This window comes from Schistocerca piceifrons, unplaced genomic scaffold (genome assembly GCF_021461385.2).
Source record: "Schistocerca piceifrons isolate TAMUIC-IGC-003096 unplaced genomic scaffold, iqSchPice1.1 HiC_scaffold_913, whole genome shotgun sequence".
Taxonomy (NCBI): Eukaryota; Metazoa; Arthropoda; class Insecta; order Orthoptera; family Acrididae; genus Schistocerca; species Schistocerca piceifrons.
Window position 1 is genome coordinate 4,604,182 of NW_025729183.1, and position 72,089 is coordinate 4,676,270.

The following is a 72,089-nucleotide window of genomic DNA, read 5'->3' on the forward strand; positions in this document are numbered from 1 at the left end:
CGCTTCCGACCCAACCCCTCGCCCGAGGCAAACCGCAATCCGAATCTACAGACCAACCCAATCTGCCGTCAGCACACACGACAGCCGACCTTACACGTTACGCGTTACACATTACGTTCTTACACGTCTAGGGTAGGTTAGGTTAGGTGGACGTGGGTTAGGTTAAGGGGACTTGGGTTAGGTTAAGCGTCCAAACTTAGGTTAAGCATTCAAACACGTCAGTCGTCAGACGTTAGGTTAGGTTACACGTTAGGTTAGGTTAAGGGGTCAGTGCTAGGTTAAGAAGAAGCGTCAAACGTAGGTTAAGAAAGCGTTCAAACGTGAGGCGTGAGCCGGACAGCTTACCTTACGTAGACGTTAGGGGCTCAGGCTGAGCTGACCTCACCTCACCACACCACAGGTTAGGTTCGGTTCGGTTCCGCTCGGCTCAGCGTAAAGCGCCGAGGTCAGGGTTACGTTCGTTCACCTTCGGGCGCCACACTACTTTCGGTTGAAAGGTCGCGACGGGACGACGTCGGCAGGCACGCCGCAAACAAACAAACAAACAAAACGTACAGACGGGGAGCAGCACGACCACGACCAGATACCGAGCGCGAACGAGACACACGCGAACCACCCCCACCGGCCAAAGGGCACCACACAACAACCCAGAGCACCACGTGTCGACACCAGAGCAACCCGCCGCTCACGCGACATGGCTGGCACCGAAGGGCAACCGCCCGCAACTGCGCTTTCCGCGCCGGCCCGGATGCACGTCGTGCTACAACACCACCACTACCGTACACAACATCACTATCATGCGCGCCCGCGGCTCGCCGCCGTCGCAGTCGCAGCCCCAACGCCAGCACTTTTGCACCACCATTCACACGCACCGCAACACAGCTCGCCGACACAGCCGAACAAAACAAACAACAGCAACAACGCCGCCGCCTCTACTTGTGCCGGCGACCCACCCCGCCGATGGCGCACCTTTCGCCAGCCGGCAATCGACACGCACGCACCCACCCACCCCCCGGGGCCCAGTGCAAAAACACACAAAAATAAAAAAAAAAATTAAAACACAAACGACACGGGAAGCGCACACCGCCACTTCGCGCGCACGCCACCAACCAGTCGTCGTCTCAAAATAACAAACAACAACCAAAACACAAACAAAATAAACTAACAACTAGGGCAACACAAAACAAAAACGCCTCGCACGAACCGCCCACAAAACGAACAAGCACACGCACAGCCTCTGCTGACGACCACGACGCAGCGGCACGCTGCTCCTGTCCCGCGCCCTGCGCCCCACTCGATTCACAACTCACGCGACACCGTCAACGACGGGCTCGCTTCCCGCAACCTACCACCTTTCGGCCACGACGCACAGCCCCAGCCCCACCCGACGACGCCCGTGGCAACGACTGCACTTTCACCACCGCCTCCCCCCAACACACACACAGCCAGCCAAAAACGCACTCGCGACCCACACATGCACACGCCAACCAGTCAACGTCGACAACCACACGCAAGGCTCGAAACGAAACCGGCGTCCTTCCACGTTGCCATCAAGCTACCTACACGACACAAGACACAAGGAACCAACACAACAGCCGGCCCCACTAATTCCCACTCTCACGCCAAACGCACGCACATTCCCCTTCGCACTGACACCGACCGGCTCGCTACCACACCTCTCGGCAGCCGTTTCACGCCAATTCACCACACCGCCCACACAGTCGACAAGCGCCCGCCCTGTACGGCACGCAACGACGCAGCGCAGCAAAAGGGCGCCCGCAACACATACCTTACCTCTCCTCTCTCTCTCCGCCGCCCGACGCGCCAACCGCCACACCACACCGCCAGCCACTCGCAAATTGTGCACTGCCACCAGCCACACGTCCAACACGCCGCGCCGCCTCCGGCCACCCGCCAGGGGGCGCTCACGTCCGCCGACAACAGCGCGGCCCGCCGGGCCGGGCCGAACCGAACCGAGCCGCCGCTGCTCTGCACTCGGCACGGCCACACCCTGCTGCAGACCGGGCTCGTCTCTCTGTACGCGTCTGCCTGCGCATCAACACAACACGCCACATCGCGCAATGGCCGTGCCGACCTTTTTTTCTCTCTACCGCCATCCCTTCTTCTCGCGTTTTACTCGTTGTTGCAGCAGCGGCGCACACCTACACATCCACAGCCCCAGCCGAGCCGAGCCGAGCCGGCCTCACCTCAGGGCCCGCCGCCAGCGTCTCCTCCTCGGGCACAGGTGCGGTGCTGTGGCCGCCCATCCAACCGCATTGCTGGCCGTCCAGCCGCCAGGCGTTCCCACTGCCGCGAGCCACGCCGCGCACCGACCCTGCTGCAGAAAACGAAGCATGGCCAGAGACCGACCGATACACAAAGCAAGCCGTCGCCTCGCCTCTTGTCCTTCCTGCCTTCCTTCCGCCCCCGCCCTTCTCAACACCACCGCCTCTCCACTTTCGCCCCCCCCTTCCTTTTTTTTTTTTTTTCTTCTTCTTTCTTTCTTTCTTTCTTTCTTAGGCCCTCTCTCCTTCCCGCCATGGCGGTTACGGCACCGCCTGCAGCAGCAGATTTTTTTTTTTTTTTTTTTTGCGCCCACACGCCTACTCCTACCACCATTACCTTGCCCTGCCCTGCCCTGCCCTGCCCTGCCCATCACAACGTCGCAGTCGAACCGACGCTTGCCAACACACTGCCCACGTTCCTTTCTCTTTTCGGCCTACGCCCATTACGCGCCGCCGCCACAGCATATTCTCCCTTCCCTTCCCTTCCCACAACACACCGACGTCATCACACGCTCCCAAAACAGGGGCCACGACCGTGTTCCTCGCCCACTCCCATCCCGCACGGTACGCACATTCCCAACTACTACCGCGCACCCTCCCTTTCCAATCTGTGTGTCTCTGTGTCTGTGTCCTGTCCGCGCGTGACGCCTCTCAACATCCGCCGTCCCCCGTCCCGTTTTCGCCCCCATGCCGTCGTCGCGCCGCCTCCTCCTCCTCCTCCTCCGCCCCGTCCACCGCCGCCCCTGTCCGCCCCGCACCACACCATACACCGCTGCTTGTCCCGGCCGTTGCCACCAAAGGCGCCGACCGCAAACGCGCCACGCCGCAGCCCCCGTGCGTCTCGCTCGCTTGCATCTCCGTGCCGACGCTGCCTCTCTTCCCGCACGCACTCGACCTCGACAACACAGTCTTTGGGCTCCGCCACTGCGTGTTCCGGTGGTACGCACGCTGCAACACGTATGTATTCATTACCAGAGCGATGGCGAGGCATGACAGCATCTCCGTCTGACCAGAGGGTTATTTATCGTTGCTGGTCGGCGCTTGGACCGCGCCAGACGACAGTAGTGGCACGCAGCGAGTCGCCAGGAACAGTTGTTATATATATTTATTGTAGCGCGAGTCGGGAGAGGTAGTAGTCAGTCGACAGTAGTAGCGGGTGGACGGTTGTACTGAGCGGGCGTCGGCGGCGTGCTCTGCTCGTCTCGCGACTCTGGTCACGGTTCGGGACGATGTACAGTATATTGTGTTGCAATAAAAAGGTAGTGTGAAGCTGCATTGCGCAAATCTGATAACGTGTGTTAATTGTACTTATTTTGTTCAACAACACAAGCCCCACTATTACTTTTTTCTAAAGTAACTTCTTTCTTTTAACGAAAAACATTCACTTTTTAAAGACTACTTCCTATGGCATTTCCCTCCAAGGAGTGCAATTAATTACCAGCCAGCACTCATTCATTGCACACAGCTGTGTAAGGGGGGGTATCTACAATTGAGGAGCAGATATAAATGCAATTTTTTGTTTCTTTCGTGTGTCTTTTTCATTGGGGTAACGATCTTTGGCTCTTTTTATTCTGAATACAGGGCCAAAGGTCAACGCTGCTGCCCTTATACAATTCATCAGGTTTCATTATGTCTGTTGCAATGTTACATACGGTTCATTCTTTCATTAATATTATCGTTGGGTTTCTTTTGTAGGGACCTTAACATTCTGGCACATTTTTATTATCATCGGTCTCTCTGCCTATTTGTGCGGGGAGGTTATACCTGGGTCCATTTCCATTTACATTTCAATATTGATAGACTTTTTGTTTTCTTTTTTGTTTCTTGTTCTTTCTTTTTTTCCTTCTTTTTTTTTTTGTTTTGTTTTTCCCGCTCTCACCACCACCGCCGCATCACGCCATGCCTCCCCCCTTCCGTTTTTTTTTTTTGGTTTCTTTTCTGTTCTTCAACTGCTTCAACATCACCGCGCCCCATTTCCACACCACAGCCATCAGCCTCCAAGACGGGCAGCCGCAGTGTGCCATTTCCGGCGCACAAGCACACCCGTACGGTACTCTCCTCGCCCCCACGCCACCAACAACACGGCGACCACGCGGCTTTCAGGCATGGCACGGCACCGGCGAAATGCCCCGCCCCCGCCCCCGCCCCTCCGCGCATCCGTCCGTCTCGCCACGTTCACTGACAGCCGCGTCTGCGGCTACACCACGACAACCACAACACAACACCGCTCCCCTCCCTGGCAACTCATTGTTTTTCTCCTCCTCTTTTGCACAAACCACAACGCCGAGCACAGGCGCAAGCCACCCACACCGCGCCCCTCCCCGTGTCTTTGGCCGCCGCTCCTCGTTTCCTCGTTTGCCCCCTCCCATCTCCCGAAATGCCATGCCAGCAGCGTTACGCATGCCCCTCCCCTGTCCACACAACACTACCGCCAGCCAAACGAACAGCCTTCCGGGCCACATGCAGGGCAAGCCCACCTCCAAACACTGCCAATTCACGGACGCAATTCGCTAAACACACACACACACACACACACTTTCTCGACACCTTTCTGTACGGAGGGTGGCGTCATCTCGACCGTGACAGAGTGACGGCAACTATCGACGATCCATTTCCCCCCACTGGTAAAACATGTCCACCAACACCTACATACATCATTCAAGTACACAGACAATAGCATACACACAATGGGAGGGCACACGAACATGGACGGCACGGCACTGTCATACACTCTTCCTCAGAACCATATCAACAAACGTTACGTACACCCGGGAAAGCGAAAGCGAAAGCAAAAGCAAAGCCCAATGCAGCCGTCAAAGGTAACGTTCACCACGGCAGACACTTGCAGCCGCGCCGCCGTTAAACGCATTTCAGTGCGGCTCCAATACGCCTCCGACACGGGAACGTTCCGTTGCTCTGCGAATGCGTTTCTCCCTTTTTCCCTTCCTCTCTCTTTTGCCCCCCCCTCTCCCTCTGTCCTTTCCTCCTGCACTCTTGCCTCATTCCTCACGTTCTGCCCAGACATTCGACCGATCAAAGTCAACCTTTCGTTACCGTTCTCAGCGCGACGGCGTACAACAGTATGACGGGTGTGCCCAAGACTTCGGTTCAGTTGCGTGACGCCGGTCTATCGCGCCGATCGACAGTTACTCAGGGGGCGACGGATCGGACCACGTCACCGACACACAAAACACTTCCAAACAAACAAATACATACACACCGGATGGACACAGACAAACACGTGTACAGACATTCGCCAAAAACGACCGCCGCCGCCGTCTAGCGTCGCGCTTACTGTACTGCACTGGACACGCGTGCATCTTGAATGACGACATCGGTGTGCGTGCGTCGTACGCAATCAGTCAGACACGGCTATCAAAAATCAGAGTCGAATGGTACATCATCGTGCGTGTCGCCGTACACGTACAGTACAATACAACAACAATGCGTCTTAGTGGCACGTTCATTTCAACGTCACTCACACACCTCCACGCTGCAGTTACGTCGCACCATTGTCAAAACTCGGCGTACAGCAAAGGGAATAGTGGGCGGCAAAAAAACAAAAAAAAAAAAAAACAAAACAAATAAAAACATTTCACATTTCACCCTCGCCATGTATGGATGTGCAAAAACAAACCCGCAAACGGCCGTCGTTACGGTGACAAAAAAAAGTCGGCGATCGCACTGTCCCCCCTCGCAGACAGGTAACACACACACACCAACACCAATGGGTCAAAAAACCACGCCACGGCGACCAACCTCGTGGCCGTACCCCGCAACACCCTTTGACGCGCCCCCCCCCCACCCACAATCAAAATGCACACACACATCACAGCCGTCCACACAAACAACAACAACAACAACAACAACAATTCCGCCCTTCCCGCAAAAGGCAAGTTGGTGGCCCTGAAAAGGGCCGTTTTGCCGCTCTCGCAACGGAGGAGCCTTCTCCATCCTTCCTTCCTTCCTTCCATTCCAGAGCCACCTCCTTACTTGGAGCTCGTGTACTTGGTCACCGCCTTCGTGCCCTCGCTCACGGCGTGCTTGGCCAGCTCGCCAGGCAGCAACAGCCGCACAGCGGTCTGGATCTCGCGGGACGTGATGGTCGAGCGCTTGTTGTAGTGCGCCAGGCGAGAAGCCTCGGCCGCAATGCGCTCGAAAATGTCGTTCACGAAGCTGTTCATGATGCTCATCGCCTTCGACGAGATGCCCGTGTCAGGGTGCACCTGCTTCAGCACCTTGTAGATGTAGATGGCATAGCTCTCCTTCCTCTTGCGCTTCTTCTTCTTGTCGCCCTTCGAAATGTTCTTCTGCGCCTTGCCAGCCTTCTTGGCGGCCTTCCCGCTAGTCTTGGGCGGCATCTCGAACCAACGTACGGCAGCAGCAACACCAGTAGCAAGCGCTCCGCTCTAGTCAGCGTCTCCCCACACAATGGCACCCGCCACCACCACCACCGCAAACTTGACGGGACTTTCGTCCACTTATGTGCCGAAGGATCGCCTTAGGCCTGCCTTCAGATTGATTATTAGGTTCGAAATGGCTTTGTTATATGTCTAGGTCGATAGAAATGATAAAGTTTGACAGATTAAAAAGATCAGTAGATACGCAACTGCAGTGAAACCGTCAGTTGGGACGGTACCGGCGCTGGAGTATCAGCGTCGGATGAGCGTAAGGTGTGTCTCCAACAGCACGACTAAGAACTGTGAGGTGATCATGAGGTGAGTTTTGTAGGAAGGTAAGGGTATTTGAGGCGCGAAGGCGGATTTGATGGACAAGGGGTGGAATGTGGAGAAGACGGCGGATGTCGTAGTTGGAGACATAACGCGGAGCGTTTAATATGATCCTGAGTGATTTGCTTTGCACTATTTGGACCTGGAGTACGTGAGTGTCAGCAGCTAGTCCCCATAGTTCACATCCATATAGCAGGAGTGACAGGACACAGGACGTCCAGATAAGCAACTTGGATTGTATCGAGAGGCCGGGGCTCTTCAACAGAGGGTAGAGTTTGTGTATCATTCCGTAAGCCTTGTGGCAGGCACCATCAACGTGGGGTTTCCACGTGAGGCGGCTGTCGAAGGTGAGACCTAGGTAGGTTACTGTCTGTGACCAAGGAATGCGTCGGCCTTCGAGTTCCACCAGGCGAGCTGGCGGAGTTCGTTTGTTTGTAAAGAGGATGGCCTGTGTCTTGTCTGCGTTAATTTTTATTTTCCATATGTTGCTCCATTGAGTGATCTGTTCTAGGTGGCGTGTAAGGTTCAGAGCGATAAACTGGAGGTTTCGGTGTGAAGTGAAGACGGCAGTATCATCAGCATAGAGGGCCAGATGGTTGGGGACACGGGAGGGGATATCGTTAGTGTAAATAGCGTACAAAATCGGGGAGAGGAGAGACCCCTGGGGCACACCAGCTTCCACGGCTCGGATTGAGCTTCGGCTTCGGCCTTGCATGACATAAAATGTGCGCCCAGTTAAGAAGCGTCGCAGAATGTGAATGATGTGGAGAGGGCAACCATATTCGTCAAGCTTATATAGTAAGCCCTCGTGCCACACTCGGTCAAATGCTTTTTCAATGTCTAGTAAGACCATGCCTGTGCTTTGTCGCTCCAGTTGCGCTCTGCGGATGGTGTCGTGGAGGCGGATGAGTTGGTGGACCGTGCCATGGCCCGCCCGAAACCCAAACTGTTGGGGAATGAGGGTAGAATGAGAATCGAGGAAGGATTGAAGGTGGGAGAGGATGATGCGTTCTAGAATCTTGCCGAGGAAGTTGAGGAGGGAGATGGGACGGTAGTTCTGTGGGAAGAGTGGATCTTTGCGAGGTTTCGGGAGGGCAATGACACGGGCCAGTTTCCATACGGGAGGGAAGTAGTTGTAGGAAAGGCAGCTATTGTAAAGATTAACCAGGTACGAGAGCGCTGCTGGAGAGAGGTGATGAAGAAGGGTCGGCCGGATACCGTCGGGACCAGGGGCCTTTCGGGCTGGAATACTACTAATGTAAGTCGCCACCACCGGGAGAGTGACCGGTGGAAAGGTGGTGTCTGTACGACGGCGAAGAAGCTGACGGACCCGACGATGAACGCGGGTCTCGTGGGCGTCAGCCTCGTCGTCGTCGACTTCGTTGAGGCGAAATTGCCGCTCAAGGCTGTGTGCGAGGGCCTCCGCCTTGTCCTGAGGCGAGTAAACCAGGCCTTGGGGACCATGGAGGGGCTGAGAAGGAGGGGGAGTGGTTGTAGTCTCCTTGACTATACGCCACAGTCGGTCAGGACGGTCTGCGGCCTCTCGAAGGCGTTGGTTCCATGCCTGATCATGGACCTCTTGTAAGCGTACCCGAAGCTCTTGAGCCAGTGACTTCCAAATTCGTTTGTCGATTGGGTCGCGGAGGCGTTGCCACCGGCGACGAAATCGACGTTTGGTACGAATTAGTTCCTGGACGTCTGGCGGAAGGTCCAGGCGACGAGGAGGCTGGAGGACTCGTCGGGAAGAGGTGCGGTAGCATTCGGTGAGGATTTTTGCAAAACGGTCCGCCGACGGATCGATGTGGCTGCGGCGGGTAATGGGCGGAAGCTCATGGACATGAAGGTCAACAAGTTGTTGGTAGCGCTCCCAGTCTGTGTTGATAACGTAAGCCGGACGGAGCTGGTCTTGTGGGCGAGCGTCTAGGAATTCGAGGGTCACCGGATTGTGATCGGAGTCAAGTTCCGAAATCACAGAGATCCGGTGGACCCACGGAATGTCCCGCGCCAGGAAAATGTCGAGGATGTCAGGACGGTAGAGACCGGTTTTGTGATAGTGTGTGGGAGAGTCTGGTGCAATAACACGGATAGCGGCATTCAGTTCTAGGTACTGGAATAGCCGACGTCCATTTGCATTTGTGGAACGGCATCCCCACGTCCCGTGCTTGGAATTGAAGTCCCCTCCCACGAGGACCTTGGGGCCCAGGTGGAAGAGGATATCCAAGTCGGCCGGGAGTATAGCGCGAGCGGGGGAGTTGTAAGCTGCGGCAAGAGTCAACGACTGTCCATATAGCTGTATATCTATAGCTGTGGCCTCCAGGTGTTGTAGTTGCGGTATCTGTCGAAGTCTGTGCGTATGGCACTGTTTGACTAGGACAAGAGTACCTCCGTGTGGCCGATCCGCGCGGTCGGATCGGTATGCGTAATAATTAGGAACGGAAAACTGTTGATGTGGTTTTAAGTGCGTTTCGCAAATAAGGGCTATGTCGATCCCCCTGTCATCGAGAAAGCCCTCAAGAGAGTGACGTTGGCGGAGAACACCATCGGCGTTCCAACTGAATATACGAAATGGGCGGTGTAGATTACGGTCCATCGGAGAAGTAAGAGATGAAGGCAGACAGAATTATCATTAATTTACTGAGCGGATCAGAAGCTGAATTGAGTTGTTGGATAGTTGAACGGAATGTAGATATGATTTTGCGGATGTTGAACTGCTGCAGTAAGGCAGCAAGATCTGCAAGATGGTTTGAAAATGGGAAGGAGAAGGTAGGGGGCGGGGGTGTAGAAGGCTCTGGGGGTGTGTTTGTTTTTCCCCAAGCAGATTGGGAAGCTGTCTCTGGGCGTGAAGCTGGACGACGCGGAGGCAAGGGCCCCGGGCCGGCAGCAGAGGAAGAAGGTGAGGGAGGGGCACGACGTGCTCGCAGGTTTGGAAAGTTGGTAGTATCAGCTGGTGGAGCAGCTGGCGTCGAAGGCGCCGAGGCTGCCGGAGTGGAGGAACTGCGTGAATTTGCTAGTGCTTTTTGATATGCAGAGCATTTACGATAATTGGCTGGGTGAGCCTGACCGCAATTACAACATTTGGGCGGTTCATTAGGCTTCTTTTGGCAGAGTCGAGTGAGATGGTCTCCGGCACACTTGACGCAACGCGGCAGACGGCCGCAGTTGCGGGAGCCGTGACCAAAACGCTGGCAATTAAAGCATTGAGTCAAGCCAGGTTCATTTCGGTAGGATTCTACATCCACTTTCATGTGCAGAAGGAATTTAATTTTGTAGACGTCGTAGACATTCGGTGTACAATGCAGTACAGCTACGAATAGAGGCCACTTGACGTCGGTAAGTTTTCCCTGTGCGTCTGGCACTTGCTGGTGCATTACAGCGACAGACTGCACAGTGAAGCCCAGCTCCTCCAGCGCTTCCTTAACGTCAGCGGGAGGGGTGGTGGGCTCAAGGTGCCTGACAACGACCTTCAAAATTTTGAAAGGGTCAAGATCATATGTGTGGTACTGAATGGCACGAGTCTTGAGATAATCGATCATGTATCGATAGTCTGATGGATGTTGAAACTCATAACGGATACTACCTCTTTTATATTGGCAGGAAAAGGAACCCTTCAGGTGCCCCTTCAGTTCCCTGACACGGTCAAGGTAGTTGACCGTGTCGTGAACTATGATAGGTGGCACCTTGGGGGCCTTGACAGGAGTAGGAGGAGTAGGAGCCGGCATATTGTCAGGAGAGTCTTGGTCAGCTGGTGTGACATCGTCTAAACCTTCAAATCTGTTGGATGTTGGAACTGTGACCTCGTAATCATTTTCCATGTCGACCAGATTGGAGTCGGTCGCCGCATGGGAAGCGGAGGCGTCCTGAGACGGAACAGGGTCCTGACGGTCGGTGGATTGTTTTTTCTTGTCGGGCGCCCTGGATTCAGCTGATTCAGAGTCGGTGAACGAAGGGGGATGTGCATGCTTACGTGAAGCATGCGAGTATGGAGCATCCCGCGCCTTCGTTGATTTCGTCGATTTTCGACGCGTTACAGGCGGTGCAGCGTCAGCGGAGCCGGGTGTAGGGGCGGCCAGGACGGCATCGTTGTCACCGTTAGGTATCCCGCCGGAGCCTGGCCCCACGCTACTCGGCCCTGGGCCGGATGAACCCAGCTCAACGCTGTCCTGCTGCATCTGATCTGTCGCCTGATTGACATGTTCTGGAGTAAGTTGAATTGTAGGATCCGATAGCCGACGGTGAACTGATCGGGATGGAGGCAGACATGACTCTGATGAGTACGACAGCAACTCGGCGCACGACATGATATTTTTGCCAGAAGAGGGAAACAAGCCCCGAGAACCGGCTGAAGAACTGGCCATCGTGGCCTTTGACTCCGCCGCGAACGACGAAACCAACGCGCGCGACGACCAACACGAACGCAGAAAATAACCGCTCCGACAGAAAGACGACGAAAAAGAACGTACAACTAACGCAGAATAAACAGAAACGCGCGGAAAACACACTAAACTATCGCGACACCCGTAGCAAGCGCTCCGCTCTAGTCAGCGTCTCCCCACACAGTGGCACCCGCCGCCAGCCGCCGCCGCACCTTTACCAGCTCGCCCTGTTGCGGCCGCCGACCAATGGGGCGCGCGCGCAACCGGCCGCCGCACCCGAGCCCATAAAGCACCCCCACCCCGGCTGCGCGCGGCTGCGCCGGCACGCACTCCGCTGCTCGACTCGCTGCCGCTCGCACCGGTCGTTTTCGTTTCCGTTTCGTGTGCACCGTCGCTAGCCCATCGCCATGTCCGGACGCGGAAAGGGAGGCAAAGTCAAGGGCAAGTCAAAGTCCCGCTCAAGCAGGGCTGGGCTCCAGTTCCCGGTCGGCAGAATCCACCGCCTCCTGCGCAAGGGAAACTACGCAGAGCGCGTCGGCGCCGGGGCGCCCGTCTACCTCGCCGCCGTCATGGAGTACCTCGCGGCTGAGGTGCTCGAGCTGGCCGGAAACGCGGCCCGCGACAACAAGAAGACGCGCATCATCCCGCGCCACCTGCAGCTTGCCATCCGCAACGACGAGGAGCTCAACAAGCTCCTGTCGGGCGTCACCATCGCACAGGGTGGTGTCCTGCCCAACATCCAGGCCGTCCTGCTGCCAAAGAAGACCGAGAAGAAGGCCTAAAGGAGGCCAGGCAATCGCAGCGCCGCGTGCTCCCCTGCGCGCAACGCGCTTTGCCGGCTCGGCTCGGCCCGGCCCACAACAATCGGCCCTTTTCAGGGCCACCACACAAACCTACGTCCAAAGCAAAATTTCAGTCGTCCTTGTTTTGTTTTAACTTTGCACTTTCACAGCACAGCCGCCGCCGGCGCACGTCCGCCATCTTGTCGTCCACACAGCCCGTGTGGCCCAACACACACACACATTTTGCACGGTCGCAGTCGCCTTCCAAACGACAACGGCAGCAATAATGACCATTGTTAAAAGGGAGGCGTGTCGACACACCGCCCTCCGCTCCCGCGCGCAACGGCCGTCGACACGAACGAAACAGCTGATCCGGCCGCCTATGCCCACACGCCTTGCCTCGGAAACCCCAACGCCGCCGCAAACACACAGAGCCAAACCACGCAAGCAAATAATCACCGCCTCTCGCACAACAACACACAGCCCGCCATCTCCATCGCGATCGATACAAAGACACACAATAACAAACACAAACGAAGCAGCTCCACTCTCACACACACAGCCAGCCACATGACACGCTTCCTTTCCTTCTCCCCTCCCAGTCACATCACGTCGCTCAAACGGACAGAAAGAAACAAACAAACAAACAAACAACACAGCGCACACACGCAGCAACAACACAGACTCTTTCGCACTTTTCAACTTCCGAACAGTGTGGTGGCCCTGAAAAGGGCCGTTTTCTAGTCTCTCCCACCCACAAGCACGGCCGCGGGAAGGCCAGCGCCCGCTGCGACGCAGCCTAACCGCCGAAACCGTACAGGGTGCGCCCCTGCCTCTTCAGGGCGTACACCACGTCCATGGCCGTCACAGTCTTGCGCTTGGCGTGCTCAGTGTACGTCACCGCGTCGCGGATCACGTTCTCCAGGAACACCTTCAGCACCCCGCGGGTCTCCTCGTAGATCAGACCAGAGATGCGCTTCACGCCGCCCCTGCGAGCCAGGCGGCGGATGGCGGGCTTCGTGATGCCCTGGATGTTGTCGCGCAACACCTTGCGGTGCCGCTTGGCGCCACCCTTGCCGAGCCCCTTTCCTCCCTTGCCGCGGCCTGTCATCCTTCCTCGGGCAAAGCAAAACGTGCACAAACAGCAGCTGCAGCGGCTGGCGAGTCGGCTACGGTCTGCGCCCAGCGCGCCCGCCGCCCCCCTATATAGACTCTGGCCCGCCCTCCCCCCACCACGCGCAACCGAGGGCATATAAGCGCAGCACGGAGGCGCGCGGGCCCGTTGTCAAGGCAGCACCGGACGCCGCGCCGCACCTAGCCTCCACGCACGCCGCTCCGCTACCGCTATGGCCCGCACAAAGCAAACGGCCCGCAAGTCCACCGGCGGAAAGGCGCCGCGCAAACAGCTCGCCACCAAGGCGGCGAGGAAGAGCGCGCCCGCCACCGGAGGCGTCAAGAAGCCCCACCGCTACAGGCCGGGCACCGTCGCCCTGCGAGAAATCAGGCGCTACCAGAAGAGCACAGAGCTGCTCATCCGCAAGCTGCCATTCCAGCGCCTAGTGCGCGAGATCGCCCAGGACTTCAAGACCGACCTGCGCTTCCAGAGCTCCGCAGTCATGGCCCTGCAGGAGGCCAGCGAGGCCTACCTCGTCGGCCTCTTCGAAGACACCAACCTGTGCGCAATCCACGCCAAGCGCGTCACCATCATGCCCAAGGACATCCAGCTCGCGCGCCGCATCCGCGGCGAGCGCGCCTAAACCGCGCCGCGGCACCGCACCGCACAAACAAAAACGGCCCTTTTCAGGGCCACTAACATCTCTCCGTCGCGAGCAAACTTTGTCGGTCGCCTGCCTCTCGCCCCACAACCCAAAACAAAAACCACCACTTCCCGTCCGTCCGCCACACCCGCTCACTCTGCCTGCCTGCTTAGCAGCGCGCAACAATCACACATCATCCCTCCCCGGCGCTCAAAGCGCACAATACCCAACGGCCGACGTCACACCGCACGGGTGGCTGGCCGGCCGGCCGCCGCTTTCGTTTCGAAAACACAACCCGCACTCCACTCCGACGGCCAACGGCCAGGCAGGCGCGCCACCGAAATCCCCGCCGACATCTCATCTCAACGTGCCCCCCGTTGCAAAACATAACACACACACACAAAGAAACAAACAAAGACCAGACACGACTAGACAAGACAGACATCCGAGAAGAACGAACGCAGGCAAGCCAACCAACGTATTCAAAAAAACAACGTGACAGAAAACCAACCGTCGGCCGCCGCCAAAAACACGGCGACAATCAACCACGACAACAACACCGCTTACCGCTACCGCCGCCCACACCCGCCACCGACCCCCGCAATCCAACCACCACGGCACGCAAACAGCATCCCCACGGGCATACAGAAAACGCCAGACAGACAGACAGACACACACCCACACCGCAACACGACAATCAAAACCTTCCCCGACGTGCTTTGATGGCCCTGAGAAGGGCCGTTTTGGGCCGCGCGTCTCTTGCGCGCCACTAGACGACGACGGGGGCTGGGGACGACGGAGTCAAGCGCCAAACCCTTCCTTTCCCATCCTCTTTCTCTTTCTCCTCTACTCTACTCTACTTCTTCTTCTTGGGCGAAGCCTTCGCCTTAGACGGCGTCGTCGCCTTCTTCGGGCGCGGCGCCTTCGGCTTCTTCGTCGGAACCTTGGCGGCCTTCTTCGCCTTCGACGGCGACTTGGCCTTGGCCGGCTTGGCCGCAGCCGCCTTCTTCGCACCCGCGGGAGCGGCCGACGCCGCAGACGCCTTCTTGGCGGCGCCCGCCTTCCGACCGGTCGCCGCCTTCACGCCACCAGCCTTCTTTGCGCCGGCCGCACGGGCGCCCTTCTTCTCCTTGCTGGCCGGAGCGGCGCGCTTCTTCTTGGCACCGCCAGCACGAGCCTTGCCGCCCTCGGCCGCCCCCCCGCCGCCGGCGCCGGCAAGCTTGAACGAGCCGGACGCGCCCTTCCCCTTCGTCTGCACCAGCTCGCCCGCCACGACGGCCGACTTGAGGTACTTCTTGATAAACGGCGCCAGCTTCTCCGCGTCCAGCTTGTAGTGCGCGGCAATGTACTTCTTGATCGCCTGCAGCGACGACCCGCCGCGCTCCTTCAGACTCTTGATGGCGGCCGTCACCATCTCAGAGGTGCGCGGGTGCGCAGGCTTGGCGCGCGGCTTCTTCGCAGACGACGCAGACTTGGCCTTCTTCGTAGTGCCGGTGGCGGCGGGTGCCGCAGCAGTCTCGTTCGTAGCCGCCTGATCTGCCATTTCGACGACGCGCCTAACACACAGCGAGAGCGAGAGCGAGAGCGAGCGGGACGGCAGGGACGCAAGCACAGCACAGCAGAGCAGAGAATCACAAGGCCCAGCCAGTGTCGCGGGCGGGCGCGGACGGCCGAGAGAGCGGCCGCCACTCTGCGCGCCGCCGCGCCGCGCCTCCCGCGCTTGCTACCGCCCAACGTCCGACAGCCTGTGCGGAGCAGCCCCAAACCTGCGCCACAACCGCCCGCGCCTTTCAAACCACCGAGGATGGGGCTACACACAGCCACACCACAGTCGCCAACCAGTCGCCGCGGCAGCGCCGCAAACCACGGCCAAACTGCAGCTACCGCGCGCTACAGCCTGGGTCGGCCCGCCGAGAATCGCCGCCCCCGCCCAAATGCCGCCCCCACAGCCCCAGCCGACGACCCGCCACAATGGCCAAACCTTCGGCAAAACTCCCACACCGTCGCCGCGGCAGCCCGGCCAGCGCGGCCGGCGCCACAGCCACACAAGCCGAGGCGTGCGGCGATGACGGCCGTGCAAACGCGCCTCCGCCGCCCCATCGCCTTCCGTCGCCCTCCCGCCGTTTCCCGATCGGCCCGCAGCCGTCGGGCCACATCGCGCGCCGTCCTCCTCCTCTCGCCCGCCAACATTCACAGCCGTTTCTCAACAATTGCCCGCCGCAAACGGACGCCGCCTGCGCAACAGGCACCGCCGCCCCTCGCCGCTTCCGACCCAACCCCTCGCCCGAGGCAAACCGCAATCCGAATCTACAGACCAACCCAATCTGCCGTCAGCACACACGACAGCCGACCTTACACGTTACGCGTTACACATTACGTTCTTACACGTCTAGGGTAGGTTAGGTTAGGTGGACGTGGGTTAGGTTAAGGGGACTTGGGTTAGGTTAAGCGTCCAAACTTAGGTTAAGCATTCAAACACGTCAGTCGTCAGACGTTAGGTTAGGTTACACGTTAAGTTAGGTTAAGGGGTCAGTGCTAGGTTAAGAAGAAGCGTCAAACGTAGGTTAAGAAAGCGTTCAAACGTGAGGCGTGAGCCGGACAGCTTACCTTACGTAGACGTTAGGGGCTCAGGCTGAGCTGACCTCACCTCACCACACCACAGGTTAGGTTCGGTTCGGTTCGGTTCCGCTCGGCTCAGCGTAAAGCGCCGAGGTCAGGGTTACGTTCGTTCACCTTCGGGCGCCACACTACTTTCGGTTGAAAGGTCGCGACGGGACGACGTCGGCAGGCACGCCGCAAACAAACAAACAAACAAAACGTACAGACGGGGAGCAGCACGACCACGACCAGATACCGAGCGCGAACGAGACACACGCGAACCACCCCCACCGGCCAAAGGGCACCACACAACAACCCAGAGCACCACGTGTCGACACCAGAGCAACCCGCCGCTCACGCGACATGGCTGGCACCGAAGGGCAACCGCCCGCAACTGCGCTTTCCGCGCCGGCCCGGATGCACGTCGTGCTACAACACCACCACTACCGTACACAACATCACTATCATGCGCGCCCGCGGCTCGCCGCCGTCGCAGTCGCAGCCCCAACGCCAGCACTTTTGCACCACCATTCACACGCACCGCAACACAGCTCGCCGACACAGCCGAACAAAACAAACAACAGCAACAACGCCGCCGCCTCTACTTGTGCCGGCGACCCACCCCGCCGATGGCGCACCTTTCGCCAGCCGGCAATCGACACGCACGCACCCACCCACCCCCCGGGGCCCAGTGCAAAAACACACAAAAATAAAAAAAAAAATTAAAACACAAACGACACGGGAAGCGCACACCGCCACTTCGCGCGCACGCCACCAACCAGTCGTCGTCTCAAAATAACAAACAACAACCAAAACACAAACAAAATAAACTAACAACTAGGGCAACACAAAACAAAAACGCCTCGCACGAACCGCCCACAAAACGAACAAGCACACGCACAGCCTCTGCTGACGACCACGACGCAGCGGCACGCTGCTCCTGTCCCGCGCCCCGCGCCCCACTCGATTCACAACTCACGCGACACCGTCAACGACGGGCTCGCTTCCCGCAACCTACCACCTTTCGGCCACGACGCACAGCCCCAGCCCCACCCGACGACGCCCGTGGCAACGACTGCACTTTCACCACCGCCTCCCCCCAACACACACACAGCCAGCCAAAAACGCACTCGCGACCCACACATGCACACGCCAACCAGTCAACGTCGACAACCACACGCAAGGCTCGAAACGAAACCGGCGTCCTTCCACGTTGCCATCAAGCTACCTACACGACACAAGACACAAGGAACCAACACAACAGCCGGCCCCACTAATTCCCACTCTCACGCCAAACGCACGCACATTCCCCTTCGCACTGACACCGACCGGCTCGCTACCACACCTCTCGGCAGCCGTTTCACGCCAATTCACCACACCGCCCACACAGTCGACAAGCGCCCGCCCTGTACGGCACGCAACGACGCAGCGCAGCAAAAGGGCGCCCGCAACACATACCTTACCTCTCCTCTCTCTCTCCGCCGCCCGACGCGCCAACCGCCACACCACACCGCCAGCCACTCGCAAATTGTGCACTGCCACCAGCCACACGTCCAACACGCCGCGCCGCCTCCGGCCACCCGCCAGGGGGCGCTCACGTCCGCCGACAACAGCGCGGCCCGCCGGGCCGGGCCGAACCGAACCGAGCCGCCGCTGCTCTGCACTCGGCACGGCCACACCCTGCTGCAGACCGGGCTCGTCTCTCTGTACGCGTCTGCCTGCGCATCAACACAACACGCCACATCGCGCAATGGCCGTGCCGACCTTTTTTTCTCTCTACCGCCATCCCTTCTTCTCGCGTTTTACTCGTTGTTGCAGCAGCGGCGCACACCTACACATCCACAGCCCCAGCCGAGCCGAGCCGAGCCGGCCTCACCTCAGGGCCCGCCGCCAGCGTCTCCTCCTCGGGCACAGGTGCGGTGCTGTGGCCGCCCATCCAACCGCATTGCTGGCCGTCCAGCCGCCAGGCGTTCCCACTGCCGCGAGCCACGCCGCGCACCGACCCTGCTGCAGAAAACGAAGCATGGCCAGAGACCGACCGATACACAAAGCAAGCCGTCGCCTCGCCTCTTGTCCTTCCTGCCTTCCTTCCGCCCCCGCCCTTCTCAACACCACCGCCTCTCCACTTTCGCCCCCCCCTTCCTTTTTTTTTTTTTTCTTCTTCTTTCTTTCTTTCTTTCTTTCTTAGGCCCTCTCTCCTTCCCGCCATGGCGGTTACGGCACCGCCTGCAGCAGCAGATTTTTTTTTTTTTTTTTTGCGCCCACACGCCTACTCCTACCACCATTACCTTGCCCTGCCCTGCCCTGCCCTGCCCTGCCCATCACAACGTCGCAGTCGAACCGACGCTTGCCAACACACTGCCCACGTTCCTTTCTCTTTTCGGCCTACGCCCATTACGCGCCGCCGCCACAGCATATTCTCCCTTCCCTTCCCTTCCCACAACACACCGACGTCATCACACGCACCCAAAACAGGGGCCACGACCGTGTTCCTCGCCCACTCCCATCCCGCACGGTACGCACATTCCCAACTACTACCGCGCACCCTCCCTTTCCAATCTGTGTGTCTCTGTGTCTGTGTCCTGTCCGCGCGTGACGCCTCTCAACATCCGCCATCCCCCGTCCCGTTTTCGCCCCCATGCCGTCGTCGCGCCGCCTCCTCCTCCTCCTCCTCCGCCCCGTCCACCGCCGCCCCTGTCCGCCCCGCACCACACCATACACCGCTGCTTGTCCCGGCCGTTGCCACCAAAGGCGCCGACCGCAAACGCGCCACGCCGCAGCCCCCGTGCGTCTCGCTCGCTTGCATCTCCGTGCCGACGCTGCCTCTCTTCCCGCACGCACTCGACCTCGACAACACAGTCTTTGGGCTCCGCCACTGCGTGTTCCGGTGGTACGCACGCTGCAACACGTATGTATTCATTACCAGAGCGATGGCGAGGCATGGCAGCATCTCCGTCTGACCAGAGGGTTATTTATCGTTGCTGGTCGGCGCTTGGACCGCGCCAGACGACAGTAGTGGCACGCAGCGAGTCGCCAGGAACAGTTGTTATATATATTTATTGTAGCGCGAGTCGGGAGAGGTAGTAGTCAGTCGACAGTAGTAGCGGGTGGACGGTTGTACTGAGCGGGCGTCGGCGGCGTGCTCTGCTCGTCTCGCGACTCTGGTCACGGTTCGGGACGATGTACAGTATATTGTGTTGCAATAAAAAGGTAGTGTGAAGCTGCATTGCGCAAATCTGATAACGTGTGTTAATTGTACTTATTTTGTTCAACAACACAAGCCCCACTATTACTTTTTTCTAAAGTAACTTCTTTCTTTTAACGAAAAACATTCACTTTTTAAAGACTACTTCCTATGGCATTTCCCTCCAAGGAGTGCAATTAATTACCAGCCAGCACTCATTCATTGCACACAGCTGTGTAAGGGGGGGTATCTACAATTGAGGAGCAGATATAAATGCAATTTTTTGTTTCTTTCGTGTGTCTTTTTCATTGGGGTAACGATCTTTGGCTCTTTTTATTCTGAATACAGGGCCAAAGGTCAACGCTGCTGCCCTTATACAATTCATCAGGTTTCATTATGTCTGTTGCAATGTTACATACGGTTCATTCTTTCATTAATATTATCGTTGGGTTTCTTTTGTAGGGACCTTAACATTCTGGCACATTTTTATTATCATCGGTCTCTCTGCCTATTTGTGCGGGGAGGTTATACCTGGGTCCATTTCCATTTACATTTCAATATTGATAGACTTTTTGTTTTCTTTTTTGTTTCTTGTTCTTTCTTTTTTTCCTTCTTTTTTTTTTGTTTTGTTTTTCCCGCTCTCACCACCACCGCCGCATCACGCCATGCCTTCCCCCTTCCGTTTTTTTTTTTTGGTTTCTTTTCTGTTCTTCAACTGCTTCAACATCACCGCGCCCCATTTCCACACCACAGCCATCAGCCTCCAAGACGGGCAGCCGCAGTGTGCCATTTCCGGCGCACAAGCACACCCGTACGGTACTCTCCTCGCCCCCACGCCACCAACAACACGGCGACCACGCGGCTTTCAGGCATGGCACGGCACCGGCGAAATGCCCCGCCCCCGCCCCCGCCCCCGCCCCTCCGCGCATCCGTCCGTCTCGCCACGTTCACTGACAGCCGCGTCTGCGGCTACACCACGACAACCACAACACAACACCGCTCCCCTCCCTGGCAACTCATTGTTTTTCTCCTCCTCTTTTGCACAAACCACAACGCCGAGCACAGGCGCAAGCCACCCACACCGCGCCCCTCCCCGTGTCTTTGGCCGCCGCTCCTCGTTTCCTCGTTTGCCCCCTCCCATCTCCCGAAATGCCATGCCAGCAGCGTTACGCATGCCCCTCCCCTGTCCACACAACACTACCGCCAGCCAAACGAACAGCCTTCCGGGCCACATGCAGGGCAAGCCCACCTCCAAACACTGCCAATTCACGGACGCAATTCGCTAAACACACACACACACACACACACTTTCTCGACACCTTTCTGTACGGAGGGTGGCGTCATCTCGACCGTGACAGAGTGACGGCAACTATCGACGATCCATTTCCCCCCACTGGTAAAACATGTCCACCAACACCTACATACATCATTCAAGTACACAGACAATAGCATACACACAATGGGAGGGCACACGAACATGGACGGCACGGCACTGTCATACACTCTTCCTCAGAACCATATCAACAAACGTTACGTACACCCGGGAAAGCGAAAGCGAAAGCAAAAGCAAAGCCCAATGCAGCCGTCAAAGGTAACGTTCACCACGGCAGACACTTGCAGCCGCGCCGCCGTTAAACGCATTTCAGTGCGGCTCCAATACGCCTCCGACACGGGAACGTTCCGTTGCTCTGCGAATGCGTTTCTCCCTTTTTCCCTTCCTCTCTCTTTTGCCCCCCCCTCTCCCTCTGTCCTTTCCTCCTGCACTCTTGCCTCATTCCTCACGTTCTGCCCAGACATTCGACCGATCAAAGTCAACCTTTCGTTACCGTTCTCAGCGCGACGGCGTACAACAGTATGACGGGTGTGCCCAAGACTTCGGTTCAGTTGCGTGACGCCGGTCTATCGCGCCGATCGACAGTTACTCAGGGGGCGACGGATCGGACCACGTCACCGACACACAAAACACTTCCAAACAAACAAATACATACACACCGGATGGACACAGACAAACACGTGTACAGACATTCGCCAAAAACGACCGCCGCCGCCGTCTAGCGTCGCGCTTACTGTACTGCACTGGACACGCGTGCATCTTGAATGACGACATCGGTGTGCGTGCGTCGTACGCAATCAGTCAGACACGGCTATCAAAAATCAGAGTCGAATGGTACATCATCGTGCGTGTCGCCGTACACGTACAGTACAATACAACAACAATGCGTCTTAGTGGCACGTTCATTTCAACGTCACTCACACACCTCCACGCTGCAGTTACGTCGCACCATTGTCAAAACTCGGCGTACAGCAAAGGGAATAGTGGGCGGCAAAAAAACAAAAAAAAAAAAAAAACAAAACAAATAAAAACATTTCACATTTCACCCTCGCCATGTATGGATGTGCAAAAACAAACCCGCAAACGGCCGTCGTTACGGTGACAAAAAAAAGTCGGCGATCGCACTGTCCCCCCTCGCAGACAGGTAACACACACACACCAACACCAATGGGTCAAAAAACCACGCCACGGCGACCAACCTCGTGGCCGTACCCCGCAACACCCTTTGACGCGCCCCCCCCCCCCACCCACAATCAAAATGCACACACACATCACAGCCGTCCACACAAACAACAACAACAACAACAACAACAATTCCGCCCTTCCCGCAAAAGGCAAGTTGGTGGCCCTGAAAAGGGCCGTTTTGCCGCTCTCGCAACGGAGGAGCCTTCTCCATCCTTCCTTCCTTCCTTCCATTCCAGAGCCACCTCCTTACTTGGAGCTCGTGTACTTGGTCACCGCCTTCGTGCCCTCGCTCACGGCGTGCTTGGCCAGCTCGCCAGGCAGCAACAGCCGCACAGCGGTCTGGATCTCGCGGGACGTGATGGTCGAGCGCTTGTTGTAGTGCGCCAGGCGAGAAGCCTCGGCCGCAATGCGCTCGAAAATGTCGTTCACGAAGCTGTTCATGATGCTCATCGCCTTCGACGAGATGCCCGTGTCAGGGTGCACCTGCTTCAGCACCTTGTAGATGTAGATGGCATAGCTCTCCTTCCTCTTGCGCTTCTTCTTCTTGTCGCCCTTCGAAATGTTCTTCTGCGCCTTGCCAGCCTTCTTGGCGGCCTTCCCGCTAGTCTTGGGCGGCATCTCGAACGAACGTACGGCAGCAGCAACACCAGTAGCAAGCGCTCCGCTCTAGTCAGCGTCTCCCCACACAGTGGCACCCGCCGCGTGTGTGGGATGTCGGATGGGTTCTGGACCCCTTATTTGTTTCGAAGGACCGGGACTGATTGAAGCCCATACCTTCTGTCTGAGATTTGGGGATTGGAATGATGGGTTTGGAGTGCGTCATGAGTGATGTTGCATGATAAAGTGGTAGGATGATAAGGGATGCGTTTGATAATGAATTGAGTAGTGTTTCATGTCTGAATGTTAGTCGGATTGTTTGATTTTTAGACGTGAAATTGGCGCGTGAGCGTCATTTTCGGGTATTTTGCTGTGGGGTTGTCGGGAATGATTCCTAAGTTTCTGATGGTTGGATGATTAGAAATGGAGGCTGAGGCAAAGAATTTTTCGGATTTTGTTTTGATGAGTTGCGAGATTGGCTCGATGTTTGCCAAGAGGTACAGGTGTCTGTTTGGCAAATAGCGGGACGCATTTAGTGCCAAGCGCAAGAATCTATTCTGCACTGCTTGAACTTTTTTGATGTTCTTGTTTGAAGCCAGTGACCAGAGTTCTGAACCGTATAGTATGGATGGTAGCACTACTGATTTGTATAGTTTTAACTTGGTATTTACTGATAGTCCTTCTCCTTTGAGGAGGGGGTATAATGTACATATGTGCTGTGACCCTCTGTTACAGATTTGGGTGACATGTTCGCTGAATGTCAGTCTTTTGTCAAATGTTATGCCTAAGTATTTTACATGATCATTCCATTCTAAGTTTACGTTGTTAAATCTAATGGCTATGTTTGGGCTCATTCTCCTGTGGGTGAACATAATAGCCTGTGTTTTGGCACTATTTATGGTTATCTTCCACAGGTTAGCCCAGTTCTGGATTAATTGTAGGTGATCCTGGAGTTTCCTGGCGATGAACAGTAAGTTTTTACTGCTCCTGTACACCGCAGTGTCGTCAGCAAACAGTGACAGGTGGCCCCCTGGTTGCTTTGGTACGTCATTTGTATAGTGAGAGTAGAGAGCTGGGCCCAATACTGAACCTTGGGGCACTCCAGCTTCTATTTGTCTGATGTTACTTTGGGCACCTGATAGTCTTACATAAAAAGTTCTGTTCCTAAGGAAGGATGCCAGGATTTGTATGATGTGTTTGGGACAGCCTTGTAGGTTGAGCTTGTAGATAAGGCCCTGGTGCCAGACCTTATCAAAGGCCTTCTCTATGTCAAGGAAGACTGCCCCTGTGCTGTGCCTGATACTTCGAGCTCTGCATAGTTCGTCAGTCAGTCTCATCGATTGGTGAATGGTGCTGTGTTCACCCCTGAAGCCGAACTGTTCCTGTATGATGATGTTGTTTTCTGTGCTGAATTTCTGGAGCTCCTTGTAGATGAACCTTTCTAGGACTTTCCCCAAGAAACTCAGTAAGGAAATTGGTCTGTGGTTCTGGGGGAAAAGGTGGTCCTTATTTGGCTTTGGTATGGTTATCACCTTAGCTTGTTTCCAAGCCTTGGGAAAATACTGCAAGGTTAGGCAAGCGTTGTAGATTGCTGTTAGAAACTCTAGTGCGTTTTGAGGTAGATGTTTCAATTGAAGAGGTAGGATGTTGTCTGGTCCAGGCGCCTTTTTGTTTCCTATGTTTCTGAAGCATGTTCTGACTGTTTCAGAGTCCACTGGTGGAAATGTGGTGTCGCTTGGGGTTCTGAGTATTCTGTTGACATGTCTTATGACGTGTTCCTCGTGATCATCGCTCTCGTCATCCACAGCTGCTGGCGTGGTGAATTGTAGTTCGAGAGTGTCAGCCATTGTTTCAGCCTTATCCTCCGGTTCGTAAACGATTCCGTTCCTGCCGTGGAGTGGCTTATTGTCAACTGGTTTCCCCTTTCTGGTTTTGACAAGTTTCCAGAACTTTTCGGTGTTGTTGTCTGCATCGCGTAGAACATCTCCCCAGGTGGATTCTCTAAAGGCCTGAAGTTCTCGTCTGATTCGTCTGGCGAGTCTGTCGGTTCTGGCTCGGTCTGCTGGGTCCCTAAGGGTTTGCCATCTCTGGCGGTGGTATTTCTTTTCTTGCAGTAAGTCTTGGATGTGCTGAGGGAGAGCATTTCTGGAGGTGGTGTGGATTATAGCAGTAGTGGCTTTCTTCCCGCTTTCTACTATGATTTTGCTGATGTTTTCTACTGCTGTGTTGATTGCTCTCCTTGTGTGGAGCTGAGGAATCTCCGGTGTTTTTCCCTGAACAAAGTTGTTGAACGTTTCCCAGTTTGTGTGAAACGATTTAATAGTTCTGGTGTCGAACTGCCTTGCCGGGTTGTCATCTAATGTCATTAAAACTGGATTATGATCTGAGTCCAGATCATTTACCACGGTAATGGTGGCCTGGTGTCTCAGGTTTTTGCATATAAATATGTCCAGTATGTCTGGTCTGTGTGTCGAGTAGTATGGGAAGTGAGTTGGGGTGTCTGGCGCTAGGACTGTTAGGCTCCTGTGGTTGTCCAGGTATTTCCGTAGTATTCTTCCATTGGTGTTGGTGGCCCTGCAGTTCCATGTGCCATGTTTGGAATTTAAGTCCCCACCTATAATGATATATTCGGCCATGTTTGTCAGGTCAGTTAGGTCTTCAGGTTGTATATTTGGTTTACATGGAGGGTTGTACACAGCGATTAGGGTGGCTGTTTTCCCCTCTATTGTCGTTTCTACTGCTGTGGCTTCTGCTCGTCTGAGTCTTGGCGTGTTTAGTCTTCTGTGTGGCAATCTGTTTTTGACTAACACGGCTGTACCGCCCCCTTGCCGGTTTGGCCTGTCAGTTCTGTACATTGTGTAGTTCCGTACTTTAAATTTATCATCTGGTGTTAGGTGCGTTTCTGTAATTAGTGCCACACCAACGTTGTATGAGTCAAGGAATTCTTGGAGGGTATTCCTTTGAAATAGAATGCCATTGGCATTCCAAGTCATGATTGTGCTTCTTTGATTAAGGCCCGAGAAGACTGACAACTGCATGGCATATAATCGTGAATTTTGAGATCGGATCAGCAGCTTGCCTTAGCTGGGCTGCTGTGTTCTGAATTGTTCCCAGTATTTTTGGGACGTTGAACTGATTGATGAGGCCAAGAATTTCTTTTACATCTGTTCCCAGGCTTGCGATTCCAGGGAAGGGGGTGTTGGCTCCTCCGTCTTGCGCGGTTGGTACCTCGTTCTGGGCCGCTGAATTCGGTGCGTTTGCCGGATTTTGATTTGTCATGGTCTGTCGGCGCCATAGATTTGGCCAGCTTTTCCCGGTCATCGCAGGTACTGGTGGTTGTTTAGTTTGATTCGTGGCTGTGGTGGAGGCGTTTTTTCTCTCCTCCCTTTTCTTGAGAATTTCTAGGTAAACTGGGCATTTTTTGAAATTTGCAGTATGCTCTCCCTGGCAGTTGTAGCATTTTGGTTTTTCTACCCGTTTCTTGGTGCAGGTAGCGGTCGCGTGCTGTTTGCCGCATTTTACGCAGTTTGGTTTTAGGTATCAGTTCCTGGCGCCATGATTGAAACCTTGGCAGTTGTGACATTGAGTTGGACCTTTGGGGGCCCTGTATGACTCTACAGTCACTCCGAGGTGAAGGAGTGACTTAAGTTTGTATACTTTTCTGCCTTCATCTGAGTTTTCCAGTTCTACTATGAAGTTTGGTCGTAACCTCCTCTCCGTGGCGCCTGCGTCCAGGATGGACATTTGTGTGACCTTTTGTACTGGGAATCCAAGAAGGGAGAGCTCTTCATGTACTAGTTGTGGTTCCATGGTGACTAGTAGTTTCTTTATCACCACCTTTAGGGGTCGTTTCTGGTTTATTTCGTGAGTGTAGAACGGTATGTTTTCGTTCTTTAGTAGCGTGCATAGGGCATTGAAGTCCTTCGCTTCGCTGAATTGATATGTTATTCTTCCTCCCCTGGAGTGAGACTTCAGCGTTCCACTGAGGGTCGGTTTGATCACCTGAAGGATTTTGGTGTAGCTTTTCGTGTCAAAGACTACTATTGGTGGCACATTGAACTTTGTCCTTTCCTTGTTTGGAGGGACTGCATTGTGGCCTGGGTCATTGTCAGGAAGTTCGCTAAAGCGGTTTTGGGTTGGTACTTGTGGTTGTACCGATTCCGCTTCCATGGTTTCGTCTACATTGGGGGCCTGTTCAGAGTCAGAAGCCTCGATCTTCCGCTTTGAGTCAGATGAACCCTCTGCCTGGCTTGTGTCGCCCTTGCGCTTAATTTTTTTTTTGGGTTTTTGATCGTTCCCCGCCATATTGCCTAGTGAAGGTGATGCATTGTCTGTATGTAAGTCAGTGTGGTTTGTGTGTGTAGTCGGATGATTTTCGGCCGCGGGAGCCCCAGGGGGGACCACGGCGGGCTGGGGTGAGTGATAGGGTGATTCTAGAATCTCAGACAGTCGGATATGATGCTTTGTAATCTGCCTTTGCCTCTGTGAGCGCGGGCTGGTCCCACGTGAAGGGGGCCCTGACTCACAATTTCCCTCACTAACCAGCCTAGAGTCCAGCTAGCCTGGAATCACGACGAGCATCATGAACAGAAAATAAAACAACGACAAGATTGCTACTGCACGCTCGTAAACGAGCCTGCAGTCGACGGAGCTACCAAGGACGGCGACAGGCGCACGAGTCCCAAGCAGCGAGGAGGCCACTCCGTGGCGGGAGCGGCAGTCGGAAATCCCCAGCCGTGACAACACAAAGGCGGCGGAGCGCAGTAAGAACGGCGTCCGCACGCTTCGGAAGCACAGCTCGGAATGGCCTGGCACCCGCCGCCAGCCGCCGCCGCACCTTTACCAGCTCGCCCTGTTGCGGCCGCCGACCAATGGGGCGCGCGCGCAACCGGCCGCCGCACCCGAGCCCATAAAGCACCCCCACCCCGGCTGCGCCGGCACGCACTCCGCTGCTCGACTCGCTGCCGCTCGCACCGGTCGTTTTCGTTTCCGTTTCGTGTGCACCGTCGCTAGCCCATCGCCATGTCCGGACGCGGAAAGGGAGGCAAAGTCAAGGGCAAGTCAAAGTCCCGCTCAAGCAGGGCTGGGCTCCAGTTCCCGGTCGGCAGAATCCACCGCCTCCTGCGCAAGGGAAACTACGCAGAGCGCGTCGGCGCCGGGGCGCCCGTCTACCTCGCCGCCGTCATGGAGTACCTCGCGGCTGAGGTGCTCGAGCTGGCCGGAAACGCGGCCCGCGACAACAAGAAGACGCGCATCATCCCGCGCCACCTGCAGCTTGCCATCCGCAACGACGAGGAGCTCAACAAGCTCCTGTCGGGCGTCACCATCGCACAGGGTGGTGTCCTGCCCAACATCCAGGCCGTCCTGCTGCCAAAGAAGACCGAGAAGAAGGCCTAAAGGAGGCCAGGCAATCGCAGCGCCGCGTGCTCCCCTGCGCGCAACGCGCTTTGCCGGCTCGGCTCGGCCCGGCCCACAACAATCGGCCCTTTTCAGGGCCACCACACAAACCTATGTCCAAAGCAAAATTTCAGTCGTCCTTGTTTTGTTTTAACTTTGCACTTTCACAGCACAGCCGCCGCCGGCGCACGTCCGCCATCTTGTCGTCCACACAGCCCGTGTGGCCCAACACACACACACATTTTGCACGGTCGCAGTCGCCTTCCAAACGACAACGGCAGCAATAATGACCATTGTTAAAAGGGAGGCGTGTCGACACACCGCCCTCCGCTCCCGCGCGCAACGGCCGTCGACACGAACGAAACAGCTGATCCGGCCGCCTATGCCCACACGCCTTGCCTCGGAAACCCCAACGCCGCCGCAAACACACAGAGCCAAACCACGCAAGCAAATAATCACCGCCTCTCGCACAACAACACACAGCCCGCCATCTCCATCGCGATCGATACAAAGACACACAATAACAAACACAAACGAAGCAGCTCCACTCTCACACACACAGCCAGCCACATGACACGCTTCCTTTCCTTCTCCCCTCCCAGTCACATCACGTCGCTCAAACGGACAGAAAGAAACAAACAAACAAACAAACAACACAGCGCACACACGCAGCAACAACACAGACTCTTTCGCACTTTTCAACTTCCGAACAGTGTGGTGGCCCTGAAAAGTGCCGTTTTCTAGTCTCTCCCACCCACAAGCACGGCCGCGGGAAGGCCAGCGCCCGCTGCGACGCAGCCTAACCGCCGAAACCGTACAGGGTGCGCCCCTGCCTCTTCAGGGCGTACACCACGTCCATGGCCGTCACAGTCTTGCGCTTGGCGTGCTCAGTGTACGTCACCGCGTCGCGGATCACGTTCTCCAGGAACACCTTCAGCACCCCGCGGGTCTCCTCGTAGATCAGACCAGAGATGCGCTTCACGCCGCCCCTGCGAGCCAGGCGGCGGATGGCGGGCTTCGTGATGCCCTGGATGTTGTCGCGCAACACCTTGCGGTGCCGCTTGGCGCCACCCTTGCCGAGCCCCTTTCCTCCCTTGCCGCGGCCTGTCATCCTTCCTCGGGCAAAGCAAAACGTGCACAAACAGCAGCTGCAGCGGCTGGCGAGTCGGCTACGGTCTGCGCCCAGCGACTCCGACTCCGTTACTCATGTGCCTACCTGAGGCACGTGTGTGAGCAGGGTAAGCACTTGTGTGCTGTTCCTGCAGGACCTGAAAGAGATGTTTTAGAAAAGACTACCTAACCGTTGTTGGGGTCCTCTCGGTGTTTATCTCGTGGGTCCTGGTGTTGTTGGGGGAAGGGTTATTCCCGCAACAGGTCCGGCCAACGGGTAGTTGGTCGATGGTGTTGCTGCTGGCCCAAGCCCCGAATGAGCCGATTGCGGGATTGACCCGCTTTTTGGTAAAACTGGCGTGCTAGGACTCGGAATCGGTCCCGCAACGTCAGGATGCCCGTGTCTTCATGGAGAAAGGTGGTTGGGTAGAACCTGGGAAGGCCCAGCGCAAGCTTCAGCGCCTTGTTTTGCACGCATTGTAGCGATCGTATCGAGGAGTCGGCGGCATTGCCCCACACCACGGCCGCGTACTCTAGCACTGGACGTACCAGTGTCAGATACAGCGTGATGCCGTGACGGGAGGGCAATGTGGACTCCGGGTTTAACAAGGGATAGAGTGCACGAAGCCGCCCTATCGCCTTGTTTCGGATCCACTGGATGTGTGGGGCCCAGGTGAGCCGCTGGTCTAGTCTCACTCCGAGGTAGGTAGCTGTTTTTGACCACGGGATGGGGCCTCCCGCGATGTGTAGGGCTTCTAGGTTTGGTGGCACTCTGCGCTTCGTGAACGCCACCGCCTGGCTCTTGCCAGCGTTAAATTTAAGGCGCCACATGGTGGCCCAGGCACCAAGCGCTTCACATCCTTGCTGGAGGCGACGCCCCATGGTATGCGCGTTCATGCTCCGGGTGAACAGAGCAGTGTCGTCCGCATAAAGGGCCAACTCTACTCCGTTCACTCGCGGAGCGTCGGCGGTGAAGAGCGAGTAGAGTATGGGGCCTAGTACCGATCCCTGCGGTACGCCGGCACGTATGGGTCTGTTTGTGGACCTTCCCTGTTCTGCCCGGACGTGGAATGTCCTGCCAGATAAGTAGGACCTAAGAAGCACTCCGTGCGACGTCGGTACCCCGAGAACAAACAACTTGTAGACGAGGCCGTCATGCCACACGGAGTCGAAGGCGCGTGAGACGTCCAGGAATACCGCCCCAAGGTATTCCCTCGTCTCCAGCGCCCTCATAGCTGGTTCCACGAGGCGGAGCAGCTGGTGGGTCGTGGAGTGACCTCCACGAAAACCAAACTGTTCGTCTGGCAGTATGTCTTCCTGGTCCACGTGTTGTAGAAGTCGCCGCACGTAAAGTCTCTCGAAAACCTTCGAGAGACATGGGAGGAGGCTGATGGGTCTGTAGCTGGATGGCGACCGGGGGTCCTTGTCCTGCTTCGGGATGGCCACCACCTCGGCATGTTTCCACACCGAGGGGTAGACACCCGAGGCCAGGATTTCGTTAAAGACTGTGGCCAGGTATTGCTCGTACTCCTGAGGAAGATTCCTAAGGAGTGAGTTCGGGATGCCGTCGATGCCACCTGCCCTCCGGGCGTTGAGCGATCGGAGTTGCAATGCGACTTCTTCGGCGGTGATGGGGTCTATGCTGTCACCCTCCTCTCGTGCGTCGAGGAAGACTGGGAGACGTTCTTCCACTAGACGGACGTGGGCCACGTCGATGTCTTCTACCACGGGTCGGAAGTTTGCCTCAAAGGTGTCCGCTAGGACACTTGCCTTGGCGTCCGGCTCGCAGTAGTGGTCCTGACCGAGTTTCAGGGGAGGAATGCGCTGCCTGCGGCGCAGAAAACCTCTCACGACTCGCCATGCACTGCCGTCATCTGGGTCGAGGGACTCGACAAGGTCGGCCCATGCTTGGTTGCGGTGTTCGCGGACGGCCGCAGTGATGGCACGACGCATGCGGTTTACGCGGCGTTTCGTTTCTGGCTGTCGCGTTATTTGCCACTCACGGAAAAGATGGTTCTTCGCCACTATAAGCTCCCGTATTGCTTGCGGGAGGCGTCGCGACCTGTCTTGCGGCTGACGTGTGCGACCAGGTGTGGCAGTCTCTGCAGCTCGCAGGAGCGCCTGATTTAGGGAGGTGATGGCGGCTTCCGCCCCCACCTCCTCCGCATCAGGGGCATCTGTGAGGTACTCCCGTGCCTCGGTTTGGAAGTGCTCGACGTTGATATTTTTGAAGGATGGACGACCGGCCCGCACCGCCGCGCCGACGACGTCTATGTCAAAGATCACCGGCAAGTGATCTGATGACAGAGCCGTCCTCGTCTCGGCAGTCGTAAACCGATCGACCCCCCTCAGTATAGCAACGTCGAGAACGTCTGGTTGTCCGCGCACTGGGATGTGGGTTGGGTCGTAGGGCCCTAGAATGATGGCGCCGTGTCTGAGGGCGGCGCGTTCAAGTCGGCGCCCGCTGACATTTGTGAGGCGGGAGTTCCAGTGGGCGGACTTTGCGTTAAAGTCCCCCCCGATGAACAGCCTCCCCTCCATGTCCAGTAGGGTGTCGAAATCGGCCTCTTGCAGAACACCCCGCGGCGGCCGGTATGCCGCCACGAAGGTGATCTTGCCGACAGACGTGTTGACGGTCACGCCGGTGGCTTCAATGTGCTCGAGTCGTGGCAGCTGCACCGGGTAGTGCCGCAAGGACGACCTAACATACGCCGCCGTTCCGCCGCCGTGGGTCGGCCGGTCAGTGCGGTAACAGCTGTAGTTTGCGACCCTGACATGTACACCGGGTTTTAGGAATGTTTCGCAGACGAGGCAGATGTCTACTGCCTCGCTGTATAGAAATTCCCTAAATTCACCCTGCTGCGGTATAAGACTGTTTGCGTTAAAAACGCAAATAGTCAGGCCATGGGTATGGTCGTTATCCATGACTGGGGGGCTGGGCGATGGCCTGGAGGGCCGTCGCAGCTGCGGAGACTAGACTGGGTAGTTGTGTCATGATTCTGTTTAATGATTGCAGTAGCGTCTGCAGATCATCTGTGATAGCGCTCGAGGCCGCGGGGGCGGGTGGCGCTGGGGCTGTACTAGGCTGGCACTGTTTTGCGATGGGTGTCTGCGCAGCAGGGGCAGCCTGTCCATTTTCGGCGCGGGTCGGGGGGGGTGGTGGGAGTAGCCCAGCAGCACTGGGTTCCGTCTGTGTGTTGGTAGGTGGTTGCAGGTTGCGGGCGGGTAGGCGGCGTTCACCGCGAGGCGGGGCCTGCTGTTCAGCAGCCCGTCTCCCGGCAACGGACGCAAAACTGACTCCTGGCTGCACTTTTTTGGCGGCCTTGCCACGCTTGCGGGATTTGAATGCGTTACAGCCCCTGTAGCTGGCAACATGCGGCTCACTGCAGTTGCAGCATTTGGGCTGTTCGTCGCGCTTTTTTACGCAATCACAGCTTTGGTGTGCACCTGCACACTTTACGCAACGCGCGGGCATGGTGCAGTTGTGTGCAACATGGTCTAAGCCTTGGCAAGAGTAACACTGAAGCCTCTTGCCTTTGGCCTTGAGTAGTTCGACTGAAACGTCGATGTCCGCAATTTTGTCGAGTTGGAAGATTTTCCTGTTGTCCTCGTTGTCCACTAGGACGACAAGGAACAACGGCATCTTTTTGTGCGTACGCGGCGATGTCATTAATTCTACCGTGCGCGCGGAAAAACCCGACTCCGCGAGTTCTTGTTTAAGGTGGGTAGGGTCCATCTTGATTGGCAGGTGGCGTATAACCACCTTTAGTAGCTTCAGGGACTCGGTGTTGTGGGTATAGCAATGGAGTCCCTGTTCCCTAACGAGATCCATGAGCTTTTTGTGCTCGTCTATGGATGTTGGGAGGATCTTGTAGACGTTATTCGATTGGACTTTGAATGACTTTACTTCCACCACTTCTTTAATCATGCGGCGGAGGTCCATGAACTCGTCGTCCCACGTCACGACTACTGGAGGGGGGCGTGTGTGTTTACGTGCTGGGGCGGCGGGTTCCGCTTCCATGACAACTTCGGTTGCCTCTGCGAACCGATTTGATGTGGCTGGCGGTGGGGCGAGCACCTTCTCCAGCCTTTTGGGCTTGGCAGTGTGCCGCCGGTTTGGTACGGTAAAACCGTCTTCCTCGGCTGCAGGGGGCGCTGTGGGGGCGTCTGCAGCAGCAGCCTTCTTTTTTGTTTGGCGCCCTTCAGGCGCGGTTACTGCGGTTTGTTCCTCAGAGTCAGAGGTGGCTGGTCGTTTCCGTGATGCCTGTTGCACATCCATCGGCATTTCTGCCGATAGAAGTGTCCCCAGGTTGGCTTCAGGAATTTCTAGTAGAACTGGCGTTGTTGGGTGCCGTGTTGGGTTTGGGTGGTCGCTGTCAGTCAGTCTCTGCGCGGCGAGGACTGGCGCACTAGCGGCTTCTTCACTGGAATTGTCCGTTGGGGCGATCAGCAGCGCACTGGCTTCTTGAGTAGCCAAGACTGGTGACGCAACACCATTCGGGGCCGCCTCCGCCAGAGCAGCAACATCTTGAGTTGCTACACCCAGCAGGGCTCCCGGCGGAACAATCACCTCTTCTATGGCCGAGCGCGGCAGTTCACTCAGCGGAAAGGAAGACTCTGTTTGCGGCTGTTGTGCCCGGGCGGCGGCTAAGTCGTGGCGCACGAAATGTGCGTACGCCCTTTCCGCGGCCTCTTTTTCTGCGGGTGTTTCTGGCTTTGCTATACGATTCATAATCACATACAGCTCAACGGCAGAGATGGGGCGGTAGCCTGAGGGGGCGCAAGAAGCGCCGACCGTGGACGCGGTATCGCTGTAGGCGGGTGGTGTGGCGGATGCTGCCGCCGACAGAGTGCGATCTGTCGGGACAACATCCTCTATGGCGGTTAGGCAGCTATTATTTGGGTCCATGGGCACCTGTAATTGAGAAAGAAAAGATGTGGATATCTAACTCTAGTGATCGCGGACTGGTCCCACGTGAAGGGGGTCCTGGATCACAGCGTGCCCTAACGTTCCCTAGGCGCGACGCAAATCGATTCCTGAATCGATTTGTGCCACAGCCAGTAGCTGATAACACGACAATTTTGCCGCTAACCAACCCGCGTGCGAGTGGCCAGCAGGAGAGACAAGCCTTTGCTTTTGCCACACGGGCGCCGTTGACCAACGCACCTTAACAAAGGCGCGCAGACAAAGACGCGCGAGAACAATAGCGCGAGCGAGACAATAGCAGCTGCGGTGAGCCAGAGCGTCCTCTCGCTACGGCGGCTCAGCGCAGTCTCTCGGTCTTCTCTGCGCCCAGCGCGCCCGCCGCCCCCCTATATAGACTCTGGCCCGCCCTCCCCCCACCACGCGCAACCGAGGGCATATAAGCGCAGCACGGAGGCGCGCGGGCCCGTTGTCAAGGCAGCACCGGACGCCGCGCCGCACCTAGCCTCCACGCACGCCGCTCCGCTACCGCTATGGCCCGCACAAAGCAAACGGCCCGCAAGTCCACCGGCGGAAAGGCGCCGCGCAAACAGCTCGCCACCAAGGCGGCGAGGAAGAGCGCGCCCGCCACCGGAGGCGTCAAGAAGCCCCACCGCTACAGGCCGGGCACCGTCGCCCTGCGAGAAATCAGGCGCTACCAGAAGAGCACAGAGCTGCTCATCCGCAAGCTGCCATTCCAGCGCCTAGTGCGCGAGATCGCCCAGGACTTCAAGACCGACCTGCGCTTCCAGAGCTCCGCAGTCATGGCCCTGCAGGAGGCCAGCGAGGCCTACCTCGTCGGCCTCTTCGAAGACACCAACCTGTGCGCAATCCACGCCAAGCGCGTCACCATCATGCCCAAGGACATCCAGCTCGCGCGCCGCATCCGCGGCGAGCGCGCCTAAACCGCGCCGCGGCACCGCACCGCACAAACAAAAACGGCCCTTTTCAGGGCCACTAACATCTCTCCGTCGCGAGCAAACTTTGTCGGTCGCCTGCCTCTCGCCCCACAACCCAAAACAAAAACCACCACTTCCCGTCCGTCCGCCACACCCGCTCACTCTGCCTGCCTGCTTAGCAGCGCGCAACAATCACACATCATCCCTCCCCGGCGCTCAAAGCGCACAATACCCAACGGCCGACGTCACACCGCACGGGTGGCTGGCCGGCCGGCCGCCGCTTTCGTTTCGAAAACACAACCCGCACTCCACTCCGACGGCCAACGGCCAGGCAGGCGCGCCACCGAAATCCCCGCCGACATCTCATCTCAACGTGCCCCCCGTTGCAAAACATAACACACACACACAAAGAAACAAACAAAGACCAGACACGACTAGACAAGACAGACATCCGAGAAGAACGAACGCAGGCAAGCCAACCAACGTATTCAAAAAAACAACGTGACAGAAAACCAACCGTCGGCCGCCGCCAAAAACACGGCGACAATCAACCACGACAACAACACCGCTTACCGCTACCGCCGCCCACACCCGCCACCGACCCCCGCAATCCAACCACCACGGCACGCAAACAGCATCCCCACGGGCATACAGAAAACGCCAGACAGACAGACAGACACACACCCACACCGCAACACGACAATCAAAACCTTCCCCGACGTGCTTTGATGGCCCTGAGAAGGGCCGTTTTGGGCCGCGCGTCTCTTGCGCGCCACTAGACGACGACGGGGGCTGGGGACGACGGAGTCAAGCGCCAAACCCTTCCTTTCCCATCCTCTTTCTCTTTCTCCTCTACTCTACTCTACTTCTTCTTCTTGGGCGAAGCCTTCGCCTTAGACGGCGTCGTCGCCTTCTTCGGGCGCGGCGCCTTCGGCTTCTTCGTCGGAACCTTGGCGGCCTTCTTCGCCTTCGACGGCGACTTGGCCTTGGCCGGCTTGGCCGCAGCCGCCTTCTTCGCACCCGCGGGAGCGGCCGACGCCGCAGACGCCTTCTTGGCGGCGCCCGCCTTCCGACCGGTCGCCGCCTTCACGCCACCAGCCTTCTTTGCGCCGGCCGCACGGGCGCCCTTCTTCTCCTTGCTGGCCGGAGCGGCGCGCTTCTTCTTGGCACCGCCAGCACGAGCCTTGCCGCCCTCGGCCGCCCCCCCGCCGCCGGCGCCGGCAAGCTTGAACGAGCCGGACGCGCCCTTCCCCTTCGTCTGCACCAGCTCGCCCGCCACGACGGCCGACTTGAGGTACTTCTTGATAAACGGCGCCAGCTTCTCCGCGTCCAGCTTGTAGTGCGCGGCAATGTACTTCTTGATCGCCTGCAGCGACGACCCGCCGCGCTCCTTCAGACTCTTGATGGCGGCCGTCACCATCTCAGAGGTGCGCGGGTGCGCAGGCTTGGCGCGCGGCTTCTTCGCAGACGACGCAGACTTGGCCTTCTTCGTAGTGCCGGTGGCGGCGGGTGCCGCAGCAGTCTCGTTCGTAGCCGCCTGATCTGCCATTTCGACGACGCGCCTAACACACAGCGAGAGCGAGAGCGAGAGCGAGCGGGACGGCAGGCACGCAAGCACAGCACAGCAGAGCAGAGAATCACAAGGCCCAGCCAGTGTCGCGGGCGGGCGCGGACGGCCGAGAGAGCGGCCGCCACTCTGCGCGCCGCCGCGCCGCGCCTCCCGCGCTTGCTACCATTCGAGTGCGATATGTCGCAGCAGACAGACGTGCGCGGAGCGAAGGGTGTGGCGGATCGCCGTCCGGCGGGGCTTGCCCCGTCGGCGGCCCCATCCGGCCCCCCACCTATGACGACCAGGGCTATGGAAGAGAGGAATAAGATTATGACGGACCCGGCTTCGAATATGGACCTCGATTTGGCTGATTTCTCAGATATTTCCATCGACGACGACGTCGTCCAGAGGCAGACACCGTCGACGGCGGCTTCTCGGAAGAAGAGGGGCACTGATGGTGGTTCGCGCGCTGCCGAAGTGACGGATGATGGCTTCCGAAAACCACCGAAGAAGCGTCAAGCGCGTGCTGCGCAAGTTCAGCCGCAGGCGGCGGATATTCCGGTGCACAACCGATTCGACGACATTCCTGAGGACGCTGCCGATGCGGCTCAGCCCAGTCTCCAGCATCAGGCGCAGCAGCAGCAGCCGCCGCCGCAGCAGCAGAAGCGCATTCCGCCGATCGTGCTGCAGCTGTCCTCGTCCTACAAGGAATTTTACGAGTGGCTAAAGCAGCACTTGAAGCAGCCCTTCACTGCGCGCCAGACTGGCGGCGACAAGCTGAAGCTTTCTGTCACCACCCTCGATGATTACTCCACCGTTATGGACTACCTTGGTGCACAAGGCATTCCGAATTATACGTTTCCGGTCGTTCGGCCGCCGACCTTGAAGGTGGTTCTTCGGGGGATTCTCGAGTCCCTCCCTAACGACTGGGTCAAAGAAGAACTTGAAGACCTCGGCTTCGCCGCCACGATTGTGGACTATCACAAAATCCCGGGCACCAACCGTCGGTCAGGCCTCCGAATTGTGATCCTGCCTGATACGCCAGATCATCGGAAGATTTTCAACGTCACCCGCCTTTGCGGGCTTGTGATGTCTGCCGAAACACTCCGCAAGTCACGTGGGGTGACGCAATGCTTCCGGTGCCAAGGCTTCAATCATGTTGCCCGTGGTTGTACGATGCCTTTTGTTTGTGTCAAGTGTGGCGGCGCCCATGACAGCCGGCAATGCCAGGTACCTCGAGAAGAACCGGCGAAGTGTGGCCTGTGTGGCGGCCGACACCCCGCCAACTTCAGGTCGTGTCCTAAACATAAGGAGGCCAGTCGGCGGCAACGGGGGCTTCCCCCGCTCACCGCCAGGGATCGCCGTCGAAGGACCGCTGTCGTCAGCAGCACTCCTGCCAGCTTCCGCCACGCGGGGGCCCAGCAGCAGGGACGGGCCTCACTCTCGCAGTCTCGCCCTCCTAACGCCTGGCAACGTCCGCTTGCTGCACCGTATGTCATCCGCAGAGACGCCCCTGCGTCCTCTGCCGTTCCGACGGACGTTCCAGAAGGCCCCGCCGCCTTTCCGCCGTTGCAGCGCCGACGTCCCGTCGACCACACTCCGCAGGACGGCCAGCAGCCGAGTGTCGACTCCCACGACCTCTTCACCTTACTCCAAACCATGATGACGGCGGTCGCCGAAATGAGCCGCGCCATCCAGGCGTTGCCCGCTACCTTGGCAGCCACCGTGGAATCCACGATACGAAGCGTTCTTAACACCAGCAGTGCTGCTACCCCACATCATGGATAGGGTGCGCCGCTTCGAGGAACTTCGTATTTCAACGTACAACGCCGACGGCCTCTTCCGTGATCTCCTGGAAGTTAAGCACTTCCTTGAAGCTCACAACATCGACATCTTTCTCGTGACGGAGACGCACCTGAAGGCAGGTCTCCGGGCCAACATCTCCAACTACAAGTGCTACCGCTACGACCGCCCCACCCGTGGAGGCGGCGCCGCGATCTACGTCAAGCGGAACATCCGCCACTATGTCGTACCTACGCCGCCGTTGCGGCAGATGGAGGCGACGGCCGTGGCTGTGGTGACCTCAGCGGGGGTGGTCACTTTCGTCTCCGTCTATCGTCCTCCTCGCTACCTGCTGGACATCGACGACGCCTATGCACTGCTCCGTCTCCCGGGGAAGCTCTTTTTGGCCGGCGACTTCAACGCCAAGCATGCGGCGTGGAATTCTCTGCACACCACCCACAGCGGCCGCCAGCTTCATCAAGTAATCGACAGGGTTGGTGCTTACGCTTGCGGGCCTGAGGAGCCGACCTGCTACCCCTCCCGCGGCACGCCGGATGTCCTTGACTTCGCCGTCACCAAAGGCCTGCATCAGTTCATGACCGCTGATGTCATTCATGAGCTAAACTCCAACCATCTGCCGGTCCTCTTCAATCTTGCTGTTGATCCCGCCTTCACCTCGCCGCGCCTTAATCTTCGGCGCACTGATTGGCCTGCTTATCGTGCAGATGTCCTCGCCCGTGTGCGGCCCCGTCTTGAAGCCGACGTCCGCGACGTCGATGCTGAAGTCTCTGCCTTCGCTGATGACGTCCACTCAGCCCTGCTGCGATCCACACCGCCGTCCCGGCGCACGCTTCCCCGGCGCCCAGGACTCCCGGCTGACATTTTGGATCTGATCCGTGTGAGGAATCGTCTCAGCAAGGAATGGCGCCTTACCCGCGACCCCCTTCTGAAGCGGCGCGTCAACCTTCTCCGCCGGGATATTAAGGCCGCCATTAGCGCTCACAAGAACGAGCAATGGGCGCAGAAGCTGGCGTCGTTTACTCCGGAGCCCGACGCTTGGGACGCGGTGCGTTTCTTTACCAGGCGGAAGCACGCTCTGCCCCCTCTGGACTCGCTGACTGGTGTCGCCTACACTCCAGTGGATAAGGCGAATGCCCTTGCTGATGTCTTTCAGGCGAACTTCGTCCCTCTTGAAGACCCTGTGGACGCTCAGTTCGTTCAAGATGTGGACCATGGCCTCGCGGCCTACCTCTCTGCCGACCGCCGCGACGACGATCAGCTTCCGGTTTTCACCACCGACGAGGTGACCACCTGCATCCGGGCGATGGCCTCTAACAAGGCTCCTGGTGCTGACGACGTTCCTGGGAAGGCGCTCAAGGAACTGCCTCCTGCAGCTTATACTTATCTGGCCCGCCTATTCACTGCCATCCTGGTGACACACACCTATCCGGCTGCCTGGAAGCACGCTGTTGTTGTCGCCATACCCAAGCCAGGTAAGGACCGGAAGAATCCCAACAACTATCGGCCCATCAGCTTGCTTCCGCAGCTCAGCAAGATTTTCGAACGGCTCCTCCTTCACCGACTGAAGATTATTATGGACCGTCGTCGTCTGTTGCCTCCGGAGCAGTTTGGATTCCGGGGAGGCCACTCCTCTACGCAGCAGCTCGTCCGCGTTGTTGAGGCGATTACCACGGCCTTCAACAACCAGGAGTATTGTGGCGCCATTTTCCTAGACGTCACAAAAGCCTTCGACAGTGTGTGGCACTCCGGGCTGCTGTGGAAGCTCCATATGCATGGCTTTCCGCGGTCCCTCATCCGCCTGATGGACAGCTATCTGCGGGGACGCACCTTTGTGGTCCGCATTGATGACTCGACTTCGACGCTCCGACCTATTGCCGCCGGCGTGCCGCAGGGCTCGGTCCTCGGTCCGACCCTGTACTCCTTGTATACGGCCGATCTTCCTACCTCTCCACGGGTGGAGCGCGCGATGTACGCCGATGACACAGCGATCTTCACCCGCAGCCGGTGGCCTCAAGCCATGTATCGCCGTCTCCAGGATGCGTGCGCCGCCCTCGAAGCATGGGCGACTCTTTGGCGTGTCCGGTTCAACGCTCAGAAGAGCCAAGCCGTGGTCTTCACGCGCAAGAGGACCCCGCCACACGATCAGCCGCTCCAGTTATTCGGCGAGGTCATCCCCTGGACGCCGACAGCCACCTACCTTGGGGTTGTCCTGGACCGCCAACTCATCTGGCAGCAGCAGGTGCTGGAAGTTCGCCGGAAGGTTGAGCAGCGGCTGGGGGCGCTTTATCCGCTGCTGAACGAGCGCTCAGCGCTCTCTGTCGATAATGGACTCCTCATCTACCGGATGTTTGTGCGTCCTGTTATGGACTATGCCTGTGCTGCATGGGGAAATGCGGCGCACCGACACCTTCATCGCCTGCAGGCGCAGCAGAATAAGGCTCTTCGCCGGATTTTCCATGTCCATCCTCAGTTTCCGGCCCGATATCTACATGAAGCTGCGCAAGAACAAGAAGTCCTCGCTCGCTTCCAAGCCATCGCCCAGAAGATGTATGATAAAGCTGCTGCTTCGGATAATCCCCTCATCAGGGCCCTTGGGGCGCCTCTGGATGACCGTGACCTCTATCAGAGGCCCGTTGCGCTGCTAAGTCGCTAACGACAGCAGTTGCAACTATTAGAACCTTCAGTTCCCCCCAGATAGTATGTTCCCAAAGCCACATCCTTAGATGACAATAAAGAAAATCCTGAAGTTTCTATTTTCCGTTCCTCAGAAGGTGTAGTAAATGCCTTCGGGTAAATGCTACATTTCTCACACTTGATGAAGTTAGATGATAGTGGACTGGAGGAGCGCTTGCTACCGCCCAACGTCCGACAGCCTGTGCGGAGCAGCCCCAAACCTGCGCCACAACCGCCCGCGCCTTTCAAACCACCGAGGATGGGGCTACACACAGCCACACCACAGTCGCCAACCAGTCGCCGCGGCAGCGCCGCAAACCACGGCCAAACTGCAGCTACCGCGCGCTACAGCCTGGGTCGGCCCGCCGAGAATCGCCGCCCCCGCCCAAATGCCGCCCCCACAGCCCCAGCCGACGACCCGCCACAATGGCCAAACCTTCGGCAAAACTCCCACACCGTCGCCGCAGCAGCCCGGCCAGCGCGGCCGGCGCCACAGCCACACAAGCCGAGGCGTGCGGCGATGACGGCCGTGCAAACGCGCCTCCGCCGCCCCATCGCCTTCCGTCGCCCTCCCGCCGTTTCCCGATCGGCCCGCAGCCGTCGGGCCACATCGCGCGCCGTCCTCCTCCTCTCGCCCGCCAACATTCACAGCCGTTTCTCAACAATTGCCCGCCGCAAACGGACGCCGCCTGCGCAACAGGCACCGCCGCCCCTCGCCGCTTCCGACCCAACCCCTCGCCCGAGGCAAACCGCAATCCGAATCTACAGACCAACCCAATCTGCCGTCAGCACACACGACAGCCGACCTTACACGTTACGCGTTACACATTACGTTCTTACACGTCTAGGGTAGGTTAGGTTAGGTGGACGTGGGTTAGGTTAAGGGGACTTGGGTTAGGTTAAGCGTCCAAACTTAGGTTAAGCATTCAAACACGTCAGTCGTCAGACGTTAGGTTAGGTTACACGTTAGGTTAGGTTAAGGGGTCAGTGCTAGGTTAAGAAGAAGCGTCAAACGTAGGTTAAGAAAGCGTTCAAACGTGAGGCGTGAGCCGGACAGCTTACCTTACGTAGACGTTAGGGGCTCAGGCTGAGCTGACCTCACCTCACCACACCACAGGTTAGGTTCGGTTCGGTTCGGTTCCGCTCGGCTCAGCGTAAAGCGCCGAGGTCAGGGTTACGTTCGTTCACCTTCGGGCGCCACACTACTTTCGGTTGAAAGGTCGCGACGGGACGACGTCGGCAGGCACGCCGCAAACAAACAAACAAACAAAACGTACAGACGGGGAGCAGCACGACCACGACCAGATACCGAGCGCGAACGAGACACACGCGAACCACCCCCACCGGCCAAAGGGCACCACACAACAACCCAGAGCACCACGTGTCGACACCAGAGCAACCCGCCGCTCACGCGACATGGCTGGCACCGAAGGGCAACCGCCCGCAACTGCGCTTTCCGCGCCGGCCCGGATGCACGTCGTGCTACAACACCACCACTACCGTACACAACATCACTATCATGCGCGCCCGCGGCTCGCCGCCGTCGCAGTCGCAGCCCCAACGCCAGCACTTTTGCACCACCATTCACACGCACCGCAACACAGCTCGCCGACACAGCCGAACAAAACAAACAACAGCAACAACGCCGCCGCCTCTACTTGTGCCGGCGACCCACCCCGCCGATGGCGCACCTTTCGCCAGCCGGCAATCGACACGCACGCACCCACCCACCCCCCGGGGCCCAGTGCAAAAACACACAAAAATAAAAAAAAAAATTAAAACACAAACGACACGGGAAGCGCACACCGCCACTTCGCGCGCACGCCACCAACCAGTCGTCGTCTCAAAATAACAAACAACAACCAAAACACAAACAAAATAAACTAACAACTAGGGCAACACAAAACAAAAACGCCTCGCACGAACCGCCCACAAAACGAACAAGCACACGCACAGCCTCTGCTGACGACCACGACGCAGCGGCACGCTGCTCCTGTCCCGCGCCCCGCGCCCCACTCGATTCACAACTCACGCGACACCGTCAACGACGGGCTCGCTTCCCGCAACCTACCACCTTTCGGCCACGACGCACAGCCCCAGCCCCACCCGACGACGCCCGTGGCAACGACTGCACTTTCACCACCGCCTCCCCCCAACACACACACAGCCAGCCAAAAACGCACTCGCGACCCACACATGCACACGCCAACCAGTCAACGTCGACAACCACACGCAAGGCTCGAAACGAAACCGGCGTCCTTCCACGTTGCCATCAAGCTACCTACACGACACAAGACACAAGGAACCAACACAACAGCCGGCCCCACTAATTCCCACTCTCACGCCAAACGCACGCACATTCCCCTTCGCACTGACACCGACCGGCTCGCTACCACACCTCTCGGCAGCCGTTTCACGCCAATTCACCACACCGCCCACACAGTCGACAAGCGCCCGCCCTGTACGGCACGCAACGACGCAGCGCAGCAAAAGGGCGCCCGCAACACATACCTTACCTCTCCTCTCTCTCTCCGCCGCCCGACGCGCCAACCGCCACACCACACCGCCAGCCACTCGCAAATTGTGCACTGCCACCAGCCACACGTCCAACACGCCGCGCCGCCTCCGGCCACCCGCCAGGGGGCGCTCACGTCCGCCGACAACAGCGCGGCCCGCCGGGCCGGGCCGAACCGAACCGAGCCGCCGCTGCTCTGCACTCGGCACGGCCACACCCTGCTGCAGACCGGGCTCGTCTCTCTGTACGCGTCTGCCTGCGCATCAACACAACACGCCACATCGCGCAATGGCCGTGCCGACCTTTTTTTCTCTCTACCGCCATCCCTTCTTCTCGCGTTTTACTCGTTGTTGCAGCAGCGGCGCACACCTACACATCCACAGCCCCAGCCGAGCCGAGCCGAGCCGGCCTCACCTCAGGGCCCGCCGCCAGCGTCTCCTCCTCGGGCACAGGTGCGGTGCTGTGGCCGCCCATCCAACCGCATTGCTGGCCGTCCAGCCGCCAGGCGTTCCCACTGCCGCGAGCCACGCCGCGCACCGACCCTGCTGCAGAAAACGAAGCATGGCCAGAGACCGACCGATACACAAAGCAAGCCGTCGCCTCGCCTCTTGTCCTTCCTGCCTTCCTTCCGCCCCCGCCCTTCTCAACACCACCGCCTCTCCACTTTCGCCCCCCCCTTCCTTTTTTTTTTTTCTTCTTCTTTCTTTCTTTCTTTCTTTCTTAGGCCCTCTCTCCTTCCCGCCATGGCGGTTACGGCACCGCCTGCAGCAGCAGATTTTTTTTTTTTTTTTTGCGCCCACACGCCTACTCCTACCACCATTACCTTGCCCTGCCCTGCCCTGCCCTGCCCTGCCCATCACAACGTCGCAGTCGAACCGACGCTTGCCAACACACTGCCCACGTTCCTTTCTCTTTTCGGCCTACGCCCATTACGCGCCGCCGCCACAGCATATTCTCCCTTCCCTTCCCTTCCCACAACACACCGACGTCATCACACGCACCCAAAACAGGGGCCACGACCGTGTTCCTCGCCCACTCCCATCCCGCACGGTACGCACATTCCCAACTACTACCGCGCACCCTCCCTTTCCAATCTGTGTGTCTCTGTGTCTGTGTCCTGTCCGCGCGTGACGCCTCTCAACATCCGCCGTCCCCCGTCCCGTTTTCGCCCCCATGCCGTCGTCGCGCCGCCTCCTCCTCCTCCTCCTCCGCCCCGTCCACCGCCGCCCCTGTCCGCCCCGCACCACACCATACACCGCTGCTTGTCCCGGCCGTTGCCACCAAAGGCGCCGACCGCAAACGCGCCACGCCGCAGCCCCCGTGCGTCTCGCTCGCTTGCATCTCCGTGCCGACGCTGCCTCTCTTCCCGCACGCACTCGACCTCGACAACACAGTCTTTGGGCTCCGCCACTGCGTGTTCCGGTGGTACGCACGCTGCAACACGTATGTATTCATTACCAGAGCGATGGCGAGGCATGACAGCATCTCCGTCTGACCAGAGGGTTATTTATCGTTGCTGGTCGGCGCTTGGACCGCGCCAGACGACAGTAGTGGCACGCAGCGAGTCGCCAGGAACAGTTGTTATATATATTTATTGTAGCGCGAGTCGGGAGAGGTAGTAGTCAGTCGACAGTAGTAGCGGGTGGACGGTTGTACTGAGCGGGCGTCGGCGGCGTGCTCTGCTCGTCTCGCGACTCTGGTCACGGTTCGGGACGATGTACAGTATATTGTGTTGCAATAAAAAGGTAGTGTGAAGCTGCATTGCGCAAATCTGATAACGTGTGTTAATTGTACTTATTTTGTTCAACAACACAAGCCCCACTATTACTTTTTTCTAAAGTAACTTCTTTCTTTTAACGAAAAACATTCACTTTTTAAAGACTACTTCCTATGGCATTTCCCTCCAGCTGTGTAAGGGGGGGTATCTACAATTGAGGAGCAGATATAAATGCAATTTTTTGTTTCTTTCGTGTGTCTTTTTCATTGGGGTAACGATCTTTGGCTCTTTTTATTCTGAATACAGGGCCAAAGGTCAACGCTGCTGCCCTTATACAATTCATCAGGTTTCATTATGTCTGTTGCAATGTTACATACGGTTCATTCTTTCATTAATATTATCGTTGGGTTTCTTTTGTAGGGACCTTAACATTCTGGCACATTTTTATTATCATCGGTCTCTCTGCCTATTTGTGCGGGGAGGTTATACCTGGGTCCATTTCCATTTACATTTCAATATTGATAGACTTTTTGTTTTCTTTTTTGTTTCTTGTTCTTTCTTTTTTTCCTTCTTTTTTTTTGTTTTGTTTTTCCCGCTCTCACCACCACCGCCGCATCACGCCATGCCTCCCCCCTTCCGTTTTTTTTTTTTTTGGTTTCTTTTCTGTTCTTCAACTGCTTCAACATCACCGCGCCCCATTTCCACACCACAGCCATCAGCCTCCAAGACGGGCAGCCGCAGTGTGCCATTTCCGGCGCACAAGCACACCCGTACGGTACTCTCCTCGCCCCCACGCCACCAACAACACGGCGACCACGCGGCTTTCAGGCATGGCACGGCACCGGCGAAATGCCCCGCCCCCGCCCCCGCCCCTCCGCGCATCCGTCCGTCTCGCCACGTTCACTGACAGCCGCGTCTGCGGCTACACCACGACAACCACAACACAACACCGCTCCCCTCCCTGGCAACTCATTGTTTTTCTCCTCCTCTTTTGCACAAACCACAACGCCGAGCACAGGCGCAAGCCACCCACACCGCGCCCCTCCCCGTGTCTTTGGCCGCCGCTCCTCGTTTCCTCGTTTGCCCCCTCCCATCTCCCGAAATGCCATGCCAGCAGCGTTACGCATGCCCCTCCCCTGTCCACACAACACTACCGCCAGCCAAACGAACAGCCTTCCGGGCCACATGCAGGGCAAGCCCACCTCCAAACACTGCCAATTCACGGACGCAATTCGCTAAACACACACACACACACACACACTTTCTCGACACCTTTCTGTACGGAGGGTGGCGTCATCTCGACCGTGACAGAGTGACGGCAACTATCGACGATCCATTTCCCCCCACTGGTAAAACATGTCCACCAACACCTACATACATCATTCAAGTACACAGACAATAGCATACACACAATGGGAGGGCACACGAACATGGACGGCACGGCACTGTCATACACTCTTCCTCAGAACCATATCAACAAACGTTACGTACACCCGGGAAAGCGAAAGCGAAAGCAAAAGCAAAGCCCAATGCAGCCGTCAAAGGTAACGTTCACCACGGCAGACACTTGCAGCCGCGCCGCCGTTAAACGCATTTCAGTGCGGCTCCAATACGCCTCCGACACGGGAACGTTCCGTTGCTCTGCGAATGCGTTTCTCCCTTTTTCCCTTCCTCTCTCTTTTGCCCCCCCCCCCTCTCCCTCTGTCCTTTCCTCCTGCACTCTTGCCTCATTCCTCACGTTCTGCCCAGACATTCGACCGATCAAAGTCAACCTTTCGTTACCGTTCTCAGCGCGACGGCGTACAACAGTATGACGGGTGTGCCCAAGACTTCGGTTCAGTTGCGTGACGCCGGTCTATCGCGCCGATCGACAGTTACTCAGGGGGCGACGGATCGGACCACGTCACCGACACACAAAACACTTCCAAACAAACAAATACATACACACCGGATGGACACAGACAAACACGTGTACAGACATTCGCCAAAAACGACCGCCGCCGCCGTCTAGCGTCGCGCTTACTGTACTGCACTGGACACGCGTGCATCTTGAATGACGACATCGGTGTGCGTGCGTCGTACGCAATCAGTCAGACACGGCTATCAAAAATCAGAGTCGAATGGTACATCATCGTGCGTGTCGCCGTACACGTACAGTACAATACAACAACAATGCGTCTTAGTGGCACGTTCATTTCAACGTCACTCACACACCTCCACGCTGCAGTTACGTCGCACCATTGTCAAAACTCGGCGTACAGCAAAGGGAATAGTGGGCGGCAAAAAAACAAAAAAAAAAAAAAAACAAAACAAATAAAAACATTTCACATTTCACCCTCGCCATGTATGGATGTGCAAAAACAAACCCGCAAACGGCCGTCGTTACGGTGACAAAAAAAAGTCGGCGATCGCACTGTTCCCCCTCGCAGACAGGTAACACACACACACCAACACCAATGGGTCAAAAAACCACGCCACGGCGACCAACCTCGTGGCCGTACCCCGCAACACCCTTTGACGCGCCCCCCCCCCCCACCCACAATCAAAATGCACACACACATCACAGCCGTCCACACAAACAACAACAACAACAACAACAACAATTCCGCCCTTCCCGCAAAAGGCAAGTTGGTGGCCCTGAAAAGGGCCGTTTTGCCGCTCTCGCAACGGAGGAGCCTTCTCCATCCTTCCTTCCTTCCTTCCATTCCAGAGCCACCTCCTTACTTGGAGCTCGTGTACTTGGTCACCGCCTTCGTGCCCTCGCTCACGGCGTGCTTGGCCAGCTCGCCAGGCAGCAACAGCCGCACAGCGGTCTGGATCTCGCGGGACGTGATGGTCGAGCGCTTGTTGTAGTGCGCCAGGCGAGAAGCCTCGGCCGCAATGCGCTCGAAAATGTCGTTCACGAAGCTGTTCATGATGCTCATCGCCTTCGACGAGATGCCCGTGTCAGGGTGCACCTGCTTCAGCACCTTGTAGATGTAGATGGCATAGCTCTCCTTCCTCTTGCGCTTCTTCTTCTTGTCGCCCTTCGAAATGTTCTTCTGCGCCTTGCCAGCCTTCTTGGCGGCCTTCCCGCTAGTCTTGGGCGGCATCTCGAACGAACGTACGGCAGCAGCAACACCAGTAGCAAGCGCTCCGCTCTAGTCAGCGTCTCCCCACACAGTGGCACCCGCCGCCAGCCGCCGCCGCACCTTTACCAGCTCGCCCTGTTGCGGCCGCCGACCAATGGGGCGCGCGCGCAACCGGCCGCCGCACCCGAGCCCATAAAGCACCCCCACCCCGGCTGCGCCGGCACGCACTCCGCTGCTCGACTCGCTGCCGCTCGCACCGGTCGTTTTCGTTTCCGTTTCGTGTGCACCGTCGCTAGCCCATCGCCATGTCCGGACGCGGAAAGGGAGGCAAAGTCAAGGGCAAGTCAAAGTCCCGCTCAAGCAGGGCTGGGCTCCAGTTCCCGGTCGGCAGAATCCACCGCCTCCTGCGCAAGGGAAACTACGCAGAGCGCGTCGGCGCCGGGGCGCCCGTCTACCTCGCCGCCGTCATGGAGTACCTCGCGGCTGAGGTGCTCGAGCTGGCCGGAAACGCGGCCCGCGACAACAAGAAGACGCGCATCATCCCGCGCCACCTGCAGCTTGCCATCCGCAACGACGAGGAGCTCAACAAGCTCCTGTCGGGCGTCACCATCGCACAGGGTGGTGTCCTGCCCAACATCCAGGCCGTCCTGCTGCCAAAGAAGACCGAGAAGAAGGCCTAAAGGAGGCCAGGCAATCGCAGCGCCGCGTGCTCCCCTGCGCGCAACGCGCTTTGCCGGCTCGGCTCGGCCCGGCCCACAACAATCGGCCCTTTTCAGGGCCACCACACAAACCTACGTCCAAAGCAAAATTTCAGTCGTCCTTGTTTTGTTTTAACTTTGCACTTTCACAGCACAGCCGCCGCCGGCGCACGTCCGCCATCTTGTCGTCCACACAGCCCGTGTGGCCCAACACACACACACATTTTGCACGGTCGCAGTCGCCTTCCAAACGACAACGGCAGCAATAATGACCATTGTTAAAAGGGAGGCGTGTCGACACACCGCCCTCCGCTCCCGCGCGCAACGGCCGTCGACACGAACGAAACAGCTGATCCGGCCGCCTATGCCCACACGCCTTGCCTCGGAAACCCCAACGCCGCCGCAAACACACAGAGCCAAACCACGCAAGCAAATAATCACCGCCTCTCGCACAACAACACACAGCCCGCCATCTCCATCGCGATCGATACAAAGACACACAATAACAAACACAAACGAAGCAGCTCCACTCTCACACACACAGCCAGCCACATGACACGCTTCCTTTCCTTCTCCCCTCCCAGTCACATCACGTCGCTCAAACGGACAGAAAGAAACAAACAAACAAACAAACAACACAGCGCACACACGCAGCAACAACACAGACTCTTTCGCACTTTTCAACTTCCGAACAGTGTGGTGGCCCTGAAAAGGGCCGTTTTCTAGTCTCTCCCACCCACAAGCACGGCCGCGGGAAGGCCAGCGCCCGCTGCGACGCAGCCTAACCGCCGAAACCGTACAGGGTGCGCCCCTGCCTCTTCAGGGCGTACACCACGTCCATGGCCGTCACAGTCTTGCGCTTGGCGTGCTCAGTGTACGTCACCGCGTCGCGGATCACGTTCTCCAGGAACACCTTCAGCACCCCGCGGGTCTCCTCGTAGATCAGACCAGAGATGCGCTTCACGCCGCCCCTGCGAGCCAGGCGGCGGATGGCGGGCTTCGTGATGCCCTGGATGTTGTCGCGCAACACCTTGCGGTGCCGCTTGGCGCCACCCTTGCCGAGCCCCTTTCCTCCCTTGCCGCGGCCTGTCATCCTTCCTCGGGCAAAGCAAAACGTGCACAAACAGCAGCTGCAGCGGCTGGCGAGTCGGCTACGGTCTGCGCCCAGCGCGCCCGCCGCCCCCCTATATAGACTCTGGCCCGCCCTCCCCCCACCACGCGCAACCGAGGGCATATAAGCGCAGCACGGAGGCGCGCGGGCCCGTTGTCCCGGTTCGGAATACTGCAACAGCCATTCCTGAACCCCACAATAAACCCTGTTTGGAGACAACACAGCTAAATGCCCTCCTGCACTCGCTGACGTCAATGCTCCAGCAACTCCCAGTACTAGTGCAGGCAGTCACGGCGGCCCTCCAGGCCAGCACCGTCCCAGCCCCACACCATGGATAACCCGCACATACATGGGCTAACCGTCTGCGGATTCAACGCAAACGGCCTGGTAAGGCAACAAGGTGAGTTTCGCAACTTTCTGCAGGACGAAGCAGTTGATATATGTCTCGTTTGCGAAACCCACCTTAAGCCTGGAGTCCAAGTCAGGGCAGCCAATTACGCCTGTTACCGCTATGATAGGCCGACTGCCGGTGGTGGGACAGCCGTGTATGTTAGACGTGCACTGATGCACCATGCCACCCACCTCCCTGACCTAGTATCGGTGGAAGCCACAGCAGTCAGCGTGTCCACCGCAATAGGACAGATAACCTTCGTTGCTGCCTATAAGCCCCCACGCGCTACTCTTGCCGACCAGGATATCGACGCGCTACTGGCGGCTGGGGGGCGGGTTTTCATTGCGGGTGACTTCAACTCGAAGCACGCGGAATGGAACTCCCGCCTCACAAATGCCAATGGCCGCCGTCTCCTCAGAGCTGCCCAGAGAAACGGCGCCATAGCTCTGGGGCCATTCGAACATACCATCTTCCCAGCTCGCCAGGATCTGTTGTCCGATGTGCTGGACATAGCAATTCTCAAGGGTATAGGGCACCACATCTCCGCATCGACGCGCTGTGCACTGTCATCAGATCACGTCCCAGTGATCTATGACGTGGACATCGTCGGTGCGGCCCTTCCGCCACGTCGTCCGAACTTCAGGCACCTAAATCGAGAGCGCTATCAGGAGGAGGTCCTCCCTCTCCTGACAGACGCCCCAGACCCTTCTGAGGTTGGCACGGACACTGCCCTGCAGTACCTGAGCGAAAAACTGCTCCAGGCCGCCGAGGCAGCCTCACCGCCTCCCGCACAACATCCACTGGTAAACTCCCGTCGCCTCCCGCCCGAAATCAGGGAGACGATCCGGGAGAAAAACCGGCTCTTCCGAGAGTGGCAAATTACACGCCAACGTCACACGAAGGCCCGGCTGAACCACATGCGCCGGGAGATCAAGGCTGCAGTCGAGGCCCACCGAAACAGGGAATGGGCGGCCCTAGTGGAAACCCTTGACCCTGCTGACGGCAACGCCTGGCGCGTCGCAAAATCATTTTTGAGACGACGTAGGCGCGTCCCACCAATTCAGGTAGGCCAGGAGGTCTTCAGCCACCCCGATGAAAAGGCGAACGTGTTGGCCGACCACTTCGCGGCGTCTTTCACGCCCGTGGCGGACGTCGTGGACGCCGATCACGTTCGCCTGGTAGAAACACAGCTCCCCACCTTCCTAGCGGCCAGAGAAGACGGAGACAACATTGAGCTGATAACAGTGGAAGAAGTGGCCCTGCAGCTACAGACAATCAGCCCAAAAAAGGCGGGAGGGGATGATGGCATCGTCGGCATCCTCCTGCGCGAACTCCCAGCAGAGGCATACCAGACGCTCGCAGACATCTTCAACACCATCCTACGCACGGGAATCTACCCTTCCGAGTGGAAACACGCGGAAGTGGTAGCAATCCCTAAGACAGACAAGGACCCCCGTCTGGCGGCCTCCTACCGCCCGATCAGCCTCCTGCCCACACTCTCGAAAGTATTCGAGCGCCTCTACGCCAAACGCCTCCTCAGACACGTGGAGGCCGAACATCTGCTTCCAGATGAACAGTTCGGTTTTCGCAGGGGCCACTCCACAGTACACCAACTCATGCGTGTCGTGGAGGAAGCCATGAGAGCCCTGGAGACCCGGGAATACCTTGGGGCGGTGTTCCTGGACGTCTCTAGGGCATTTGACTCCGTGTGGCACGACGGGCTCGTGTACAAACTATTCGTGCACGGGATCCCGACGTCGCACGGGGTGCTACTGAAGTCCTACCTCGAAGACCGGACCTTTCATGTGCGCCTTGAGGAGGGTGTGTCTACTCAACGACCGATCCAGGCTGGAGTGCCGCAGGGGTCCGTACTCGGCCCCCTGCTGTACTCCCTCTACACCGCAGATGCTCCGCGAGTGGCGCGGGTGTCGCTCGCATTATATGCCGACGACACTGCGCTGCTCGTCCGGAGCATGAACCTGCAAGAAATGAGACGGCGTCTCCAGCTAGGGTGTGAGGCTTTAGGAAGCTGGTCGACGAAATGGCGGCTGAAATTTAATGCTGCCAAAAGTCAGGCAGTAATATTCACAAAGAGAATGCTGCCTCGTGACTTAGAGCCGGTGACGATCACGGGAGGCCCCATCCCGTGGTGTAAAACCGCGAAATACCTCGGGGTAACCTTAGACCAGCGGTTAACATGGCGCCCCCACATACAGGAGGCAAAGGGTAGGGCTGCAGGGCGTCTTCGTGTCCTGTACCCTCTACTCAACCCGACTTCGACGCTTCCCCCTCGCCACGGCATCACCCTATACCTGGCACTGGTTCGCCCGGTGCTGGAGTACGCTGCCGTGGTGTGGGGAAATGCGGCCGAAACCCACATTGTTGAGCTCCAGAGGGTGCAGAACCGAGCACTTCGGCTCGCCCTCCGTCTACCCTGGCGCTACCCAACTGCCCAGCTACACCAACAAACTGGTATACCTCTGCTGAGAGATCGCTTCCGACAATCAGCGCGACAGTTTTATCAAGAGGCCCACAGGTCTCACAATAGGCTCATCCAGGCACTGGGCCACCAAATCCACCACAGGCCGACCACACGTTGGCCCGACCTGTTGCAAGCATAAAAACCTTGCAACAACCAATGGATGCAACGCATCCGATAGGCCAGCCCGAAATAAGTCAGTTCCCTCCCACATCTTATAAGTAAATATTTGCAGGAATAGCACCCGATGCTCACCCTGCCCCTTCACGAGCAAAGGATCGCTCACAAGTAAAAGTGAGTAAGTGAGTGAGCGGGCCCGTTGTCAAGGCAGCACCGGACGCCGCGCCGCACCTAGCCTCCACGCACGCCGCTCCGCTACCGCTATGGCCCGCACAAAGCAAACGGCCCGCAAGTCCACCGGCGGAAAGGCGCCGCGCAAACAGCTCGCCACCAAGGCGGCGAGGAAGAGCGCGCCCGCCACCGGAGGCGTCAAGAAGCCCCACCGCTACAGGCCGGGCACCGTCGCCCTGCGAGAAATCAGGCGCTACCAGAAGAGCACAGAGCTGCTCATCCGCAAGCTGCCATTCCAGCGCCTAGTGCGCGAGATCGCCCAGGACTTCAAGACCGACCTGCGCTTCCAGAGCTCCGCAGTCATGGCCCTGCAGGAGGCCAGCGAGGCCTACCTCGTCGGCCTCTTCGAAGACACCAACCTGTGCGCAATCCACGCCAAGCGCGTCACCATCATGCCCAAGGACATCCAGCTCGCGCGCCGCATCCGCGGCGAGCGCGCCTAAACCGCGCCGCGGCACCGCACCGCACAAACAAAAACGGCCCTTTTCAGGGCCACTAACATCTCTCCGTCGCGAGCAAACTTTGTCGGTCGCCTGCCTCTCGCCCCACAACCCAAAACAAAAACCACCACTTCCCGTCCGTCCGCCACACCCGCTCACTCTGCCTGCCTGCTTAGCAGCGCGCAACAATCACACATCATCCCTCCCCGGCGCTCAAAGCGCACAATACCCAACGGCCGACGTCACACCGCACGGGTGGCTGGCCGGCCGGCCGCCGCTTTCGTTTCGAAAACACAACCCGCACTCCACTCCGACGGCCAACGGCCAGGCAGGCGCGCCACCGAAATCCCCGCCGACATCTCATCTCAACGTGCCCCCCGTTGCAAAACATAACACACACACACAAAGAAACAAACAAAGACCAGACACGACTAGACAAGACAGACATCCGAGAAGAACGAACGCAGGCAAGCCAACCAACGTATTCAAAAAAACAACGTGACAGAAAACCAACCGTCGGCCGCCGCCAAAAACACGGCGACAATCAACCACGACAACAACACCGCTTACCGCTACCGCCGCCCACACCCGCCACCGACCCCCGCAATCCAACCACCACGGCACGCAAACAGCATCCCCACGGGCATACAGAAAACGCCAGACAGACAGACAGACACACACCCACACCGCAACACGACAATCAAAACCTTCCCCGACGTGCTTTGATGGCCCTGAGAAGGGCCGTTTTGGGCCGCGCGTCTCTTGCGCGCCACTAGACGACGACGGGGGCTGGGGACGACGGAGTCAAGCGCCAAACCCTTCCTTTCCCATCCTCTTTCTCTTTCTCCTCTACTCTACTCTACTTCTTCTTCTTGGGCGAAGCCTTCGCCTTAGACGGCGTCGTCGCCTTCTTCGGGCGCGGCGCCTTCGGCTTCTTCGTCGGAACCTTGGCGGCCTTCTTCGCCTTCGACGGCGACTTGGCCTTGGCCGGCTTGGCCGCAGCCGCCTTCTTCGCACCCGCGGGAGCGGCCGACGCCGCAGACGCCTTCTTGGCGGCGCCCGCCTTCCGACCGGTCGCCGCCTTCACGCCACCAGCCTTCTTTGCGCCGGCCGCACGGGCGCCCTTCTTCTCCTTGCTGGCCGGAGCGGCGCGCTTCTTCTTGGCACCGCCAGCACGAGCCTTGCCGCCCTCGGCCGCCCCCCCGCCGCCGGCGCCGGCAAGCTTGAACGAGCCGGACGCGCCCTTCCCCTTCGTCTGCACCAGCTCGCCCGCCACGACGGCCGACTTGAGGTACTTCTTGATAAACGGCGCCAGCTTCTCCGCGTCCAGCTTGTAGTGCGCGGCAATGTACTTCTTGATCGCCTGCAGCGACGACCCGCCGCGCTCCTTCAGACTCTTGATGGCGGCCGTCACCATCTCAGAGGTGCGCGGGTGCGCAGGCTTGGCGCGCGGCTTCTTCGCAGACGACGCAGACTTGGCCTTCTTCGTAGTGCCGGTGGCGGCGGGTGCCGCAGCAGTCTCGTTCGTAGCCGCCTGATCTGCCATTTCGACGACGCGCCTAACACACAGCGAGAGCGAGAGCGAGAGCGAGCGGGACGGCAGGCACGCAAGCACAGCACAGCAGAGCAGAGAATCACAAGGCCCAGCCAGTGTCGCGGGCGGGCGCGGACGGCCGAGAGAGCGGCCGCCACTCTGCGCGCCGCCGCGCCGCGCCTCCCGCGCTTGCTACCGCCCAACGTCCGACAGCCTGTGCGGAGCAGCCCCAAACCTGCGCCACAACCGCCCGCGCCTTTCAAACCACCGAGGATGGGGCTACACACAGCCACACCACAGTCGCCAACCAGTCGCCGCGGCAGCGCCGCAAACCACGGCCAAACTGCAGCTACCGCGCGCTACAGCCTGGGTCGGCCCGCCGAGAATCGCCGCCCCCGCCCAAATGCCGCCCCCACAGCCCCAGCCGACGACCCGCCACAATGGCCAAACCTTCGGCAAAACTCCCACACCGTCGCCGCGGCAGCCCGGCCAGCGCGGCCGGCGCCACAGCCACACAAGCCGAGGCGTGCGGCGATGACGGCCGTGCAAACGCGCCTCCGCCGCCCCATCGCCTTCCGTCGCCCTCCCGCCGTTTCCCGATCGGCCCGCAGCCGTCGGGCCACATCGCGCGCCGTCCTCCTCCTCTCGCCCGCCAACATTCACAGCCGTTTCTCAACAATTGCCCGCCGCAAACGGACGCCGCCTGCGCAACAGGCACCGCCGCCCCTCGCCGCTTCCGACCCAACCCCTCGCCCGAGGCAAACCGCAATCCGAATCTACAGACCAACCCAATCTGCCGTCAGCACACACGACAGCCGACCTTACACGTTACGCGTTACACATTACGTTCTTACACGTCTAGGGTAGGTTAGGTTAGGTGGACGTGGGTTAGGTTAAGGGGACTTGGGTTAGGTTAAGCGTCCAAACTTAGGTTAAGCATTCAAACACGTCAGTCGTCAGACGTTAGGTTAGGTTACACGTTAGGTTAGGTTAAGGGGTCAGTGCTAGGTTAAGAAGAAGCGTCAAACGTAGGTTAAGAAAGCGTTCAAACGTGAGGCGTGAGCCGGACAGCTTACCTTACGTAGACGTTAGGGGCTCAGGCTGAGCTGACCTCACCTCACCACACCACAGGTTAGGTTCGGTTCGGTTCGGTTCCGCTCGGCTCAGCGTAAAGCGCCGAGGTCAGGGTTACGTTCGTTCACCTTCGGGCGCCACACTACTTTCGGTTGAAAGGTCGCGACGGGACGACGTCGGCAGGCACGCCGCAAACAAACAAACAAACAAAACGTACAGACGGGGAGCAGCACGACCACGACCAGATACCGAGCGCGAACGAGACACACGCGAACCACCCCCACCGGCCAAAGGGCACCACACAACAACCCAGAGCACCACGTGTCGACACCAGAGCAACCCGCCGCTCACGCGACATGGCTGGCACCGAAGGGCAACCGCCCGCAACTGCGCTTTCCGCGCCGGCCCGGATGCACGTCGTGCTACAACACCACCACTACCGTACACAACATCACTATCATGCGCGCCCGCGGCTCGCCGCCGTCGCAGTCGCAGCCCCAACGCCAGCACTTTTGCACCACCATTCACACGCACCGCAACACAGCTCGCCGACACAGCCGAACAAAACAAACAACAGCAACAACGCCGCCGCCTCTACTTGTGCCGGCGACCCACCCCGCCGATGGCGCACCTTTCGCCAGCCGGCAATCGACACGCACGCACCCACCCACCCCCCGGGGCCCAGTGCAAAAACACACAAAAATAAAAAAAAAAATTAAAACACAAACGACACGGGAAGCGCACACCGCCACTTCGCGCGCACGCCACCAACCAGTCGTCGTCTCAAAATAACAAACAACAACCAAAACACAAACAAAATAAACTAACAACTAGGGCAACACAAAACAAAAACGCCTCGCACGAACCGCCCACAAAACGAACAAGCACACGCACAGCCTCTGCTGACGACCACGACGCAGCGGCACGCTGCTCCTGTCCCGCGCCCCGCGCCCCACTCGATTCACAACTCACGCGACACCGTCAACGACGGGCTCGCTTCCCGCAACCTACCACCTTTCGGCCACGACGCACAGCCCCAGCCCCACCCGACGACGCCCGTGGCAACGACTGCACTTTCACCACCGCCTCCCCCCAACACACACACAGCCAGCCAAAAACGCACTCGCGACCCACACATGCACACGCCAACCAGTCAACGTCGACAACCACACGCAAGGCTCGAAACGAAACCGGCGTCCTTCCACGTTGCCATCAAGCTACCTACACGACACAAGACACAAGGAACCAACACAACAGCCGGCCCCACTAATTCCCACTCTCACGCCAAACGCACGCACATTCCCCTTCGCACTGACACCGACCGGCTCGCTACCACACCTCTCGGCAGCCGTTTCACGCCAATTCACCACACCGCCCACACAGTCGACAAGCGCCCGCCCTGTACGGCACGCAACGACGCAGCGCAGCAAAAGGGCGCCCGCAACACATACCTTACCTCTCCTCTCTCTCTCCGCCGCCCGACGCGCCAACCGCCACACCACACCGCCAGCCACTCGCAAATTGTGCACTGCCACCAGCCACACGTCCAACACGCCGCGCCGCCTCCGGCCACCCGCCAGGGGGCGCTCACGTCCGCCGACAACAGCGCGGCCCGCCGGGCCGGGCCGAACCGAACCGAGCCGCCGCTGCTCTGCACTCGGCACGGCCACACCCTGCTGCAGACCGGGCTCGTCTCTCTGTACGCGTCTGCCTGCGCATCAACACAACACGCCACATCGCGCAATGGCCGTGCCGACCTTTTTTTCTCTCTACCGCCATCCCTTCTTCTCGCGTTTTACTCGTTGTTGCAGCAGCGGCGCACACCTACACATCCACAGCCCCAGCCGAGCCGAGCCGAGCCGGCCTCACCTCAGGGCCCGCCGCCAGCGTCTCCTCCTCGGGCACAGGTGCGGTGCTGTGGCCGCCCATCCAACCGCATTGCTGGCCGTCCAGCCGCCAGGCGTTCCCACTGCCGCGAGCCACGCCGCGCACCGACCCTGCTGCAGAAAACGAAGCATGGCCAGAGACTGACCGATACACAAAGCAAGCCGTCGCCTCGCCTCTTGTCCTTCCTGCCTTCCTTCCGCCCCCGCCCTTCTCAACACCACCGCCTCTCCACTTTCGCCCCCCCCTTCCTTTTTTTTTTTTTTCTTCTTCTTTCTTTCTTTCTTTCTTTCTTAGGCCCTCTCTCCTTCCCGCCATGGCGGTTACGGCACCGCCTGCAGCAGCAGATTTTTTTTTTTTTTTTTTGCGCCCACACGCCTACTCCTACCACCATTACCTTGCCCTGCCCTGCCCTGCCCTGCCCTGCCCATCACAACGTCGCAGTCGAACCGACGCTTGCCAACACACTGCCCATGTTCCTTTCTCTTTTCGGCCTACGCCCATTACGCGCCGCCGCCACAGCATATTCTCCCTTCCCTTCCCTTCCCACAACACACCGACGTCATCACACGCACCCAAAACAGGGGCCACGACCGTGTTCCTCGCCCACTCCCATCCCGCACGGTACGCACATTCCCAACTACTACCGCGCACCCTCCCTTTCCAATCTGTGTGTCTCTGTGTCTGTGTCCTGTCCGCGCGTGACGCCTCTCAACATCCGCCGTCCCCCGTCCCGTTTTCGCCCCCATGCCGTCGTCGCGCCGCCTCCTCCTCCTCCTCCTCCGCCCCGTCCACCGCCGCCCCTGTCCGCCCCGCACCACACCATACACCGCTGCTTGTCCCGGCCGTTGCCACCAAAGGCGCCGACCGCAAACGCGCCACGCCGCAGCCCCCGTGCGTCTCGCTCGCTTGCATCTCCGTGCCGACGCTGCCTCTCTTCCCGCACGCACTCGACCTCGACAACACAGTCTTTGGGCTCCGCCACTGCGTGTTCCGGTGGTACGCACGCTGCAACACGTATGTATTCATTACCAGAGCGATGGCGAGGCATGACAGCATCTCCGTCTGACCAGAGGGTTATTTATCGTTGCTGGTCGGCGCTTGGACCGCGCCAGACGACAGTAGTGGCACGCAGCGAGTCGCCAGGAACAGTTGTTATATATATTTATTGTAGCGCGAGTCGGGAGAGGTAGTAGTCAGTCGACAGTAGTAGCGGGTGGACGGTTGTACTGAGCGGGCGTCGGCGGCGTGCTCTGCTCGTCTCGCGACTCTGGTCACGGTTCGGGACGATGTACAGTATATTGTGTTGCAATAAAAAGGTAGTGTGAAGCTGCATTGCGCAATTCTGATAACGTGTGTTAATTGTACTTATTTTGTTCAACAACACAAGCCCCACTATTACTTTTTTCTAAAGTAACTTCTTTCTTTTAACGAAAAACATTCACTTTTTAAAGACTACTTCCTATGGCATTTCCCTCCAAGGAGTGCAATTAATTACCAGCCAGCACTCATTCATTGCACACAGCTGTGTAAGGGGGGGTATCTACAATTGAGGAGCAGATATAAATGCAATTTTTTGTTTCTTTCGTGTGTCTTTTTCATTGGGGTAACGATCTTTGGCTCTTTTTATTCTGAATACAGGGCCAAAGGTCAACGCTGCTGCCCTTATACAATTCATCAGGTTTCATTATGTCTGTTGCAATGTTACATACGGTTCATTCTTTCATTAATATTATCGTTGGGTTTCTTTTGTAGGGACCTTAACATTCTGGCACATTTTTATTATCATCGGTCTCTCTGCCTATTTGTGCGGGGAGGTTATACCTGGGTCCATTTCCATTTCCATTTCAATATTGATAGACTTTTTGTTTTCTTTTTTGTTTCTTGTTCTTTCTTTTTTTCCTTCTTTTTTTTTGTTTTGTTTTTCCCGCTCTCACCACCACCGCCGCATCACGCCATGCCTCCCCCCTTCCGTTTTTTTTTTTTTGGTTTCTTTTCTGTTCTTCAACTGCTTCAACATCACCGCGCCCCATTTCCACACCACAGCCATCAGCCTCCAAGACGGGCAGCCGCAGTGTGCCATTTCCGGCGCACAAGCACACCCGTACGGTACTCTCCTCGCCCCCACGCCACCAACAACACGGCGACCACGCGGCTTTCAGGCATGGCACGGCACCGGCGAAATGCCCCGCCCCCGCCCCCGCCCCTCCGCGCATCCGTCCGTCTCGCCACGTTCACTGACAGCCGCGTCTGCGGCTACACCACGACAACCACAACACAACACCGCTCCCCTCCCTGGCAACTCATTGTTTTTCTCCTCCTCTTTTGCACAAACCACAACGCCGAGCACAGGCGCAAGCCACCCACACCGCGCCCCTCCCCGTGTCTTTGGCCGCCGCTCCTCGTTTCCTCGTTTGCCCCCTCCCATCTCCCGAAATGCCATGCCAGCAGCGTTACGCATGCCCCTCCCCTGTCCACACAACACTACCGCCAGCCAAACGAACAGCCTTCCGGGCCACATGCAGGGCAAGCCCACCTCCAAACACTGCCAATTCACGGACGCAATTCGCTAAACACACACACACACACACACACACTTTCTCGACACCTTTCTGTACGGAGGGTGGCGTCATCTCGACCGTGACAGAGTGACGGCAACTATCGACGATCCATTTCCCCCCACTGGTAAAACATGTCCACCAACACCTACATACATCATTCAAGTACACAGACAATAGCATACACACAATGGGAGGGCACACGAACATGGACGGCACGGCACTGTCATACACTCTTCCTCAGAACCATATCAACAAACGTTACGTACACCCGGGAAAGCGAAAGCGAAAGCAAAAGCAAAGCCCAATGCAGCCGTCAAAGGTAACGTTCACCACGGCAGACACTTGCAGCCGCGCCGCCGTTAAACGCATTTCAGTGCGGCTCCAATACGCCTCCGACACGGGAACGTTCCGTTGCTCTGCGAATGCGTTTCTCCCTTTTTTCCTTCCTCTCTCTTTTGCCCCCCCCTCTCCCTCTGTCCTTTCCTCCTGCACTCTTGCCTCATTCCTCACGTTCTGCCCAGACATTCGACCGATCAAAGTCAACCTTTCGTTACCGTTCTCAGCGCGACGGCGTACAACAGTATGACGGGTGTGCCCAAGACTTCGGTTCAGTTGCGTGACGCCGGTCTATCGCGCCGATCGACAGTTACTCAGGGGGCGACGGATCGGACCACGTCACCGACACACAAAACACTTCCAAACAAACAAATACATACACACCGGATGGACACAGACAAACACGTGTACAGACATTCGCCAAAAACGACCGCCGCCGCCGTCTAGCGTCGCGCTTACTGTACTGCACTGGACACGCGTGCATCTTGAATGACGACATCGGTGTGCGTGCGTCGTACGCAATCAGTCAGACACGGCTATCAAAAATCAGAGTCGAATGGTACATCATCGTGCGTGTCGCCGTACACGTACAGTACAATACAACAACAATGCGTCTTAGTGGCACGTTCATTTCAACGTCACTCACACACCTCCACGCTGCAGTTACGTCGCACCATTGTCAAAACTCGGCGTACAGCAAAGGGAATAGTGGGCGGCAAAAAAACAAAAAAAAAAAAAAAAAACAAATAAAAACATTTCACATTTCACCCTCGCCATGTATGGATGTGCAAAAACAAACCCGCAAACGGCCGTCGTTACGGTGACAAAAAAAAGTCGGCGATCGCACTGTCCCCCCTCGCAGACAGGTAACACACACACACCAACACCAATGGGTCAAAAAACCACGCCACGGCGACCAACCTCGTGGCCGTACCCCGCAACACCCTTTGACGCGCCCCCCCCCCCACCCACAATCAAAATGCACACACACATCACAGCCGTCCACACAAACAACAACAACAACAACAACAACAACAACAATTCCGCCCTTCCCGCAAAAGGCAAGTTGGTGGCCCTGAAAAGGGCCGTTTTGCCGCTCTCGCAACGGAGGAGCCTTCTCCATCCTTCCTTCCTTCCTTCCATTCCAGAGCCACCTCCTTACTTGGAGCTCGTGTACTTGGTCACCGCCTTCGTGCCCTCGCTCACGGCGTGCTTGGCCAGCTCGCCAGGCAGCAACAGCCGCACAGCGGTCTGGATCTCGCGGGACGTGATGGTCGAGCGCTTGTTGTAGTGCGCCAGGCGAGAAGCCTCGGCCGCAATGCGCTCGAAAATGTCGTTCACGAAGCTGTTCATGATGCTCATCGCCTTCGACGAGATGCCCGTGTCAGGGTGCACCTGCTTCAGCACCTTGTAGATGTAGATGGCATAGCTCTCCTTCCTCTTGCGCTTCTTCTTCTTGTCGCCCTTCGAAATGTTCTTCTGCGCCTTGCCAGCCTTCTTGGCGGCCTTCCCGCTAGTCTTGGGCGGCATCTCGAACGAACGTACGGCAGCAGCAACACCAGTAGCAAGCGCTCCGCTCTAGTCAGCGTCTCCCCACACAGTGGCACCCGCCGCCGCGTGGGATGTCGGATGGGTTCTGGACCCCTTATTTGTTTCGAAGGACCGGGACTGATTGAAGCCCATACCTTCTGTCTGAGATTTGGGGATTGGAATGATGGGTTTGGAGTGCGTCATGAGTGATGTTGCATGATAAAGTGGTAGGATGATAAGGGATGCGTTTGATAATGAATTGAGTAGTGTTTCATGACTGAATGTTAGTCGGATTGTTTGATTTTTAGACGTGAAATTGGCGCGTGAGCGTCATTTTCGGGTATTTTGCTGTTGGGTTGTCGGGAATGATTCCTAAGTTTCTGATGGTTGGATGATTAGAAATGGAGGCTGAGGCAAAGAATTTTTCGGATTTTGTTTTGATGAGTTGCGAGATTGGCTCGATGTTTGCCAAGAGGTACAGGTGTCTGTTTGGCAAATAGCGGGACGCATTTAGTGCCAAGTGCAAGAATCTATTCTGCACTGCTTGAACTTTTTTGATGTTCTTGTTTGAAGCCAGTGACCAGAGTTCTGAACCGTATAGTATGGATGGTAGCACTACTGATTTGTATAGTTTTAACTTGGTATTTACTGATAGTCCTTCTCCTTTGAGGAGGGGGTATAATGTACATATGTGCTGTGACCCTCTGTTACAGATTTGGGTGACATGTTCGCTGAATGTCAGTCTTTTGTCAAATGTTATGCCTAAGTATTTTACATGATCATTCCATTCTAAGTTTACGTTGTTAAATCTAATGGCTATGTTTGGGCTCATTCTCCTGTGGGTGAACATAATAGCCTGTGTTTTGGCACTATTTATGGTTATCTTCCACAGGTTAGCCCAGTTCTGGATTAATTGTAAGTGATCCTGGAGTTTCCTGGCGATGAACAGTAAGTTTTTACTGCTCCTGTACACCGCAGTGTCGTCAGCAAACAGTGACAGGTGGCCCCCTGGTTGCTTTGGTACGTCATTTGTATAGTGAGAGTAGAGAGCTGGGCCCAATACTGAACCTTGGGGCACTCCAGCTTCTATTTGTCTGATGTTACTTTGGGCACCTGATAGTCTTACATAAAAAGTTCTGTTCCTAAGGAAGGATGCCAGGATTTGAATGATGTGTTTGGGACAGCCTTGTAGGTTGAGCTTGTAGATAAGGCCCTGGTGCCAGACCTTATCAAAGGCCTTCTCTATGTCAAGGAAGACTGCCCCTGTGCTGTGCCTGATACTTCGAGCTCTGCATAGTTCGTCAGTCAGTCTCATCGATTGGTGAATGGTGCTGTGTTCACCCCTGAAGTCGAACTGTTCCTGTATGATGATGTTGTTTTCTGTGCTGAATTTCTGGAGCTCCTTGTAGATGAACCTTTCTAGGACTTTCCCCAAGAAACTCAGTAAGGAAATTGGTCTGTGGTTCTGGGGGAAAAGGTGGTCCTTATTTGGCTTTGGTATGGTTATCACCTTAGCTTGTTTCCAAGCCATGGGAAAATACTGCAAGGTTAGGCAAGCGTTGTAGATTGCTGTTAGAAACTCTAGTGCGTTTTGAGGTAGATGTTTCAATTGAAGAGGTAGGATGTTGTCTGGTCCAGGCGCCTTTTTGTTTCCTATGTTTCTGAAGCATGTTCTGACTGTTTCAGAGTCCACTGGTGGAAATGTGGTGTCGCTTGGGGTTCTGAGTATTCTGTTGACATGTCTTATGACGTGTTCCTCGTGATCATCGCTCTCGTCATCCACAGCTGCTGGCGTGGTGAATTGTAGTTCGAGAGTGTCAGCCATTGTTTCAGCCTTATCCTCCGGTTCGTAAACGATTCCGTTCCTGCCGTGGAGTGGCTTATTGTCAACTGGTTTCCCCTTTCTGGTTTTGACAAGTTTCCAGAACTTTTCGGTGTTGTTCTCTGCATCGCGTAGAACATCTCCCCAGGTGGATTCTCTAAAGGCCTGAAGTTCTCGTCTGACTCGTCTGGCGAGTCTGTCGGTTCTGGCTCGGTCTGCTGGGTCCCTAAGGGTTTGCCATCTCTGGCGGTGGTATTTCTTTTCTTGCAGTAAGTCTTGGATGTGCTGAGGGAGAGCATTTCTGGAGGTGGTGTGGATTATAGCAGTAGTGGCTTTCTTCCCGCTTTCTACTATGATTTTGCTGATGTTTTCTACTGCTGTGTTGATTGCTCTCCATGTGTGGAGCTGAGGAATCTCCGGTGTTTTTCCCTGAACAAAGTTGTTGAACGTTTCCCAGTTTGTGTGAAACGATTTAATAGTTCTGGTGTCGAACTGCCTTGCCGGGTTGTCATCTAATGTCATTAAAACTGGATTATGATCTGAGTCCAGATCATTTACCACGGTAATGGTGGCCTGGTGTCTCAGGTTTTTGCATATAAATATGTCCAGTATGTCTGGTCTGTGTGTCGAGTAGTATGGGAAGTGAGTAGGGGTGTTTGGCGCTAGGACTGTTAGGCTCCTGTGGTTGTCCAGGTATTTCCGTAGTATTCTTCCATTGGTGTTGGTGGCCCTGCAGTTCCATGTGCCATGTTTGGAATTTAAGTCCCCACCTATAATGATATATTCGGCCATGTTTGTCAGGTCAGTTAGGTCTTCAGGTTGTATATTTGGTTTACATGGAGGGTTGTACACAGCGATTAGGGTGGCTGTTTTCCCCTCTATAGTCGTTTCTACTGCTGTGGCTTCTGCTCGTCTGAGTCTTGGCGTGTTTAGTCTTCTGTGCGGCAATCTGTTTTTGACTAACACGGCTGTACCGCCCCCTTGCCGGTTTGGCCTGTCAGTTCTGTACATTGTGTAGTTCCGTACTTTAAATTTATCATCTGGTGTTAGGTGCGTTTCTGTAATTAGTGCCACACCAACGTTGTATGAGTCAAGGAATTCTTGGAGGGTATTCCTTTGAAATAGAATGCCATTGGCATTCCAAGTCATGATTGTGCTTCTTTGATTAAGGCCCGAGAAGACTGACAACTGCATGGCATATAATCGTGAATTTTGAGATCGGATCAGCAGCTTGCCTTAGCTGGGCTGCTGTGTTCTGAATTGTTCCCAGTATTTTTGGGACGTTGAACTGATTGATGAGGCCGAGAATTTCTTTTACATCTGTTCCCAGGCTTGCGATTCCAGGGAAGGGGGTGTTGGCTCCTCCGTCTTGCGCGGTTGGTGCCTCGTTCTGGGCCGCTGAAGTCGGTGCGTTTGCCGGATTTTGATTTGTCATGGTTTGTCGGCGCCATAGATTTGGCCAGCTTTTCCCGGTCATCGCAGGTACTGGTGGTTGTTTAGTTTGATTCGTGGCTGTGGTGGAGGCGTTTTTTCTCTCCTCCCTTTTCTTGAGAATTTCTAGGTAAACTGGGCATTTTTTGAAATTTGCAGTATGCTCTCCCTGGCAGTTGTAGCATTTTGGTTTTTCTACCCGTTTCTTGGTGCAGGTAGCGGTCGCATGCTGTTTGCCGCATTTTACGCAGTTTGGTTTTAGATGGCAGTTCCTGGCGCCATGATTGAAACCTTGGCAGTTGTGACATTGAGTTGGACCTTTGGGGGCCCTGTATGACTCTACAGTCACTCCGAGGTGAAGGAGTGACTTAAGTTTGTATACTTTTCTGCCTTCGTCTGAGTTTTCCAGTTCTACTATGAAGTTTGGTCGTAACCTCCTCTCCGTGGCGCCTGCGTCCAGGATGGACATTTGTGTGACCTTTTGTACTGGGAATCCAAGAAGGGAGAGCTCTTCATGTACTAGTTGTGGTTCCATGGTGACTAATAGTTTCTTTATCACCACCTTTAGGGGTCGTTTCTGGTTTATTTCGTGAGTGTAGAACGGTATGTTTTCGTTCTTTAGTAGCGTGCATAGGGCATTGAAATCCTTTGCTTCGCTGAATTGATATGTTATTCTTCCTCCCCTGGAGTGAGACTTCAGTGTTCCACTGAGGGTCGGTTTGATCACCTGAAGGATTTTGGTGTAGCTTTTCGTGTCAAAGACTACTATTGGTGGTACATTGAACTTTGTCCTTTCCTTGTTTGGAGGGACTGCATTGTGGCCTGGGTCATTGTCAGGAAGTTCGCTAAAGCGGTTTTGGGTTGGTACTTGTGGTTGTACCGATTCCGCTTCCATGGTTTCGTCTACATTGGGGGCCTGTTCAGAGTCAGAAGCCTCGATCTTCCGCTTTGAGTCAGATGAACCCTCTGCCTGGCTTGTGTCGCTCTTGCGCTTAATTTTTTTTTTTGGGTTTTTGATCGTTCCCCGCCATATTGCCTAGTGAAGGTGATGCATTGTCTGTATGTAAGTCAGTGTGGTTTGTGTGTGTAGTCGGATGATTTTCGGCCGCGGGAGCCCCAGGGGGGACCACGGCGGGCTGGGGTGGGTGATAGGATGATTCTAGAATCTCAGACAGTCGGATATGATGCTTTGTAATCTGCCTTTGCCTCTGTGAGCGCGGGCTGGTCCCACGTGAAGGGGGCCCTGACTCACAATTTCCCTCACTAACCAGCCTAGAGTCCAGCTAGCCTGGAATCACGACGAGCATCATGAACAGAAAATAAAACAACGACAAGATTGCTACTGCACGCTCGTAAACGAGCCTGCAGTCGACGGAGCTACCAAGGACGGCGACAGGCGCACGAGTCCCAAGCAGCGAGGAGGCCACTCCGTGGCGGGAGCGGCAGTCGGAAATCCCCAGCCGTGACAACACAAAGGCGGCGGAGCGCAGTAAGAACGGCGTCCGCACGCTTCGGAAGCACAGCTCGGAATGGCACCCGCCGCCAGCCGCCGCCGCACCTTTACCAGCTCGCCCTGTTGCGGCCGCCGACCAATGGGGCGCGCGCGCAACCGGCCGCCGCACCCGAGCCCATAAAGCACCCCCACCCCGGCTGCGCCGGCACGGGACGAAGACCGCGCTGAGCCGCCGTAGCGAGAGGACGCTCTGGCTCACCGCAGCTGCTATTGTCTCGCTCGCGCTATTGTTCTCGCGCGTCTTTGTCTGCGCGCCTTTATTAAGGTGCGTTGGTCAACGGCGTCCGCGTGGCAAAAGCAAAAGCTTGTCTCTCCTGCTGACTACTCGCGCTCGGGTTGGTTAGCGGCAAAATTGTCGTGTTATCTGCTACTGGCTGTGGCACAAATCGATTCAGGAATCGATTTGCGTCACGCCTAGGGAACGTTAGGGCACGCTGTGATCCAGGACCCCCTTCACGTGGGACCAGTCCGCGATCACTAGAGTTAGATATCTACATCTTTTCTTTCTCAATTACAGGTGCCCCATGGACCCAAATAATAGCTGCCTAACCGCCATAGAGGATGTTGTCACGACAGACCGCACTCTGTCGGCGGCAACATCCGCCACACCACCCGCCCACAGCGATACCGCGTCCACGGTCGGCGCTTCTTGCGCTCCCTCAGGCTACCGCCCCATCTCTGCCGTTGAGCTGTATGTGATTATGAATCGCATAGCAAAGCCAGAAACACCCGCAGAAAAAGAGGCCGCGGAAAGGGCGTACGCACATTTCGTGCGCCACGACTTAGCCGCCGCCCGGGCACAACAGCCGCAAACAGAGTCTTCCTTTCCGCTGGGTGAACTGCCGCGCTCGGCCATAGAAGAGGTGATTGTTCCGCCGGGAGCCCTGCTGGGTGTAGCAACTCAAGATGTTGCTGCTCTGGCGGAGGCGGCCCCGAATGGTGTTGCGTCACCAGTCTTGGCTACTCAAGAAGCCAGTGCGCTGCTGATCGCCCCAACGGACAATTCCAGTGAAGAAGCCGCTAGTGCGCCAGTCCTCGCCGCGCAGAGTCTGACTGACAGCGACCACCCAAACCCAACACGGCACCCAACAACGCCAGTTCTACTAGAAATTCCTGAAGCCAACCTGGGGACACTTCTATCGGCAGAGATGCCGATGGATGTGCAACAGGCATCACGGAAACGACCAGCCACCTCTGACTCTGAGGAACAAACCGCAGTAACCGCGCCTGAAGGGCGCAAAACAAAAAAGAAGGCTGCTGCTGCAGACGCCCCCACAGCGCCCCCTGCAGCCGAGGAAGACGGTTTTACCGTACCAAACCGGCGGCACACTGCCAAGCCCAAAAGGCTGGAGAAGGTGCTCGCCCCACCGCCAGCCACATCAAATCGGTTCGCAGAGGCAAGCGAAGTTGTCATGGAAGCGGAACCCGCCGCCCCAGCACGCAAACACACACGCCCCCCTCCAGTAGTCGCGACGTGGGACGACGAGTTCATGGACCTCCGCCGCATGATTAAAGAAGTGGTGGAAGTAAAGTCATTCAAAGTCCAAGCGAATAACGTCTACAAGATCCTCCCAACATCCATAGACGAGCACAAAAAGCTCATGGATCTCGTTAGGGATCAGGGACTCCATTGCTATACCCACAACACCGAGTCCCTGAAGCTACTAAAGGTGGTTATACGCCACCTGCCAATCAAGATGGACCCTACCCACCTTAAAAAAGAACTCGCGGAGTCGGGTTTTTCCGCGCGCACGGTAGAATTAATGACATCGCCGCGTACGCACAAAAAGATGCCGTTGTTCCTTGTCGTCCTAGTGGACAACGAGGACAACAGGAAAATCTTCCAACTCGACAAAATTGCGGACATCGACGTTTCAGTCGAACTACTCAAGGCCAAAGGCAAGAGGCTTCAGTGTTACTCTTGCCAAGGCTTAGACCATGTTGCACACAACTGCACCATGCCCGCGCGTTGCGTAAAGTGTGCAGGTGCACACCAAAGCCGTGATTGCGTAAAAAAGCGCGACGAACAGCCCAAATGCTGCAACTGCAGTGAGCCGCATGTTGCCAGCTACAGGGGCTGTAACGCATTCAAATCCCGCAAGCGTGGCAAGGCCGCCAAAAAAGTGCAGCCAGGAGTCAGTTTTGCGTCCGTTGCCGGGAGACGGGCTGCTGAACAGCAGGCCCCGCCTCGCAGTGAACGCCGCCTACCCGCCCGCAACCTGCAACCACCTACCAACACACAGACGGAACCCAGTGCTGCTGGGCTACTCCCACCGCCCCCCCCGACCCGCGCCGAAAATGGACAGGCTGCCCCTGCTGCGCAGACACCCATCGCAAAACAGTGCCAGCCTAGTACAGCCCCAGCGCCACCCGCCCCCGCGGCCTCGAGCGCTATCACAGATGATCTGCAGACGCTACTGCAAACATTAAACAGAATCATGACACAACTACCCAGTCTAGTCTCCGCAGCTGCGACGGCCCTCCAGGCCATCGCCCAGCCCCCCAGTCATGGATAACGACCATACCCATGGCCTGACTATTTGCGTTTTTAACGCAAACAGTCTTATACCGCAGCAGGGTGAATTTAGGGAATTTCTATACAGCGAGGCAGTAGACATCTGCCTCGTCTGCGAAACATTCCTAAAACCCGGTGTGCATGTCAGGGTCGCAAACTACAGCTGCTACCGCACTGACCGGCCGACCCACGGCGGCGGAACGGCGGCGTATGTTAGGTCGTCCTTGCGGCACTACCCGGTGCAGCTGCCACGACTCGAGCACATTGATGCCACCGGCGTGACCGTCAACACGTCTGTCGGCAAGATCACCTTCGTGGCGGCATACCGGCCGCCGCGGGGTGTTCTGCAAGAGGCCGATTTCGACACCCTACTGGACATGGAGGGGAGGCTGTTCATCGGGGGGGACTTTAACGCAAAGTCCGCCCACTGGAACTCCCGCCTCACAAATGTCAGCGGGCGCCGACTTGAACGCGCCGCCCTCAGACACGGCGCCATCATTCTAGGGCCCTACGACCCAACCCACATCCCAGTGCGCGGACAACCAGACGTTCTCGACGTTGCTATACTGAGGGGGGTCGATCGGTTTACGACTGCCGAGACGAGGACGGCTCTGTCATCAGATCACTTGCCGGTGATCTTTGACATAGACGTCGTCGGCGCGGCGGTGCGGGCCGGTCGTCCATCCTTCAAAAATATCAACGTCGAGCACTTCCAAACCGAGGTACGGGAGTACCTCACAGATGCCCCTGATCCGGAGGAGGTGGGGGCGGAAGCCGCCATCACCTCCCTAAATCAGGCGCTCCTGCGAGCTGCAGAGACTGCCACACCTGGTCGCACACGTCAGCCGCAAGACAGGTCGCGACGCCTCCCGCAAGCAATACGGGAGCTTATAGTGGCGAAGAACCATCTTTTCCATGAGTGGCAAATAACGCGACAGCCAGAAACGAAACGCCGCGTAAACCGCATGCGTCGTGCCATCACTGCGGCCGTCCGCGAACACCGCAACCAAGCATGGGCCGACCTTGTCGAGTCCCTCGACCCAGATGACGGCAGTGCATGGCGAGTCGTGAGAGGTTTTCTGCGCCGCAGGCAGCGCATTCCTCCCCTGAAACTCGGTCAGGACCACTACTGCGAGCCGGACGTCAAGGCAAGTGTCCTAGCGGACACCTTTGAGGCAAACTTCCGACCCGTGGTAGAAGACATCGACGTGGCCCACGTCCGTCTAGTGGAAGAACGTCTCCCAGTCTTCCTCGACGCACGAGAGGAGGGTGACAGCATAGACCCCATCACCGCCGAAGAAGTCGCATTGCAACTCCGATCGCTCAACGCCCGGAGGGCAGGTGGCATCGACGGCATCCCGAACTCACTCCTTAGGAATCTTCCTCAGGAGTACGAGCAATACCTGGCCACAGTCTTTAACGAAATCCTGGCCTCGGGTGTCTACCCCTCGGTGTGGAAACATGCCGAGGTGGTGGCCATCCCGAAGCAGGACAAGGACCCCCGGTCGCCATCCAGCTACAGACCCATCAGCCTCCTCCCATGTCTCTCGAAGGTTTTCGAGAGACTTTACGTGCGGCGACTTCTACAACACGTGGACCAGGAAGACATACTGCCAGACGAACAGTTTGGTTTTCGTGGAGGTCACTCCACGACCCACCAGCTGCTCCGCCTCGTGGAACCAGCTATGAGGGCGCTGGAGACGAGGGAATACCTTGGGGCGGTATTCCTGGACGTCTCACGCGCCTTCGACTCCGTGTGGCATGACGGCCTCGTCTACAAGTTGTTTGTACTCGGGGTACCGACGTCGCACGGAGTGCTTCTCAGGTCCTACTTATCTGGCAGGACATTCCACGTCCGGGCAGAACAGGGAAGGTCCACAAACAGACCCATACGTGCC